General features: G+C 38.1%; 3 protein-coding genes across 5 annotated transcripts; 1 reads left to right on the top strand and 2 right to left on the bottom strand.

Annotated features, from left to right (window-relative positions):
• Positions 1–3,256: 3,256 nt before the first annotated feature.
• LOC113641669 (complement component receptor 1-like protein) lies at positions 3,257–19,704 on the bottom strand. 3 transcript variants are annotated; one of them, XM_027144556.2, is made up of 19 exons: positions 19,552–19,704; positions 16,519–16,579; positions 16,127–16,315; positions 15,009–15,114; positions 14,589–14,662; positions 12,563–12,742; positions 12,227–12,403; positions 11,852–12,031; positions 10,618–10,791; positions 9,933–10,109; positions 9,466–9,642; positions 8,247–8,420; positions 7,563–7,739; positions 7,096–7,272; positions 5,651–5,830; positions 5,116–5,157; positions 4,897–4,942; positions 4,439–4,518; positions 3,257–4,047 (listed from the first exon to the last, which is right to left on the bottom strand). In XM_027144556.2, exons 2-18 carry the CDS (start codon positions 16,571–16,573, stop codon positions 4,470–4,472), a joined length of 2,334 nt encoding a protein of 777 aa, XP_027000357.2. In that variant the 5' UTR covers positions 16,574–16,579; positions 19,552–19,704; the 3' UTR covers positions 3,257–4,047; positions 4,439–4,469. The 3 variants fall into 3 exon arrangements, with proteins under 3 accessions (XP_027000357.2, XP_027000355.2, XP_027000356.2); XM_027144554.2 differs by lacking the exon at positions 4,439–4,518; XM_027144555.2 differs by lacking the exons at positions 4,439–4,518; positions 19,552–19,704 and adding an exon at positions 18,456–18,692.
• Positions 19,705–25,791: 6,087 nt separating this feature from the next.
• ptpn22 (protein tyrosine phosphatase non-receptor type 22) lies at positions 25,792–49,195 on the top strand. Its single transcript, XM_027144517.2, has 29 exons — positions 25,792–26,374; positions 31,559–31,667; positions 31,795–31,871; positions 32,616–32,711; positions 32,851–32,889; positions 33,008–33,079; positions 33,473–33,532; positions 33,661–33,803; positions 36,504–36,570; positions 36,665–36,742; positions 36,865–36,951; positions 37,487–37,608; positions 37,685–38,979; positions 39,153–39,236; positions 39,425–39,484; positions 39,591–39,716; positions 39,825–39,899; positions 40,391–40,518; positions 41,202–41,229; positions 41,348–41,395; positions 41,672–41,734; positions 41,845–41,916; positions 42,479–42,603; positions 43,005–43,032; positions 45,991–46,047; positions 46,176–46,273; positions 46,406–46,436; positions 46,582–46,647; positions 47,989–49,195. Exons 1-29 carry the CDS (start codon positions 26,273–26,275, stop codon positions 48,048–48,050), a joined length of 3,498 nt encoding a protein of 1,165 aa, XP_027000318.2. The 5' UTR covers positions 25,792–26,272; the 3' UTR covers positions 48,051–49,195.
• A 2,476-nt stretch (positions 49,196–51,671) lies between these two features.
• LOC113641668 (lysine-specific demethylase 9) lies at positions 51,672–62,967 on the bottom strand. Its single transcript, XM_027144553.2, has 7 exons — positions 62,219–62,967; positions 60,118–60,719; positions 57,428–57,565; positions 56,698–56,840; positions 56,258–56,425; positions 55,854–55,962; positions 51,672–55,024 (listed from the first exon to the last, which is right to left on the bottom strand). Exons 1-7 carry the CDS (start codon positions 62,883–62,885, stop codon positions 54,623–54,625), a joined length of 2,229 nt encoding a protein of 742 aa, XP_027000354.2. The 5' UTR covers positions 62,886–62,967; the 3' UTR covers positions 51,672–54,622.
• Positions 62,968–63,196: the final 229 nt, after the last annotated feature.

The following is a 63,196-nucleotide window of genomic DNA, read 5'->3' as shown; positions in this document are numbered from 1 at the left end:
AGCCTCATCTTCCTTCTTTTTATCATTGCAGCGTTGCCGCATCAGCGCAATGGCCGGGCCAAAAAGAGCTTGACCCGCTTCAACCGCGCTCCAGCGATGCGACGTTGCTCACTATCAGGGAGACCAGATAGATTGAGCCACAGCGCGCGTTCTCCGACCACCGATAAAGCCATAGAGTGCCCACTCGCCTGGACAGCTTGACGGGCATTGAGGAGAACGAGGTCTTTAACCGTGATGATCTCCTTCCAGAGACCGGGCGATGGCGACCCTTTTTGACCCAAATCAAGCAGGAGTTCGGCCTGATACGCAGACAACAACGAGGAGACATAAAGAGCTCTAATAGAAAGAGCTGAGCCTTTATATGATGCCTGATGAATCGAGGTGGAGAAGCGATCCATCTTACCCGGGAGAATCGGCTTAGGTGGGGGGAGCAGCCCGCCCTGAGATGGGTTAAGGTGTCTGGCAATGGAAGGCTCGATAACGGGGGATCGTTCATGCTGAGACTCGCCATATCCTTAACTTCAAGCACCGCAAGGCGTGTTTCAGATCGAGCGGGTCTCCCCAGCAGTGTCTCATGTATTTCGCACATGCAGGGAGGATGGGAAGAAGCCGCTTTCTCGGGCCGTTAGGAGGTCCCAGAAGCTTGCTGTCATATACGTCTCTCTCCTGATCCGAAGCATTCAGGAGACCCGGCCATTTGATGCTGAGCCACGCGATAGCGCATTCACAAAGCTCCAACAGTACCGATTGAGGTGAGGCAGAGGGATCCTGAAGGACCGCGGAAGACGGGATGGCTTCCTCATCATTCGAGCTGCCGAGAAGGTCTGCCTCAACCTCATCCCTGGAAACTGTCTGTCCTTTGGGGAAACGGTTGTCGACCGGTAGCAAATCCTAGAACAGGGAAGGACACATGTCGGCCCAGTCAGAGGAAGTCGCACCGCGGGAGGCCCCTGGGTGTGCAGTGGCGTCGCCTTTTTCCCCCTCCGAGTCAGACAGCTCAATATCGACACACTGCGAAGCGGCCGTTTTGAGCCTGCGACGCAGGAGCTTTTTCCGGAGCGCCAGGCAATGGCTATAGTTCTCAGGGAGGTCAATAGCTTCTTGCAAATGCTTGAGACCCATGCAGACAATGCAGAAGAGATGGGAATCCCTTGCAGCGATGAGTGCGCCGCACGCGGTCGGGCAGGCTCGCAATAGGTTGTCCACCAGTGTAGCCAGTGCCGCTTTAGAAAGTACCATGAAAAAAAGGTAAAAGAAGCAGGCGGGCAGCCTACAGAAAAAAGGGGGGGCACGAGTGTGGGCGGCTCGCGAAGCTAACCTGGCTGAGGATGAGCAAGTCCGGCGGAGGCTGATCAAACGATATGTCCTCTTGAAGACAAAAGGTGCAGGTCCAAGAACCAGGGAGCTGTGAGGTAGGATAGCAGAAGTCGCGAGAAGCGAATATGAAATGATGACAGGTAGCACGTGCAGGTGCCTTATGCACTCGGGTAAGGGGCGTTACCTTACCTGCCTTTGGGCACGAGCTCCTGTCTGTCAAGCCAGACTTGGTGAAATTGGATGCTTCTGCAGAGGTCCGGTATGGATTCCCTTCCCATAGGTGGATCTCGAACAGAAGGTGATGAAAGAGACCACCAAGCTGGCTGCAGCTGTAATACCTTGTGGTGTATAAAACAGAGCTCACCTCTGTTACAGCTATCATGAGAAGTGTAGAGAAGAAAATTATGTAAAGCAACATCTTCAACTGTAAAAAATTAGACACCAGTAAGACTGTAGGTCTTTTTCAATCCTAGGGTGGTTCCTGGAAATACAGTTTTCCGGAAATATCACATTTATCTCATCATATTAGCTCCGTTTTCTCAACAATATCACAACACAAAAATTACATTTTCAGTTGATCAATTTTTTTCTGGACAAAAAAATATATATATACAAATTTACATACCTTTTAGGTTGTTTGTGCAAGTATCCACTATTGCACCTTTAAACGTCTGGGAAAAAATCATTGGTGTCAGTTTCTCTCACGATTCTTCTGCTACACTTCTGCACCAGTTACAGTAATGTAAATAGTCACCGTTATCATCTTCTTCCTCCGTTAATTCGACTTCCTCTTATGTTTCTCATTAACAGTCCCTGGCTGCTTGGCTCCGCCCCTCAGGAAAACGAAACCGAAACTAAACCCAAACTCAAATTATGACGTCACATTTTGTTTGTTCTTCACTTAAAAACAGCGGGAAAAAACATTCCTTGTACAATTTTCAATACAATCATTCTATACTGCAATGCTGTTCCTCACGTCCTTCAGCTACATCTAAATTGTTCAAACGAAGAGCTTTACAGTGTTTCAAATCTACGGAAGCCTTTTTGGGGCCAAACTCGTTAGAAAAAAAACCATTTGGACTGAAGTGGACTTATTACTCTGACATCACAGCATGTTGATTTTTGAGAAGACTCTCAGTATTGTTTAAATACCCATGCTTTATATTCATTAACTATTGTCATTGCACTTTAGTGACCCTAAGAACAAATAGCAAGTAAAATTCTTACTCGCTTTTTCTTCTATCCTTCAGTAAGCCAGAGGAGACCCCAGAAAAAGCACTGTTGTGGCCAGGTGATACAAAATGAGGACATAAACCAAGAACCTGCCCAGAGACTACCTTTACTTTGGAGGAGGTGGATTTCATCCATTTTCTGCGCATGAGCCAACTGATATTTATGATTATTACAATACAAGTCTTTGATGTAAGCACAAGAATAAGAAAACTATCCAGATAAAAACAGGTCATAAAAAAATAAAACAATACGTTTTTTTTTAACACTTTATTACACTGTGCTGTGATTTGTCTGTGCAAAAAAAAAAAGACATTGATTTTTACATGTGTTCCTACTTTTGACTTGAAATTGAAAAATGAAAATACAAAAAAAGAAGCTCAAACTAAAAAGATGTTTATAGACCAGCTATGTTTGCACTGGAGTTTGAGTTCACTCCATTGGGTTCTAACGCAGAAGACCTTTGAAGAACATTTGTAATACATTATATTACAATGGAGCCATGAGGAAAAGTTTGTTGCTCTGATTCAATCATAATCCAATTTTCTATTAGTGCACTTTTTTTTTTATACTGACCGACTTCACATAGATATATATGGTGAATGCTGCAAAAAACGAAAGTGTAATAAGTGATTAAAGAGCCAAAAAAAAGGTACACACAGAAAACTGTTTGCTTAACAAAACATGTGTTCATAAAGTGTTCAGGACATGTTCACAATTTTTTTTAATAATCTTCTTGAAACATTTTTTAATACATACAAAAATAAATAAATAAATGAAACTTAGTCAAATTCCATTGTTGAAAAGGATTAAAACATGAAAATCTTTGGGGTAAATAACATATTATAATTAATCCTTTTCCTATTACAGAACACTAGTGTGTTTCATTCCTTACAAATGAAATGCTGTAATATTTTCCTCTCATATTATAGGGAGTAATTCACTTATTTCAAATTAAAAACATCTGCTAATATCTATCAGCAGGGCCGTATAACATATTACAGTATGAACATAAATTCTGCTGCTCTTAATAATTAAAGTAAGAAATATTTTTTCTCCAAAATACTGTAATGTGTTCCTTATAGAACATTCTAGTGCAAAGTAACAGCTAATTGTTGATATTTGTCATTCAGTGCAGTCTGTGAACTTTTGTGTTGCTACCTGCACCGAAAACTGATTCTTCATGTTACACAATATTAAGCACACCATAACAAAAAAACATTCATTCCTAATTGAGCTGTGATAGTACAAATAAAGCAGACATTTTGCTTTGGAAAGCAGAGAGCTTCGTTTCCCTTGTAGATACATTCTAAGGCTATTCAATAACCTAAAGCAATAAATCTCATCTCTGCAAAATAAAAGTCTCCAAATGTTTACGATAGCCAGTGAGAGTCTGGAATGTGTCAGTAGGTGTTTTTTTGCAAGGTTTCTTCTGCTGGAGGAACTCTAGCGTGCACAGTGACCAGAGTACAGTTTTCAGCTTTGGGGCAGTCTTTATATCTGGAAAAGAAAAGCAAAAGTCAATTGAGGAAAAAGTAACTTAAGAGTCACTAACGTGAATAAGTAAATAAGTAGTGTAGTTGGTGGAGTTGTGCTTTTAAAGAATAAATCAGATGAACCTTTAGACTTGCTTTAATTTAAATATAATGTACATTTCTCCCGTTCGGAGTTGTGTTTTAAAGAATTGCTCATTTTATTCTGAGAATTCAGCAGCATAAATATACTAAACAGTAATAAATCAGAACCTTTTTCACAGCACTGAAATGTGAAAACTCCCCTAGATTCAGATATTCAGATTATTCTCCTTAACCTAACACAACAGGTACCGGGTCACGAACAACAAGCTCGTAATTATTTAAATTTATATTTACATACATACATACATACATACATAATCTGATTTTTTTTTAACAATAGTGAGGCTATAACATCCTATCTTCAGTTCCGTCATCCAAGAGAACGGGTGTAGATCTGTAACACAAAAGACCACCACTGGTCACTTGGGTATTGCTGAATATCAATATTAGCTTAGTTTCCTCATATTAAACAGCTGCAGAGCTGTACTTCTTTCCACGTGCTAGTGCACAACATGCACCATCCAGCAGTCATTTACAAGAGGAAAAAAAAAAAGTCTTATAGAAGTAAAAGAAGTGTTTAATATTTTTCGTGTCACGGTGTGTGCAGGTTTTAGAAAGAAAAAAAAAAAAAAAACACTCAATTTCCGAGAAGCTGGTTGAAGCAGGAAAGCCGGTTAGTGCTCACACGTGATTAAAGAAAAACATCAAATACAGTAAGTCCACCATGTGATTATAAGTAAGCTATGAAATAACTTCAGGAAACTGTACTCACCCTTTAAGCTTACTGCATTTCGTGTAGCAGAAGACAACGCAAGGAACTAGAAAAAATTGGGGGGAAATGAAAAAAACATTTGTAAGTGAAAATAATAGAAATTACAAACTGTAATTTTTTACATTACTCTTCAATTCAATTTCAGTTTAATTCTATCTATCCAAACGTTAAAAAAAAAAGAGAGAGTGAGAGCTGGAGAAATAAAAAGACAGTACTTACCCAGTGCTATTAATATAATTGGAATAATCCAAACCACATGATCTGCAAAAGAATATTAAATATTAATTTGCTTTTATTTGCAAACCCTTTGCATTTAGACTGTAGACAATCATTTGGATGTGAGACATTTGGGAAGATTTGGTTGATTTAATATTTGTGAAATTAGACCCAGAAAAGGCTTCAGAAAAGAAAGCTTTGTGCTTTCTGATTTCAGGAAATATGCCGAGTTGCAATAGAAAAATTGCATATTTTTTTTTGTCGTATTAATTTCAAAGAAAGAAAAAATAAGAGTCTAGTGAGGAAACAACAGACGTATATTAACACTAAACAGTTACAAAGCTGTGGTGAAGTTTTGCAGCTCTCTATGCCAGGCCTCATCAGACCCTGTTGTTGATTATTTTCCCATAGCATAACATCTTGTGGGGTTTTATTCATTTCTTAATATTTGCCAATTGCATCATTTTATTTTTGTCTAATCAGTCATTCATCTACATCAGGAGGAACATCAATCAACCCAAACATTGGTAAATCTTACTGAAATGGCACTTTGGAGAAGGTGGATTCCATCCGTTTTCCTCACAGGTCAGGAAATCAGACCCTTCCATCTTGTAAAAGCGGTTACACTTGACCCGGACTTTTGACTTATACGGGTAAGTAATTAATATGTGCCCGGTTACAAATCCATTAGTAATATGGGGTGCACCACAGGTTATGTCTAGAAAGAGAGAAGCATATTTCATAAAAGAAATAGAAAATGCTGTTTATTTCAAACCATATCAACTAATGAACAAAATGCTTCGTCTTTTAGAGATTATAAAAGTGAGAGAAAGTTTAAAACAAAGATTTAAAAAAAAAATCTTTTAAGGACATATTTTCACATTCCATCAATATTGCAGAGATTTCAAAATATTTTTTTATTCACTGGATCTGTGTTCCCAAAACAAAAAAAAAAGCTGCAGTTTATTTAGTACAGTATGATTATCCAGTTACTGAAAACTTTCATTAGTTTTTTTGTCACCCAACCTTCATCTCCTGATGTTTGTGTTCAACACAAGAGAAGCATAAACAGAGCTGAATAAAAATGTTCCATAGCCACCATGACTGATTAATACTCAGGTTACACAGTTCTGTATCAGAATTGATATGTACCTAAAAAAAATTGACGGTAAAAAAATTCATATTCGGTCTGGAAAAAAATAATAAATGTGTCATTTTATATTAGTAATATGAGTAATAGGTCTAGGCAAATGGACTTGTGTTATATATATGAGTGTAAAGTCTGATGCTATGTTTATGTGTGAAGGTCATGATGCACTGAGTCATCTTGAACTGAGGTGGAGGTCTGAAACACCACTCGCTATCTACCATTATATTTTCCCTAAGGTTTTTACACCAGTTCACAACCTCCAGAAGTGTGAATTCATCATAGATGTGATTCATACACTATGTAAATTTCCATAATGTCCCAAGAACTGATGTAAAGTGAAATATCGGCAAGATTACAAGATTTTTATATTTTTGCATTTCTTTCTCTTTGCTGCTGTAACAGAGAAATTTCCCCATTGTGGAATGAATAAAGGTACATCTTATCTTATCTTATCTTATCTTAAGCTCAGCTGTTTCATCTCATTTCTACCAGACGTTTGGGATCTTTTTTATTGGTCTATTTAACGGGTACGATGCATGTTAATAAAACATTATGTAATTTACCAGAGTGCCAAAGGATATTTTATACAAGTAACCACCTTCCTACCCAATTATTAATACTGTAGCAGAACATCTACTGAGGTCATTGTTATTTGTTCCCTTTAACCACTTTGAACCACTGCCTCATACCAGGGTGGAAAAAAAATGTGAGTTTTGACCATGTGACCATTCAAGCAAAATGTTCCTATGAGCTTTAAACAAGAAAATGTCCCAAAACAACATCATTAACCATAAGGCTGAAAAGATCATTGGGATCTTTCCTCAAAAACTTACCCAGACACCGAGGAGGATCTTGAAATTTCCCATATTCCGTACATGACCTTGTTTGGTCACCATCAAGATGAAACCCAATATTACATAAGTATGTGACTTTCTGTCCATACTCGTACGACTGCTTCGGTTGGATAACTTGTCCTTGGTTTATAGAAGGTGGTTCTGAACAGGTAACAACTGAGAAAGAAAGAACTGCAATTTACCAAGCAGATATCTGCGGTGGTGATTTGAGAAGTGTTTGCTCTAGGTCATTCTAGGTCAAGATTATAAAAGGCACATATTTTATATTAACTGAAATATTTCAAGCGTTTGAGTCAAATCATAACAGCAAGTACGTTAACGCTAAAACAGATTCGGATTACAACTAACTCTCAGAACACACGATGAGAACACTAATGTTCATGAATTTTACCACTTTAGAGGATACAAGACTTTGTGTGTCATAGAATAGGGCTGATTGATCTTACTGGTGCACTTCGGAAGTGGTGAATCCCATCCATTTTCCTCACAGGTCAGATAGCTAGACCCCTCCATTTTGTAGCCTTTATTACACTGAACCTGGATGAATGATTTATATTTATAAAATGATGCCTTTCCTTTAAATATGAATGCATTGAGAATCTCAGGTGCGCTGCAGGTCAACTCTGGGGGGGGGAGAAATTGAGCATTATATGAAATTTCCAACTATAACAGTTGTATAACTTACACACGTTCAGTATGGTAAAGGATTGCTTGTTTATTTAGAGCAGATATCTTGGGTTATTTATTTAGCCAGTATAACATAGCAAAACATGATGAGGGGATTAAAACGTATTCGCTGGCATATGTAATGATACATATTAATATTATTGTGGATGCGCAGGGTAATCCAAGATAAATAATAATACCAGAAAAAAAACAGAATTGTTACTTAACATTGTATTCAAATTAAATATATAATTTTTGAAATGCAGAGGTGTTTTTTGTTTTGTTTTTTAGAATGGTCAGAAGGAGGTAAAGCTATGTTAAGTTTTCCTCCAGGTTAATGATCTGAAAAAGATACTTCCTTGTTAACCTGTTGTATTACTGTTATCTCATACACTCACTACTTTAAATGCTGATTATGATGAAAATGGTATAAAAACAAACAAAAAAGTTTCGAGTAATCTTACCGATACAGCGAGGGAGAGATGGAGACCATACATGGTCCTTACAGGTCAGGATACTAGACCCATCTATTTTGAAGCCTTCGTTACAGCTGATATGGACTTGGTCATTGTATTTGTAAGATGGTAAGCTTACATTGACAACCCCATGATCGATAAAAGGTGGATCACATGTGATCACTGTAGAAAACAAAGGGAATTAAAGAAACTTAAAGAAGCTCTAATGACATATTGGACAAGTTCCTCACATGTAGGTCTTTAAAAGGTGGGGTGCACGATGTTTGAGAAATGCTTCAGAAAACTGAGTCGGACCGACAAACAAAATAAACGTGTTGCCAATGAGCAGAAAGGGGTGTGTCTTGTCAATATGCGGCGGATAGAGTGTTCAGTGCGCATGTCTGACATTAGCAAAAAGTGACTGAAACAATTACATAGTGGATAAAAAAGGCTTACGATAAGGCAAGAAGCAGGACCCGTGTTAATATAGGACCAGCTTTCCAGCGTTAGAGAGAACTGAACAGCTTCCGTGTGAAACGGAGCTAAACCTTTCACGGTACAACACACAGTACTACAAAAACACATTTGTATTACCATTGTATCACTCCTCGCTATCTACCATTATATTTTCCCTAAGGTTTTTACACCAGTTCACAACCTCCAGAAGTGTGAATTCATCATAGATGTGATTCATACACTATGTAAATTTCCATAATGTCCCAAGAACTGATGTAAAGTGAAATATCGGCAAGATTACAACGCAATTTTTTATATTTTTGCATTTCTTTCTCTTTGCTGCTGTAACAGAGAAATTTCCCCATTGTGGAATGAATAAAGGTACATCTTATCTTATCTTAAGCCCAGCTGTTTCATCTCATTTCTACCAGACGTTTGAGATCTTTTTTATTGGTCTATTTAACAGGTACGATGCATGTTAATAAAACATTATGTAATTTACCAGAGTGCCAAAGGATATTTTATATAAGTAACCACCTTCCCACCCAATTATTAATACTGTAGCAGAACATCTACTGAGGTCATTGTTATTTGTTCCCTTTAACCACTTTGAACCACTGCCTCATACCAGGGTGGAAAAAAAATGTGAGTTTTGACCATGTGACCATTCAAGCAAAATGTTCCTATGAGCTTTAAACAAGAAAATGTCCCAAAACAACATCAGTAACCATAAGGCTGAAAAGATCATTGGGATCTTTCCTCAAAAACTTACCCAGACACCGAGGAGGATCTTGAAATTTCCCATATTCCGTACATGACCTTGTTTGGTCACCATCAAGACGAAACCCAACATTACATAAGTATGTGACTTTCTGTCCATACTCGTACGACTGCTTCGGTTGGATAACTTGTCCTTGGTTTATAGAAGGTGGTTCTGAACAGGTAACAACTGAGAAAGAAAGAACTGCAATTTACCAAGCAGATATCTGCGGTGGTGATTTGAGAAGTGTTTGCTCTAGGTCATTCTAGGTCAAGATTATAAAAGGCACATATTTTATATTAACTGAAATATTTCAAGCGTTTGAGTCAAATCATAACAGCAAGTACGTTAACGCTAAAACAGATTCGGATTACAACTAACTCTCAGAACACACGATGAGAACACTAATGTTCATGAATTTTACCACTTTAGAGGATACAAGACTTTATGTGTCATAGAATAGGGCTGATTGATCTTACTGGTGCACTTCGGAAGTGGTGAATTCCATCCATTTTCCTCACAGGTCAGATAGCTAGACCCCTCCATTTTGTAGCCTTTATTACACTGAACCTGGATGAATGATTTATATTTATAAAATGATGCCTTTCCTTTAAATATGAATGCATTGAGAATCTCAGGTGCGCTGCAGGTCAACTCTGGGGGGGGGGGGAAATTGAGCATTATATGAAATTTCCAACTATAACAGTTGTATAACTTACACACGTTCAGTATGGTAAAGGATTGCTTGTTTATTTAAAGCAGATATCTTGGGTTATTTATTTAGCCAGTATAACATAGCAAAACATGATGAGGGGATTAAAACGTATTCGCTGGCATATGTAATGATACATAATAATATTATTGTGGATGCGCAGGGTAATCCAAGATAAATAATAATACCAGAAAAAAAACAGAATTGTTACTTAACATTGTATTCAAATTAAATATATAATTTTTGAAATGCAGAGGTGTTTTTTGTTTTGTTTTTTAGAATGGTCAGAAGGAGGTAAAGCTATGTTAAGTTTTCCTCCAGGTTAATGATCTGAAAAAGATACTTCCTTGTTAACCTGTTGTATTACTGTTATCTCATACACTCACTACTTTAAATGCTGATTATGATGAAAATGGTATAAAAACAAACAAAAAAGTTTCGAGTAATCTTACCGATACAGCGAGGGAGAGATGGAGACCATACATGGTCCTTACAGGTCAGGATACTAGACCCATCTATTTTGAAGCCTTCGTTACAGCTGATATGGACTTGGTCATTGTATTTGTAAGATGGTAAGCTTACATTGACAACCCCATGATCGATAAAAGGTGGATCACATGTGATCACTGTAGAAAACAAAGGGAATTAAAGAAACTTAAAGAAGCTCTAATGACATATTGGACAAGTTCCTCACATGTAGGTCTTTAAAAGGTGGTGTGCACGATGTTTGAGAAATGCTTCAGAAAACTGAGTCGGACCGACAAACAAAATAAACGTGTTGCCAATGAGCAGAAAGGGGTGTGTCTTGTCAATATGCGGCGGATAGAGTGTTCAGTGCGCATGTCTGACATTAGCAAAAAGTGATTGAAACAATTACATAGTGGATAAAAACAAAAAGCAAAAAAAAAAAAGCTTACGATAAGGCAAGAAGCAGGACCCGTGTTAATATAGGATCAGCTTTCCAGCGTTAGAGAGAACTGAACGGCTTCCGCGTGAAACGGAGCTAAACCTTTCACGGTACAACACACAGTACTACAAAAACACATTTGTAATACCATTGTATCACTCCTTGAGTTCATTTATTGATAAAAATATACCCTCGGGGTCAGCTGCCCCAACAGGTTCCCCCATAATAGTGGGACCCATTTAGGTTAGGGACGTGTTTGTTTTGTTTATTTCAAATGTCAACATTGGCTTTCAAACATCGTGCACCGCATCTTTAAATGCTGAACTCAAAACGTTTCTCTTTGACCTTGTCCCAAATGTCCCAACATACACTTAAGCAACAAATAAAATGTTAAAAATGTTCCCAACACCAAACCCAAAATGTCATAGAAACTCTGTATTAAACAATATGTCATCTATAAACACTTGTTTGTTCATATTTAGCATTTGTTTTATCCTGGTGAGGGTCATGTTAAAACTGGGACATAACCAACACACACTAGACTTAAGGCAGGGATACGCAATGGGTAAGACACTAATCACACACACATACACAACTTCACACACTCAGTCTAATAATTACAATTATCAAGTCATTCATATGTCATTTCAAGAAGAAAGTGCTAGTGAGAAAACTATTCAGAAAAAAAAACAGCTTATCTTACAAACGATAGAAGGAAAGGTTTAACAATTAAGCCGACAAAGCAGATCATATAAAACGACAAATACTCAAATACTTACCTAGACACTGAGAAAGAAGAGGCTCAAATGTTCCCTGAAGAGTACACAATATTGATGAAGTTCCTTTAAGCTCAAAACCTTCATCACAAGAGTATGTGACTTTCTGTTCGTATTCATATAACTCCTTCTTGGGGGTAAAGTGTCCGTTGGTTAAATCAGGAGGGTTTACGCAAGTAATAACTGAGGAAGGAAAGGACGGGAAATTTCACATCTGCATTCATATTTTGAGAAAATCTAAAAAGGTACTAGATCTCAAACTAAAAAGCAAACAAATAAACATATCATCTGATCTGTTTACAACCAGTAACAACTAACACTGCTCACCGAGGGAATAAATAATTATGTATATTATACAGAAATATGAATTATTTGTACCGGTGCACTGAGGAGGAGGTGGATCCCACCCTTTCTCTGTACAGACCATGCGATCAGCTCCTTCCATTTTGAAGCCTTTATTACACTGGTAGCGAACAAACTCACTGTATTTATAAGGTGGCGATTTTCCTTCGATTCTAACTGCGTTTGGGATATCGGGTCTGTCACAGGTCACAACTGTATAAAAACAATGTCACCACTTTTATTCCTGTTGTACAGCTTCTAATAAATATTAATAATCATAATCGTGAAGATCAACAGAAAAATGTACAAAAGATTTTTGTTCTTATTATTAATTGAAATATTTATTGAAACACTGAATTTAGTGGAACTCACGCAGACACTGAGGAGGATTGGGCTGAAAATGTCCCTTATCTGAGCATGTTAATATTGAGGATCCAATAAGATCAAGACCTCTTTTACAAGAGTATGAGACTCCTTCTTCATAGGCATATTGGTCTTCGACTGGTTCAAAAGTTCCATCTTTTACATCAGGAGGCGGTTGACACTTCACCACTGAAAAAAATGATCAAAGAATCAATAAATCACAAGAACAATTCAGGTATTCTTTAATTATTCTAGGATAACATTAGAGATGAAATGTCAATTCTAAATAAAATGGTAGGAGAAAAGAAAATGTCAGCAACTTGTATATTGTACAATAATAATAATAATAATAATAATAATACAATGTATGAGTGCAATAAATTAATACATTAATTTATTTGATATATTTAGAGCAGATACCTACAACTTCCACTTACAAATAATAGCTGAATTACTGACTTAAATGTCTAAATTAAACCTTAAATAATAATAAAAAACAAAAACTGAATCACTGCAGGGGAAAACAGGAAAAAGATAAAAGTTGCAATAACCTGGATGCACAAGCTGTGTGAATAAACCAACCACATTCGAACTCATGCTTTAAAGGAATTATCGTAAAGCTGCCTTTAATGAAATGATTCAGATTCACCTCAAATAAAGACCAGACCAATTCCAAATTGAATAATAAATCAATAAATCCAAACAGTCCTTGTGGTGGTAAAATAAAAGCACATGACTAGAGGAACGCTGTGGTGCAGCATGGTGGTGTACTTTAAACTTATTGTTCACTATAAAACAATGTAGACTGCAGAAATCAGTAACATGCCTATATAGCTATTAGCTATTCCATGCATGTAATTAATAAAGGAATGAATTAAAGGTGGGGTGTATGATGTTTGAGAAATGCTTCAGAAAGCTGAGTCAGGCCGACAAACAAAACAAACGTGTAGCCTATGAGCAGAAAAGTTGCGTGTTTTGTCAATATGCGGTAAAGAGAGTGTTCAGTGTGCATGCTGACATTGACATGCGGATGAAAACAAAAAGCGAGAAGGCAAGAAGGCAAGAAGTAGGACACGTGTTAATATAGGATAAGCTTTCCAGCGCTGGAGAGAACTGAAGGAGCGGGAAGGCCTGCGATGGGACACCGAGGTTGCTTTTTACCTTCTCGATAGGTGAGTAACGTTGGTTTTGCTTTGTTTCACAGAACTAATATATGCCGTCCTTTGCATGATTATGCTTGTGTGTCATTTTTATCTGCAATCATATTGTTCTTCCCTTCAGCTATGATAAAGACACATTTCTTGCCATTAGTTGCCTGGGTTATGTATGTATGTGTGGGCGGAGCTATCAATACAGGGGTGGGACCCATTTGGGTTAGGGGTGTGTTTGTTTTGGTGATTTCAAATGTCAACATTGGCGTTCAAACAACGTACGAATAGGTGTCTGCTAGTTAACTGAAGTTTAAAAGGAAACACACATCCAAATGAGCAAAGTAATGGCATAACCAAAAGAAGACCAATGTTTTGATTAAAAAAAATATATTGAACGAGCTAAAAATCTGTGGGGTGACCTGAAGCGAGCTGTGGGCAGGAGATACCTTTACAATTTAGTGAATCAAAAAAAGAGCAGAAATATTTCGCCACACAGAGCGAGTATTAAGTCTCCAAGCAGCAAGTGATATTCTTTAGTTATAGAGTGTTTGAGAAAACGTAACCTCTGTAACGGACTGTACAGAAATATAGGGAATAAATAAAGCTCAGGCTAAGAGGACATTCATTGTGTCACTTTTACCCTAAGAAAGTTTATAGGATTTGAAAAGAAGATAGAGACTAAAGAGCCCCAGTGCAGACTGCAGAAATCAGTCACGTTCCTCTATAATGGGTCACCTTCCACTAAAAACTTGCCCAAGCAGGTGAAACAAATACTGACTACATTTCTAAATGCTGAATAAACCGTGATCATAGTAATGTAGCACATGACTTTAAAGATGAAAGTTAAAAGTGAAAATTGACAATTTTCACAACAAAGTCATTACCTTCACAGTCAGGAGGTCTTCCATCCCAACCGTTTGCTCTGCATGTTCTAATGTCGTATCCAACAAGCTGGTAACTGTAAACAGACATTTGTTATAAAATAGTACACATTTCAAATGCACAAGCACTAATCTAGACAAATGGGGAAAAATAAACAGGCCAAGAAAAGCCAAATAAATAAATAAATAAATAAATAAATATTGTGTAGTTTTGTACTTTAAAAAAGTACAATAAAAAATTAGAAAAATTGTGTCGCTCTCCACACTGCGTCTTCTATGTTCTAAATGAAAGCTGCTTGTTAAGGGAAACAATTACGTTTAAAGTGTTTTAACCTCTTTTTTTGGTCAGTTGATTTACAATCTGTTTATTCGCTTTTACATGTGTGTAGGACCAAATATGAACAAAAAAGGCAACATTTTTACCCTTTATTACACACTGCTGTGATAACTGCTCCAAACAAAACTGCTTCTTCAGCTTGATACACATACTTTCCATATGGAATCTCACCAGGATTTCCACAGCTCTTTTCTGTAAAAAAAAAAAAAAAAAAAAAGTTTGTTATTCCACTTATACCACAGTGCTTTGCATTGTAACACAACAAACATGTGGATATAAACCTGTTACAGATGGAGATATTACATGTGCTGTAATACACAAATAATGCACGCCTTCTGACCAATCAGAATCGAGCATTGCTCGCAAGTCGTGGTCTAATGGTTAGAGAGTCTGAATCGTAATCCTAAGGTTGTGGGTTCGAGTCTCGTGCCGGCCATGACTGAGGTGCCGGAGCAAGGCACCGGACCCCCCAACTGCTCCCCGGGTGCCACAGCATAAATGGCTGCCCACTGCTCCGGGTGTGTGTTCACGGTGTGTGTGTGTGTGTGTTCACTGCTGTGTGTGCACTTTGGATGGGTCAAATGCAGAGAACGAATTCTGAGTATGGGTCGCCGGTATGTCTCGTCACTTTTTCACTTTAAGATATAAAGCGTTGCCTGTGTGAATGCAAGAAGAAAAAAATAATAAGAGTAATTTTGCTATTAAAGTGCAAGGTGTTCATAAATCAACCAATTACTCAATTAATTAATTAAATCCATAAATCAATTTAAACGACGGCTTGAATAAATGACAATGAGATATCAATATTAGGTCAAAATATGCTTTTCTGAGGAATGGTTATATTTTTATTATTGTTTTATGATTGTTTTTTTAAAACAATTGCTGCTGTTGGAATGTTATAGTGAAGGATAGTATCAATAAAATTGTTTTTTACAGCTTTTCTTCTGCTTTTTTTTTTTACAAATTATATTTTAAATATAAAAAAGTGACTTTTTGTAGCCATTCTCTGAACAGCTCAAATGTTTTTATTTTAAGATAGTAAGATGTTTCTCGCTAGACTGACATATGTGATGCATATTGTGTATGGCAGAAATGATTTTTAAGAATCATATGATATGATGTTTTTTGTCATGTTGGCCTCTAGTAATCTAAAATACTGGCCAATCAAATCTCAAGGTAAAAAAAAAGTTTATAGACTAAATACTTTTGCACTGAAGTTCGAGTTCACTCCACTGGTTTCCATTGCAGGTGACTGAGCTGGAAACTGCTCGGCTCACAGGAATATAACCGGTGGAACATTTAAACTTTATAGAGGTTCCTTCAGGAAAAGGCCCTTGTTGTGATCCTTCGGTCATAATCCGGTTTCCTCCAACAACAGGTTCGTCACATTGGGCTGAGTGAAAACAAATCAGACATGTCAGTGAACAGAGGGTTTAGAAAACACCAAGCTGGAAATCTCCAGTAAAACTAAAGTCATTCTAAATATTTTTTATCTCATGTAGTTCATTTTTTTATCTCATGTATGTAGTTCAATCAGATACAGACGGTGGGGAGGATGCAGCTGAGATACCTCATGGTGCATAAAACAGAGCTCACCTCGAACTTTTACAGCCATCGTGAGAAGTATGGGGATGATTATGTAGCATAACATCTTCAACTGTAAATATAAGACACCAGCAAAGAGTAAATAATTGGAAGACAATATATAGCAACGAAAAAAAAGAAAACAACTACAAAGGTAAATAGAAGGTGGAGGAGGATTAGTAAAGAGTAGAATTATGTGTAGAGACATGTTTCCTTATATCATCTAATCTTATCATACATCGCTAGTAAACACCAGGAAACTGTTCTTTTACCACATTTTCCTGTACACGTTTAATTTCAAAAGCATTTTTTCTGTATTACAACATTTCTTAAAATTGGAAGACTTTTGCATATATGGTACATATACACCAATCAGGCCGAACATTAACACCAGCGACAGGTGTTGAAGTGAATGATATTGATTATCATGTTACAATGGCAGCTGTCAAAGGGTGGGATATATTCATCAGCAAGTGTTCAAGTTGGAAAAATGGGCAAGTTTACGGATAATGGCAACAATATTCTCTAATGGCAGTGGCCTCTTTCAGCAGGATAATCCTCCCTGTCATAAACGGTTTCAGGAGCATGACAAGTTCAAAGTGTTGACTTGGCCTCCAATGTTGCCAGATCTCAATCCAATCAAACAGCTGTAAAATGTGCTGGATGAACAAGATTGATCCATGAAGGCTTCAATTCTCAACTTAAAGGAAATAAAAGTTCTGATGCCAAAGTCTTGGTGCCAGATACCACATCACATAAAATGCAATTCGTTTGAGAAGAGCTACTTCTTCTTTATTCAGATAATGAAATGACATCAGAGTATCTGTTCTTTCAGTAGTCACACGTAACTCTACAGTATGTTTTTCTTAAAGGAAATTCCGACTTTAAAAAAAAAAATTAACATCTTTTTAGAAAGTCTTTCTTTCATTTCAGACATGTTTAAATCTCATTAGCACTTATTTATTTGCTCATTTCTTAAAGCGGAATCTGTTATACACACACACGAGCATGCATAATGAGCACTTTCGGAAACAACAACTAAACGACTGCCCTAACTTTGTCTGCTAGCTTGATCACAATAGTTGCAATAGTTTTTCTCTTTAATCTGTTTATTCACCTTTGGGTACACATGGGAGTCTGGATGATGTAAGCTCATCTTTATTAAACTGAGCATGTAGTCTTAAAGATGCAGTAGGAAAGATTTTTAATTCAAGAAGGTTAGGTGGGTTCAATGTGTTTTCCAACCCAATGTACACCCACATTAATCCGAACAGAACTGAAAGTACCATTTTCACTTTAAAACGCTTTCCATCTCCATGCGTCATTTCCATCAGGTGTTAGTTACATGTGTCTGAGCTAAATGGGTAACATGACTGCATCACATGAGTATAACTTGTTTTTATAGCTCAATCAATACTAAATTTAAATTCAAATGTATTTGTATAGCGCTTTTAACAATTGACATTGTCTTAAAGCAGATTTATGGAACAGAAACCTAAAACAAACGTTTAATATGTAACACAAATTCAATTCAAGATTAATAAATTAGATATATTTCAATACTGCAATTTATATTATTGTATTGTATTTTTGTATTGTAAGTTTTTGAAAAGCTTTGTTTTTCCTGGAGTAAAATGCCATCTCAGTGTTGACAGAAAGGCAAAACAGAGGGAAAAAAGCAGCTTTTTCAAATTTATCTAGATTAATATCTGTGTAAATTCATGTGTAAATACACTGATTCTATATTCGTTAAGCCCCGCCCCCAATGTTTTACGTTGACTGACAGGACTTGCATCCAATCACAATCCAATCAAGATCTCTGTGCCAAAAAAAACATCAAAAAGCTTCCAAAGGCTTTCTTAACAACTTTCTGTTAAATCCACTGCTTTTTTGTCTCCAGTCTCATCTCACTGTTTATTTTAGCCCCAGTATAAGTCATGTAAACACACCTTTATCCGCTGCTTCAGTTTTTCCTCCTCAGTCACTGCGTAATCACAAAGTGACTACATTGAAGAACAAAACTCAACTTCCTAACAAAATCACTAGTATCACACGTGCTTCAGGTCTTGACCACAAGTTAGGAGTCAGACATCATAAAGGTTTGGTTTAAACCTGATCGTGCTTGTCAACACGGAAGTGTTTAATTAACGTGTATCTATTAATACCTTCAAGATCTAGAGGACTACGGAAACCGATCTGTGCCAAACTCGTAAGAATAAACAGTCGTTTTATAAAAAAAAAAGAAAGCTTTAGGGATTGCACCAAATGGAAAATAACTATATGATTACACCTTTAATCATATACTCATATATTTTTAGTTTGTATATTCATTAACTGCTCTTAATTTTTCTCCATTTTTCTCTATTTTATCACAGATATCTAATATCAAGTTGGTGTACTTATGCCGTATTTCCCACATCATGTACAAATAGCACTCATTTCCTCCTTCTCAGTGAGGCAGGGTGTGGTTTTGTTAAAAAAAAAAAGGCTCAATAAGCACTGGGTTTGGTAAATGTATGTCATATGTAGTAACATGCCCTGTTACTTTAAGGTTATTTAATTTCGGGCATATAAACTGTAAATTTAAAAAAAGTATAATACTGTATACCTGTAGTTTCTGTTTACAAAAGATCCTGTAGTCATGTTTGTCTTAAGCCATTAATCTATTCTCAAATAAATGCATAAAAAGTTCACATAAATAAATCTGTAGCTATGAGATACACTTTAAAAGTACTCGATATCGATTGTTTCCTCTGTATCAGTAAGGTTGATCACTTATTTTGGATATTTCGATGTTCTGATTTAGAAATAAGAATAAAGGTATTAAGGCACATTCTGGGCTAAATTCTAATAAATAAATGAATTATATAAAAAGAACAAGGCATGCAAGAAGTCTTACTCGCACACACAGTGTTAATAGACGGTGTAATCCACACCGTTAAAAACAGCTAATAAACCTTCTGTTGTATTTATGTATTTACTTAAAGTAAAACTGGCTCTGTAATCAAATTTATAAAAAAAAACGTGGACCAAGTGTTTTCTTACCTTAACGTCAAAACTACAAGAACCTTGGGCCTAAAAAAAATAATAAAATAAAAATAAAAATAAAAAAAAAATAATAATAATGTATAATCCGATCACGTAAACTCGCTTTCAAAAAATAGGCAGTTTGCTTACTTCCGTGTTTTTGGTTTCTGGGATGGTGATTCGCTGGCTAAGGGGGAACGAAGGGCGTTGTGAGACCGCTGATTGGTCACTTGTTAAGCTACGCAAGAATAAGGGGTAAGAAAAAAATGCCAAGAATCATTTTTACTATCAGAATAACGTACATATAGTTAAAAAAAAAAAATCTATAATCACCACCTAGAAGAAGAAAGCAAACAAAATACAACAGAATTTCCAATTAAATAAAAACAAAAGAATACATAATTAACAGTAGACAAGCTTGGTTATTATTAACACCATGCATTTATCACCTATCAGCAGGAGATCCAGCTCATGGGATCCATCTGAAAATATCAGAAAATCAACCAATTCTGAAATCATTCTTAATGATTACCAACTGTTCTTAAATCTGCTTATTTGGCACTCAGATACCGTGATGACTGAGATACTGAAGTCACTGAGATCACATTCGAACTGTACAGTATATCCACATGATTTTATGCATGATTAGCTGAGTGGAAATTTACATGAACATTCAGGTGTACAGGTGAGTTCCCAACGAGTGTATATCACCTACTGTACAGACCAGAAGAACTGACTGCAAATAATGATTCAACCCCCTGTTTTGCCCCCAAGTGAAATAAAAAAGACTATATAAATACATAAATAAATTCATTTAATTGGAACATTTATGATTACTATAAAATTAAAGTGGAATAAAGCTTTTATTTTTTATTTAAAAAACTTAAAAGAAATCAGTGGAAGTCATTAAAATGACAGTCACATTCATACATTTACATTTACATTTCTGGCATTTAGCAGACGGCCTTACTCAGAGTGACTTACATTTTATTTCAAGTTATACAACTGAGCAACTGAGGGTTAAGGGCCTTGCTCAGGGGCCCAGCAATCCAAAGCTTTGTGAACTTGGGATTTAAACTCATGACCTTCCGGTTAGAAGTCCAACACTAGGCTACCACATCCCAAATCCCAGCCCTCATACCAAAGACGTTTTTCTGTAGACTTGGGTGATGTTTGTTTTGGTGCACTGTGGCTTACTGGTTAGCATGTTTGCCTCATAGATCTGGAATTGCGAGTTTCATTCACACCTCTGCCCTGTGTGCAGTTTGAGTATTCTCTATTTTGGGGGTTTCCACCAGGTACTCCGATTTCCTCCCCCAGTCCAAGTCATTGTCGCAGTTAAAAAAGAACCTGAATGACAGTGTTGTAGGCTGATTTCCATCACTAAATTTTCTGTAGTGTGGGAATTGGTGTTTGTGTACAGTATGTGTGTTATTGTGCCCTGTGATAGTTTAGCACACCATGAGTCAGAATACCCTGAGATGCCAAAGCTTTAATAAAATTAACATGTACTCATTTTGAAAACACTTTTTTAAAAAACTAAAACAACTTAGAAGATGAATCCTGAAGACATTGCCCAAGGCCTCACTAGCAGCTTGACATTACTGGGATTTAATAAAATCTGTTTTATTAAAAATATATTATTAATGAACTGAAGACATTTGCATTGGTACATTAGGTAGCTCAAACGACAGGAAAGAGGAGGACAGTGTGAGACATAAATGCCATGTGTTTACAAAAAAGCCTAATGGTAAATAATTTTTAAATGCATGAAAGGAAATGGTGTGTCACCATACAGCGCCACTGTACAGTAAGCAGGTAAAGCAATTATCGATGTAAGTGATGAAACTAAAGCAACACCTTCATCACCACATTTGGTTGTGGTGTTTGCAAGCCACTCCTCTGGTCTTGGTGCATGCATGTAACAATCCAGCGCTGGTAATCATAGCAATGAAGATAATCCAGCGAACAATATCATACCACAGTGGCACTCCTGACCATGGCCTGAAAATGAAAGCTTTGAATTTAATTTTCTAAAATGATTCCACATATACCACACCAAATTTAGTTTTAGCTTTTATGCCTACTGCACAACAGACAGACTAAATGTATAATTTATGTTCATACCTGAGACAGTTGTTTCCATTCCAGCTCTGGGTTTGATTGCTACATATTGACTGATTTCCACTTGAACTGGTTTGCGTGGAAAATTCTGAGCTTGAAACCTTCACATTAGTGCTGGTGCTTATTACTGGTGTGGCTGTCGTTGTCCTGCAGTCGTAACTCTCAAGCTCTGAAAATGACATATGACAACAATTTTTTATTAAAAAAAAAATTGCACTAGAATTTGAATTTTACCATGAGTGTGTTATTTTTTTGGAATATTTTTGCTCATAAGAATTTACCATCAGACATGAGGGAATAAATGCAGTTTTCCTGTCCAGCCTGTACAAGCTGAAGGGAAATGGGTTTACTCCGTTCTCTGCTCACAGCGTTCTGAGCCGAACAGATGTACTGAGCATCCTCGGTGAGAAAGGCACAGTGGAAGAGAAGATCCGTGGAGCTTTCTAAAAGTACATCTTGAACCTGAGCTTCTTTGGACCAGCTGTACTTCACATTGGTGCCTCTCTCAGCCCGGCAGCGCAGGAGAACCTGCTGTCCTTGGCATGTCACCACAGGCGAGCCATCTAACCAAACGTGGGGTCTGCTCACAGCTTCTGAAATATAGACCAGTTTCAAAAAGGTATTAAAAAGTTATTTTATAGTTTATTAATTAGTAATGAAGTAATACAAATTTTCCAGGCTTTTCCATGTTTTTGGTGTTTATCAGTACCGGTACTGATACAGAACTGAACGACCTACGTGGTATTAATCAATCAAGATATTTAAGTGGATTTTTGTTTCACTTGGGAAAAGCACTTATGTACATCAGCAAGTAAGTTATATGTCATTGTCAGTGAATGGCTAAGTGGCTAAGCATCAAGAACAATACACAGGATGAGAGGCTCAGAGTTATAGAAGAGGAAAACACCACTGTTTATTAATTATGCTTTACAGCAAATATGGTTAAGAGTTAAGTTAATCACTTTAGGGGTTAAATATTTAGGTTTTCTGTCCAGCGATTCAATTCGGAGGGTGGATTTTATTGAAGTCAACTCAAAGTCTATCTTGATGACACAATTTCTAAATAAACACCTACTTTTGTATTGTATTTTAGGGAATTAATGCATTTTTCCCCCCCCCCCCCCCCCCCCCCAATATATCATGGTTGTATTTTTTGATGGGGCATCTTTCTGTCTAATAACACCCCATAATAGAGTGGTTGTGTGTGTGTGAGAGAGAGAGAGAAAGAGAGAAAGAGAGAGAGAGAGAGAGAGAGAGAGAGAGAGAGAGAGAGAGAGAGAGAGAGAGAGAGAGAGAGAGAGAGAGAGAGAGAGAAAGTGAAAGATAGATAGATACTGTAGTGTTTTGTGACAAATCAGTATGATTTCTGGTCTGCTCAACAATGCCATGACAAGCTACTATTGTAAGTCTATGTATTTTGTCATCCAAAAAGAGAACCAACCCTTTATGTGTCACTGAAACATGGGGACATTTGCAGTTTGCCAATAAGTATGTCAAAAAAGAAAATCGACCAACCCCATTAAAAACCACATTTACCAACTACTTGATTTCAGCAGCCTCTTGCTGCGTAGGAGCTATAAGATCAAACCACTCCAACCAACAAAAGCCCGCAAAACAGATTAGCCTAATATTTAATTTGGAAAGAACTCATTAAAACAGCAGCTCCAAAACTAAACACACACACACACACACACACACACACACACACACACTGGGAATATTTAACTTTTTAAAAATGTGTTATTGTTATTAGATACAGTACAAATGCATTAGTGTGGCTGATTAAAGCTGCTGTTCTGTCTTAGAGCAGTTTTGTATTTTCTGTGGTTTGAGCAACTAGACTTACGTCATGATGTATGTACAGGAAGCAATGAAAAAACTATTTTATGAGGTTACTTACTTAACAAAAAGGTGCACACTCGGCACTCCGCTTTGCTTTGATTCATGGTTAACTGTCAAAGACGCAGTAAAGACTTTACATTGGTGATTTACAACTATGTAATATTCTCATGTGTTTGTTTTTTCCTCCCATTTTCTCAAATTTCTAAATAATTAGTTGGGCTACATATGACACACTGGTAAAAACCTTACCTTCTGTTACCACGACATTTATCCTGAACATGATATCAGCGTATATTTTGTCAATCCCAGCCCAATATATTCCAGTGTCCTCCAGCTGGACTCCTGTTATGAGAATATTAAAAGTCTGGTAACTTGATTGATATATCCTTGCTTTTTTCTTGAGCCATGATGTTGTGAATCCGTCCGTATCCATCAATACCTCACAAGTATTTCTGGACTCCCCGTGGCACCAGTACTTTTTACTGAATCTAAAAGTATTTGAAGAATATCTGCAGAGAATATTAATATCTTTTCCAACTGTGGTATGGATGCTGGTTTTATCACACTTCAGTTGAGCACGAACTGGAAAAAAATGTGTATAAGCAGTAAGTGGAAAAGAAACAAAGTATTGATACTTTCTATTTGGATTGGTTAAAAAATACCATTACAAAACCAGAGCTATCTGCTGTGTCCTATATAAAGTGCCATATATTGGCAAAAATGAAAAAGTATAATATTATGATTACTATTAAAACAACAAGTAAAATAATAATATTAATATATAGCATGTCATAACAGTGCTTTTTAAAATTCCAAATGCCAGATTCCTTCATGTTATAACATGTTATAAATTTTAGCAAACAATAAACCGCTTACCCTGAAACATAAGCAGTAAGTATACGACCCTCATCGTGTAAATGTGTTGTGACTATGCAGACTGCAGATTGTACAGGATGTAATATGCAGGCCTACCTGAGGTTTCCGTTGGCCATTGTCACTCGAAGCCCGAGAAGCAACCCAACATTATTTTTCCAATTGCACTTGACCTAGATATATAAGTTAAACTTTTCCAATATGGAGGCAAAAAATATGAGCCACTGTCCAAATACATATGGTCCGGTATAAATATCGTTGCTTATAATATTCATTCCCTTGCACATTTACATATTTTGTAGTGTTTGAACCTTGAGATGGAACGGACCAAATTGGGATTATACTGTTTATAAGGAAATTTATAAAAATGCTCTATGAAATGAATGCTGTTTGACTAAGCAAGCTAGTAGGAGGGATTCTTCTGTCTAATCAGACCAAAATAGATTTTTTTTGGCCTTGGCACAAAGTGCTATCTTTGGCAGAAATATAACTCTTCTCATCACTGTGAGAACATCATCCCTGCAGTGAAGCACGGTGGTGGTTGCATCCTGATGTGAGAACATTTTTCATCACTCTAAACGCAGAAATGGTTCATGGTTGTGGCCAGGATTGATGGAGACAAATCCGGGCAGATTTCCTAGACAAAAACCTGTTCAAAAAGCACCTGAATTTTTCACCAGTTAAAGCCAAGATTTCAAGAAAAAGTAGAGAAGGTTTAGAAAAGTAGTGTTTCGGTTACAGTTATTTTTGAGTGGTTGGTTCTGTCCAGTGGATTGTATACATGTTTGTGTATATATTTCAAAAAAGTTAACTGTGGAAAAAAAAGGATATTTATGTTTGGAGAGATGCCCTATTTTTTTTTCCTATCAAGCATTTACAAAAAAAAAAAAAATAATAATAGTTTATACATTAAACTCAATTCCCCATCAATGGGCTACTTCTAACAATACCCCCCTAGATGGAGCCAAAAAAATAATAATTGAAGATCAAAAAACTTTAGGCCTAGTCAAACAGACTTTCTGCTACGTAATGCTGGTATTGTCTAACCAAATACATAAGCAATCATTTGAAGTCACACTCCAATTTTTGTATTTTAAATGTACTTTAGCTGGGAAAACAATCACATTTATTGCAGCCATCTGTCCCACTTCGAAATGTTCCTACTTCAGTTACACCCTGAATGTCACCCAGAGCACCCTGAGTGTCGTCCAACAGGCCGTGCAACTTCAGCTGCCTGCTGAGTGCCATAGCAGTGTAAGATTCCTTCTCTCTATTGCATGCTGTGTCTTAGACACAAAAAACAAAATCACACCCACTGCATGCTTCCTGTGCAGGGGTGGCTCTAGGACCCAGTAGCACAGCGCGTGTTGGACAGAATGAGAAATAGAGAGAGAGGGAGAGAGAGAGAGAGAGAGAGAGAGAGAGAGAGAGAGAGAGAGAGAGAGAGAGAGAGAGAGAGAGCAGAAAATCTTAGTGAGTGAGAGAGAAGAGAACAAGTTAGCAAGAAACAGAGCAGAGAGGAGAACAGTGGTGGTATTTTTATTCTGACCACAGAAACCTGTTGACAAGCTTCCGTGACGACAGCCCATCTAGAGCGTTTGCATTCAAGTTCCTCAAAACAACATTGCAGCTGAAGGAAGAATGTCAGAAAGGCTGAGTGAAGAGAAAAAAGAAAGAGTGTAAGAAAGATAAATTGAAGAGAGGGAAAAGCTGACAGAGGGAGGCAAGAGAGAGAGAGAGAGGCGAGAGAGAGAGGCGAGAGAGAGAGAGAGAGAGAGAGAGAGAGAGAGAGAGAGAGAGAGAGAGAGAGAGAGAGAGAGAGAGAGAGAGGGTATAATCCATTGGGGCCTTCAATGCCATGTGACATGACAGAGGGTACTGCTGGGGGACTTCTTGCAGCATGGATCTCCAAGCTGAAGTCCTGAGGAGCTTCCTGGACCAGTTTTCCAGCAAAGAGGCCACATCGGCTCATGAAGATAGTGCTTACGCTGTTGAGTTCTTGGTGAGTTTATTTCTTTGCCTGTTGATTGTACAGTAGACTGTTGATAGCTTTTGGAATGAAAGTGTCACCCAGTTGGGGTTACATACAAAAAACAAATACAATCAATGATTTGTCTTAAAAGCTTGAAGAACAGCGACTGTGTTTGTCTAGCAGTCAAGACCGTATTTGCTTTAGAACCATAACCAACAGTTCAGATCTGATAAGTGGAGATAAGTCCAGTTGTACTGACTTCCTACAACTAGATATTTGAAATTCTAATCTTCTAATGTGTGTGTGTGTGTGTGTGTGTGTGTGTGTGTGTGTGTGTGTGTGTGTGTGTGTGTGGGTGTGGGTGTGGGTGGTTGTGTGTTGGGCAAGCAGACAGTTGTGATAGGTGATACTGTTGCATCAGCAACTAACCAAAGGGAAAAATTTTCAGTAATCAGTAAAAACTAGCCAACTGGTAGCTAACCGTGTGGTTAAAAAAATCTTTACATACACTTCCTCTTCTGGAGAGGGAAGTGTCTTAAAAAGAGAACTTACAGGTTTGCATTCTCTTTCCACCATCATACAAAATTCCACTGGAGGTTAACGTTATACAGTCTGTTCTGGTGATTCTCTGAATAGTAAAACATCCAAACTTTGGATGACTTTTTATTACTACAATGACGTGAATGTGAATTCTCAAATCTAAATGGAACGGTCAGACGATGTTGATTAATCTGCATTAACAGCAGGTCTGACCGTCTATATGTAATTATACTCTTTACCATGACTAGTTTGAATACGTTATCATTTCCTTGTAAGATCTTTTTACTGTTTACGAGACGTGTAATGAAGGCATGTCACTTCATTACATGTATAATGAGAAATTGATATTTTTAATAATTAAACAAATAGAAATCTACAATTATTGATATGGTTGTTGATAAGGATTTCTGTAAGGAAATGTGTATTAATTATTTATGAAAGGAGTCTCCAGTGTCAATGTTCCTTATGAGAGTCTGATAAGGAAAGGACCATTTTTATATGTTATACAAAATAGTACATTTATATTAGACTACGTTTTATGCGTCAATACATGTAATTTATTTCTTACCCTCATTATTTCACACTTATATGCACACATCATTCTTAACCTTTCTGTATTGCACCAGATGACCAATGACAACCGACACCGATAAAACTGTTGAGTTCATTACAAAAGAACTAACACACAGATAAGGGACAAATGAAAGGAAAAAAATAACTGACACTGAGGGTGTATTTGTTGCATGGTACAGTATGAGTTCGCTTGTTCTCTGAGACCTTCTTTGATTGATCACCTTTAGCTCTATTTCGGTTGGCTGTGGTCTGTCTTTTCAAGGAAGCCTCCACCACAGAGTTTGAGGGCTGAAGATCATGTTCATCCTTTCAGAACAGTTTCGGAAATGTATATCAGTTCTAAGCACGTTAGATTGTCCTGTTAGACACTTTCTGTCGATTTTTCCTTTGTCACCTGTCTGTATATATTCCTAATAATATTTTCTTATATTATTTTCAGTAAGATAAAGCACAACTAACACGGTCATGGACATTGTTATTCTTAGCTCTTTATATCTGAATCACGAGTTGTTTCAGGTTGTTCGATGTTGCTTATTAAGAAAGGCAGTAAAATGGATTTGAAGACATGCATTTGTACTCTATATAGCACAAAAGTATCACAAATGAAAGAGGACAAAGAGTTCTTGCAACGTCCTGAACAGAAGCAAATCACTCGACGCACATTGCCATGTCACCTCCTAAGAGACGGGTTTAGACCCTTGAAAGGATGGTTCATGAGCTGCAGACATGAAAGAATGCAAGCAGAGAACAAAGAGTGTCTTTGGTCTCTTGTCTTTCAATTTGGGCTATTCTGCTAAGTAGCAAACTGTTTTAAAGACAACTCCGTTGATCTCACGCTGCCAAGCAGTTTTGACGATTTGGATTTTCTAAGATTTATTTAGAAATTGTTTGTTTCGGTTTAGGAAGCATCCTTGGACAGAATTAGTAGTGGCTTGTGTGGTCAATGAAATACTGCTTATCTCAGATAAGTGTCAGTTCTGTGTGTTGTTGATGTGAATTTCACATTCGTTAGTATTATATCGTCAGTAGTTTTGGCTGTTATAGATTTTATCTGATATGGTGTTCAGAGCTTTCAGAGCCTTAAAAAAAGCCTGTAATAAGGTGCTTTTATCCACTGGTGAAAACATTCTTTTCTAATTTAATACAATTTTTTATTCTTACTGATATTATCGGCGAAAACCAAAGAAACTTAGACGTACAGTCAGGTCTGTACATTTTTGTACCACAGTATATTCTTGTTGAAATGTAAGTAATTATCCCATTGACTGCTGAACTGTGGGCCAAATGTGTGTTGTTTCCTAGTTGTTTCCTATTTTCCTGTTTCCAAGTAAGCAGATAAATGATTTGAGTTGATTTTAAGTATGAAGTACGGTATTTTCATTTGGAATTGCATTTACTGTTAAGTTTCAATAATTAAGTCCAAAGAGCTGTAACTGACAATGAAGCAGTCCATCATTAATTTGAAAAAACAAAACAAAGTGATCAGATAGATCGCAAAAATGATTGCAAAATAATTATGTGTGGCCAAATCAACAATTCAAATTATTTAAAAATGGAGGAACATGCTGGTGAGCTCAAGAACACCAAAAGTCCCAGAAGACCAGAAACTAACCGTGGTAGAAGAAGCCCTTTAATGACAATAGGCCAGACTATGGACATCAAAACCTAGGTGTATCAGTGTCATAGTCAACAATCAAGAAAAGTCTTCACCTTCAGACTACAGAGTGTATAAAACAGCACGAAAAAAAAGCCTGTATAGTCCTGGAACATCCTGTCAACAGATGTCTCTAAGATCAACTTGTACCACAGTGATGGGAAGAGAAGATTATAGAGATGTGCCATGGACATGTCTGCTAATGAAGCTGGTTCCCTTATATCTGTTGATAATCGACTAGCAGTATAAATTCTGAAGAATATATGGCTTTATTATCTTCTCAGATTCAGTCAAATGCTTCAATACCCAGATGGTAGAGCTTAATGGTTTAATTTATAATTTAAAAGCAGCCCAGTTTTTTCTTTAAAGCCTAGAAGCTGAACGTCCTCCAATGATCTTGTCAATCACCAGACCTGAATCCAATTGAGCACTTCCTAAAAGCAAGACTGAAGAACATACAGAAGATAAAGACAGCTGCAAGACCTGGTAAAAATATTACCAGGAAAGAAAGATATTCAATCATGCTGAATATCTGCATTGACTATGATCAATAGTCTTAGGTCTAGTTCATAAAATCTAAATCAAGTGGTAAGAGAACCAATTCTTGGAGAGCCTCTAGAAAGCCTCTGATGATGTTTTAATCTGTAAATGACACGATAGGTGTTAACACATTGTTCTCTGCCTGATTTGGGTAAATAAATCTGTAAAAGAAAATAACATAAATGATAAATAATGTCCTTTTGTCTGGCCAAAATGAGGCATGTCAGTGGGAATCTGCCTTTCAATTGGGACATTAGGGACAGTAGGTTTCTCTGGAGTGTGAAAATGTTGGCCAAAGAATGCTGTGTACTTAGACGTTGTTCCCTTCTGAGTGGAATGCACTGTCATGGAGTAAAAAGGAATTTGCTTTCCTTATCATGAGCCAACAATTCTGCCAAACTGGATTTGTTCTGACTAAACCTGTTCATGATGATAACCTTTGCTGCCATTGACATTTTTCTGTAAAAAAAAAATAAAAAAATAAAAAATCCAAAACATTTCTAAATGCAGACCTGAGTCTAAAGCCAGATCCAGAAGAACTTTAAACTGCAGTCTTTTTGTAAATGTGTAATGGTGGGTACTTAGTCAGTGCGTACGCTTTGTGTTCTTTCTCAGCAGACTACCTCTCTTACTGCACTGCTTCAGACGTTAGCTGTGGTTGGAAAATGATCAAATTACGACTGCCTTTTTCTTGCGGGTCAGACAAACTAAGGGGAAAACACTTGCTCTTAGTAGGCAAAACAAACACAATCTCATAAACATGATTTTCAAACCTCAACCATGTAACTGTGGTGTTGCAGCTTGTAAAACAGATACAGTATCTAAAGGAGGAAAAAACAACTTTAGCATTTGATCTTTTTTTTTTATTAGCAGCAGCAGATAATTCTAAAGTAAGAAAACAACTAATCTACTGTATATAAAACATGACTAAGCTGTTTAATGATAGTTTAGAAAACATTATTAAGTTAATAAAAGATGTATGTTGTATAAAGAAAAGCTATATAAAATATAGCGAAACTAAGAAAAACTTAACCAAGCTAAGCTGGATGTTTATTTGAACAATGTAACTAAGCTACATAAAACCCAACTAAACTGTGTGAAAGATTACTAAGCTAAGTAAACAATAATTAAGCTAGGTAAAATGTAAGTCAGTACAATCAAAGCTAATTAAGCAACTAACATTAAGCTATATTAAACTTATTTAACAATACAAAGCTAAGCCAAACATTATAAATCTACATAAAACTTGATATAAGTTACATAAAACTTACAGAACTAAGAAAAAAACAAACCAAATCTAAGTAAAAGATAAAGAAAGTAAGTAAAACATGCCCGGTGTTTATGTGCCATGTGTCTAAGCTAATTAAAACATTAAGCTATGTAAAACATATTTAACATTACTAAGCTATGTTCAACTTAAATAAGATAAGCCTAAGCTGTATGAAACTATATAAATCATAACTAAGTAAAACAAAACAAATCTAAGTAAAAGATAAATAAAGTAAGTAAGTTGATTTGGAACAATGTGACTAACGTAATTAAAACACGACTTAAAAGTCACTTATAACTAAACTAAATATGACAGAATTAAGCTATGTAAAATAAAATAAAGATAACTAAAAGAAACTAATGTAAGTAAAATATTAAGCTAAATATTTATAGCTCAGCTTAGTAAAACTAAACGATGTTTCATCACTTGGGCGATGTAAAGCATAATTAAAGTCAAGGAAAACATAATTGAGCTAAATAAAACCTAAACATAATTGAGCTAAATAAAACCTAAAATAAAAACTACCTAAAAATTTTACTAAGCCAAGTAAATCATAACTAGCCTAAATCAAATGGAACTAGAGCTAAGTAAAAGGAAATGAATCTAAATAAAACAATCTTTGTTGTGCCTTAATCAGAAATTGAAGAGACAGTCCACTAAGTACCGCACTGAGAAGACCTACTCTACCAAGGCTGCTGATAGGCAGGACAATGTGAAGAAGAACAGATATAAGGACATTGTTCCATGTGAGTGAAGCATCCTTTTTTTGCTACTATCACTGATGTACCTGTGAGTAACATGTCAACTGTCTACCCTTTTGTGCATGCTGAATAAAGTGTTAATCTTTAATAACTGAAAGTGTTACTTCAACAGTTGACCACAGCAGAGTGAAACTCTCACTGAACACCTCCAAAAATGACACCGACTACATCAATGCCAATTTCATCCGGGTATGTTGAACCGCATCGATTGCTTTTTTTTTTTCTTAAAAAAATAACAAACATTTAAATTTAAATACAGAAAACAGAGCAGATATTTCTGAGATAAACACTTTCGCATGACATGTCATTAAAAATCCCATTTAGACATTAACTGAAAGCCACATCTTTGATAGAATCTTACATCAATACAAAATGTGACTGATACTACATCACTGTATGAAAGATTTCCGTGTGCCATTTGTGTCGTACCTTCTTCTTTGTGAGATAAGATTTCAAATCTAGCATGAAAAATATTCTTAGTCCATGACCTATTGAACCAGTATCAATGTGTTCACTGATAGAGAGTTTAAAGCCCTTCTGTAAGTTTCTCAGGAAAATTGCAGCTGCCTACTGTTAAGTGCTGTACACATGAAATTGTACTGATGCATCATTTTCTCCTGATATGACTAGGGAGTAACAATATTGAAAGGTCTGTTTTGATTTTATACTTTACATGTAAAAAAAAATGAAAAGATGGAATGTAATTTATCATGAGATTCAGTTAAAAAGAAATTAATAGATTAATAAACAAAAATACATATATTATTTCTACTAGTACTACTACTACTACTAATAATAATAATAATAATATTATAGTAGTAGACTGTATCTTTGTGGTGTGTACCAGGTACTGTATGAATTATTTATTATTTATTTATTTGTTTGTTTGTTTGTTTATTATTTAATTATTTATCTTTTTCTAACTTATTGTAGGGAGTTTTTGGGCCAACAGAGTATATTGCCACTCAAGGCCCACTGCCACACACAGTTCTGGACTTCTGGAGGATGCTTTGGGAATACGATGTGAAGGTGAGCACTTAAAATGTATTTATTCAGATTTGTATGAGACCATATTTTGTCTGCAGCAAAAAAGTACTATTTTATGTCATCAGCATCATTAAAAACCTGAGAACTCTCTCTCTCTCTCGCTCTCTCTCTCTCTCTTCAGGTCATCGTAATGGCTTGCAGGGAATTTGAAATGGGAAGGGTAAGCTGGCTGTAACATACTGTGCTAGAATTCACATTTTATTTAATAAAGAACAATAAAAAGGGCTCACACAATAAAAATGTCTAAACCACATTTAATAATAAATGTCATCTTTTAGAAAAAGTGTGAGCGCTACTGGCCTGAACGTTTGCTGGACGTATTTCAGTGTGAACCGTTTACAATACACTGTGTAAGTAGTACTTCCTCTCACACTCACATTACATTTCCTGTCCTGGTGTTATGAAATGCATTAAAAAACACAGCCTTTACGTAGTAGATATGACTAATAGTGTCTGTTTTTAAGTTCCTCAAAGAACCAAGAGATGAAACTTACTTACATACTAACTGCAGAGGAACTGTTACGTGTGTTCGTCATGCAACCCTTTGTCTTTTTAGTACTTTGCACCTATAACGACTAGCTAATAAATTTAAACTTCTGCTAAAAGATAAAGAAGAAGGAACTTCTACATTTTGTACACTAGGACGTGCACCTGCATGCTTAAATACCGTAAATGACACAGTGCTCAGAGGTGAAAAGCTATACGAAGTTGTTGTTGAAGTTGTTCTGCTCAATCTTGTGCAGGAATCAGAAGAGAACAAGGGAGACTATTTGATAAGGAGCCTGCAGGTGACTTTTAAAAATGTAAGTTGTTTGTCAATGGAAAATGTAAGTCAGTGGAGCAATGTGCTCAGATACGATGTTTTCATTTTGTTTTTGCATTCACTGCTCTAGAGAGCAGCATAAACATGTGCAACCTTTTTCTCCCCCAGTCGTCCCGCACACTGAAGCAGCTGCACTATATGAACTGGCCTGATCACGGTGTACCAGACTCCATCCCCCCGATTCTTGAGCTTCTGCAGGACATGCATGTGTTCCAGCAGCAGTCCGATGTGCCGATCTGCATTCACTGCAGGTGATTCATAGCTGAATGTCGGTAAAATGTAGAATAAGAAAAAAAAAAGCATCCCCTTTGTGGTTACAGAAGAAACAGACAGACCCTGAGAGTGACTTCTTATGGTGACTTCTTATGACTTTCAGCTGAAGTCACACAGGAAATGCATGACAGTGGCTGGCTAATTAAACACACAGGTCTGTCTGTAAAGCCAGTGTTCTCAGTGGGTGCAGAAGTAGCATGAGGCACACTCTAAGCTAATCAACAGTATAGTCCATTTTTTTTGTCTTCTGTTTGTTTAGGCTTTAATATAAATCCATACATCTTACATGTGACATGACCTCTGCTGTGTGATCTTTGTCTGATGTTTCACATGAACTGGAAAAAACACTGAATCATAACCCTACTTTCTGATTAGCATGAACAGCCTGGAGACATGTGACATGTCAAAAGTGTTGTACAAATCTTTAATGAAACGTGGCTGAAGAAGAAATTGTCTGTCTTTTATTTATTTATTTATTTATTTATTTTTGCTTTGTTTTTAAAGAGAGGGAACATAAGTTGCCTTAATAATAGTTATTATCATGTGTCTTTTTTACACAATAATTTCACTTTAAGAATTCCATATGCCTGTCAAAAGATTTAAATGCGTTGTATATAGTACAGTTTGCTATAAACAATTCTGTATACAGGGGTGACACGGTGGCTTAGGGGTTAGCATGTTTGCCTCACACCTCCATGGTTGGGGGTTCAATTCCCGCCTCCGCCTTGTGTGTGTGTATGTTCTCCCCGTGCCTCGGGGGTTTCCTCCGGGTACTCCGGTTTCCTCCCCGGTCCAAAGACATGCATGGTAGGTTGATTGGCATCTCTCGAAAATTGTCCGTAGTGTATGAGTGAATGAGAGTGTGTGTTTGCCCTGCGATGGGTTGGCACTCCATCCAGGGTGTATCCTGCCTTGATGCCCGATGACGCCTGAGAAGTTCGGATAAGCGGTAGAAAATGAATGAATGAATGAATGAATTCTGTATACATAAAGAAACTACTGCAAAGTTTTAATTTTACATATATCTCAGTCACAATGTTAGATTTCATACTATATACACTGAAGACTCCCCAATTATCTTTACATATATATAAACAAAAGTGTCTTCCCAGTACTAGACAGACAAAGCCTCATTTCCAATTCATAGAACTGTTTGTTGCAGGAAAGAACCAAGTCTAAAACTATGAGTTTTACTTCATACAGTTTATGAAAGGCAGTTTGTAAGTCCAATTATTACATTACTACATTTTAATTACTACAAAATACTTCCAATTTCTACATTACTTCCAGTCCTGTGGTTAAAATGGTACAATTTTAAAAGTATGTGGCTTGATGAGATGCAACTGCCTGTGACCGGAAAAACTAGTCTTTTAAATGATAATTGGTGATAATTTCACTCCTTTGTTGATTCATGAGCAAGGTGCAGTCTTAATGTACAATACATTGTGAAATGTTTCTGGACACCCATTTTGTGGGACTTCCTAAAACTGTTGGTAATGCACTGAAACTGAAACTTGACACAATTATGTTTCAGCATGACAGTGCCACTGACATGCACACATTAACACCACCGAGCACCAAATAGCACTGTACAGTGTGCATACTATATATGTTATAAAGTATATTGTGCTTTATAGAAAGTAGAAACGCTGATGGGCTTTCTTTCTGATGGAGCTGGTGTTTATTGCCCAGGTGAAGTTCTTCACCAGATGATCACCAAGGAATTTGGTGCTATTGACGATCTCCACGACGTGGCACGAGTGTTCAACAACAATCTCTTTAGTTTTATAAAAGTTCACAGAAAGGGTGTTGGCTTTACACCAGGCATGTTGCTGTTGCACCTCGTCTCTATATGCGGACTCGTTGTTCTTACCAGTGAGACCCACCACAGTCATGTCATCAGCAAACTTGATGATGTGGTTCAAGCTGTGCATTGCTACACCGTCGTGAGTCAGTAGAGTGAATAGCCCTGAGTGTGGAGGTGCTGGAGATGCCATTCCCGATCCGGACTGACTGAGGTGTCCCAGTCAAGAGGTTCAGGATCCAGGTGCAGAAAGTGATGCTCAGGCTTAGCAGTGCCTGTCATCAATAATCCTCTTGTTGCTGAATAATTAAATTACCACAGTTATGCTTTAAAATCTAATAGAAAGCCTTCCAAGAAGAGTGAAGGTTGTTATAACAACAAACGGAGACTAAACTTGCAAACTGGACATTCAAAAACTTTTGGATGTGATTGTTAGGTGCACAACAGGGGGGCACGGTGGCTTAGTGGTTAGCACATTTGCCTCACACCTCCAGGGTTGGGGGTTCGCCTTGTATGTGTGGAGTTTGCATGTTCTCCCCATGCCTCGGGGGTTTCCTCTGGGTACTCTGGTTTCCTCCCCCACTCCAAAGACATGCATGGTATGTTGATTGGCATCTCTGGAAAAAATGTCCATCGTGTGTGATTGCATGAGTGAATGAGAGTGTGTGTGCCCTGTGATGGGTTGGCACTCCGTCCAGGGTGTATCCTGCCTTGATGCCCGATGACGCCTGAGATAGGCACAGGTTCCTCGTGACCCAAGAAGTTCGGATAAGCGGTAGAAAATGAATGAATGAATGAATGTTAGGTGCACAATCATTAGGCTATGTATGTATTTTGATTTTAAACTAATTTTGGTGCTTATGGGGATTTGCAGTGCTGGCTGTGGAAGGACAGGTGTGCTGTGTGCCATTGACTACACTTGGAACCTACTGAAAAAACAAGTAAGAGCACATCATTTCAAACTACATAGCTATTGACCTAAACAATCCACAACAATCATCTGGATATTTATCTGTCTGTTTCCACCAATTTTAGATGATACCAATGGACTTCAGCATCTATGACCTTGTTCAAGAGATGAGAACACAGAGGCCTTCCATAGTCCAGACTAAGGTAAAGCCATAAACCCAACCTGGTTGGATGATCATGTGATGGTTGGAGTGTAGTGGGCAGCTTCGATGCCACTGGTGAATGTAAAAACAGACCTGGTTTATTTTTTGTTGTTTTGTCTATAGGAACAGTATGAACTGGTGTACAGAGCGATTACATTCTTGTTTAAGAAGCATCTGCAGATGATGGCATCAAGCTCAAAGCAAAAAGAGGTGAGATCACAAATCAACTCAGCTGTTTGGGGTGAATAAAACACTAACGCATCAAATACAATTCCAATTAACTAAACAGGTTCATTGATATTTCCTTCCACATAGAAACTTGGCTATGGATATTTGTGCTCATTCAAAATAAGTTTGGTCCCTTAGTTCCAATGAAGGGAAAATGTAATGCTAAAGAATACAAAGACATCTTATTCAGAGGTTTGATTCCAACTTTGGATACTCTGACGTTATGGTCAGGTATCTATAAACTTTATAGCGGCAATTATAGGGGCAAAAAGGCCATATAGTTTATATCCTTTTAAAAAAGTGTGAGTAAACATACTGTAGCCGGCTGTGGCAACTAGTAACGTATGACATGATTACATTATAATATACTATTTATATCGGATTGGTTTACACCGCGTATCTGTGTCTTTTACATAAATTTGCTGTCTTTGGATGTTTCAAATTGATTGTGCTGAATGTTCAGGAACTCAAGCAATTCAGACTGTTAAAATTTAAATTGTCCTTTAACATAAATCAGCTTCCACCTGCACCTCCACCCATGCCTGTAGACAGTGAGAGTGAGGTTTCAGACTTCAGTGAGTCGGAGGAAGAGCTAGAGCCTACAGACCAGAATAGACTACATCCTTGCTATGATTCCAGGTATTGTGAACTCCTCTCTTGTACAGATGTGAGATATAGAAGTCCATGATTCATTGAAATTCTATTATCTTCACAGGTATAATGAAACAGAATTTCCTAACCATATTGCACCAAGCGCAGTCTCAAAGCCACTGCCACCTCATTTGCAACCTCCCAGTTCATCAGACCCCAAACGCACACCAGTAGAGAGGCTCAATGACATGAAGAACTGGGCCAAGTCTAAAATGTCCCCAAGGGCTACTGCCACAGGTCAACTGCAGAAGACAGACCTTGGAGTTCAAACGTCCCAGATAAATAAACCTCGTCCATTTCAGGAAACATATTTTGGATACCAAAAGTCCCAGCCACCTAATCCTCCTACATTTCAGGAAACAAGTCTTGGACACCGGAAATCCCAGATACTTGAACCTCTTCTTCTGCCGCAAATAGATCTTGGATACAAAAAGTCCCAGATACTCGAACCTCCACCAGTGCAACCAACATCTCTTGGATACCGAATGTCCCAGATACTTGAACCTCCTCCGGTGCAGCCAACAGATCTTGGATACCGAAAATCCCAAATACTTGAACCTCCTCTGGTGCAGCCGACAGATCTTGGATACCAAAAGTCACAGGTACTCGAGCCTCCTCCACCTCGGCAAACAGATATTGGATACCGAAAGTCCCAGATACTCGAACCTGCTCTACTTCAGCAAGCCGATACTAGTTACCAAAGGCCCGAGATACTCGAACCGCCTCCCCTTCAGCAAATAAATAGTGGATTCCAAAAGGCCCAGATACCTAAACCTCCTCGAAGTCAGAAAAAAGATATTGCATGTCGAAAATCTCAGATATTTGAAACTCCTCCAGTCCAGGGTACAGATCTTGGATATCAGAAATCACAAATACTTGAACATACTCTTCTTAAGCAAATAGATATTGGATGCCAAAAGTCTCAGATTGTTGAACCTACACCAATTCAGCAAACAGATCTTGGATACTTAAAGTCCCCGATACTGAAACCTCCACGACCTCAGAAACCAGATTTTGGATGCCATAATCCCCACGCTCCTGAAAGTGCTACAACAAACCAAAACCAGCACAAAGAGACTCTGAAATCCAATCATTACATCAGACCAACACCAGAAGAGGAGCCTAACCCAGATCAGATGCTTCAAACAAAAATGGACAATGATGGTGTTCATATCCCAGCTCCTTCTATCTGTCTTACAGTGGAGGATCCATATTTTGACCCAGATTCTCCTATGTCAGCTGAGCCTACAGTGTATACAGATGAAGCACCTGTCTTCTTGGAAAACCCTTGTTACACTGACACCACTCTGGCTCTTAAAACTCAAAGTACTGAACTGCCAATGAAGGACAAATATACAGGTGAGAATACCAGTTTGTCATGGGTTCCAGGGGTTATTCTATGGTCGAACTTTAATGTACATGCATCATTTGTTTCATGCATTATATATGAAGATATTTGAAGATTAGCAGATGCAGGTATATAAACTGGAAAAATAATTCTAATAAATTCTTATTTGTGTGTTGGTGACCAGGGGTGACTACACCTATATCTGATGAGGACAGTCCTCCTCCTTTACCAGAGAGGACCCCAGAATCCTACATTATGGCTTTTGAAGGTTCTCCTTAATTCTTTGTCTCTTTATAACAAACATTATTATTCTATATGCAAGAAATAATTATACCAACTCTAAAAAATTGCCTGACCATGCTTCTTGTCTGCCTTGTAAATATAAGCAATATTGCAACCCTAGCAAAAATTTACAATCTTGAATAAAAACAACATTTTTTTCATTTATGACTCCAGATGTTCCTCAGATTCTAACTCCTACTCTTCAGTTGCCTACTGAAACACCCCTGTTGAAAGGTACAGTATACATTTAGGACTCAATCATTGAATTTCAGTGTCTAAGATAGTGTTTTGTTTGGCATTAATATCCTATTAAACTGCATGCTCTTGATTCCCCACAAAGCCCCGCTCAAAGTTCCCAACTTACCAGACGTGGACGATTTTAGCGATAAAGGTGACACTGCCAACATTGGTGTCGACCAGAGCCTGACATTGGCCATCCCACCTGATACCTTTTCAGTCACTGGAGGTAGGAGTCTGAAAATACTTATCCAATTATTATGCCATTACTGAGAATTTCTAATACTTTACCTTGTGCATCTGGTTATATTATTAAGAGTGCTATTTCCTTTAACAGGTGCAAGCCCGCCTTCTCCTGCACCACCTTTGCCAGAACGAACTCCAGAATCTTTTGAAATGGCTAATGACGAAGGTAGAATTGTAGCTCATGTCATGTATCGAACGTCCCACAAAGATAACTGTCTGTGTTTTTTGTGCATCGCAGATCTAAATGCATTCACTCATGCCTACTTTAGTGGGAAAAGGCTGTAAACCTGATCAATCATGCAATTATAGAAACAAACAGCACAATGCATAAAAACATACAGAAACTTTCCAGTTTCAGTGAACCTGTGCACTTCTGTTTCCTGTTCGGGGCTGATAGCAAAGTAACCTGATTGTGGTCGTCTGCCTTTGTAGCACATCTATTTTGAGACACTTTTCTGCTCAGATATAAAGAGTTACGGTAGCATTCCTGCTAGCTTGATCTGACCTGGCCTCCGATGTCTCTAATCGAGCGCAAATATCAATGCCATTGTCAAACAAATGCATTATACAATGCATAATATCATAGCAAGCAATGGTGAAATATTCTGAATATATATATATATTGTACTTGAATGTACCTGATTTGCCTCCTAACAGATTTATTGCAGAATGCAGTACAAGAAAAACCCCAGAAAACTGTTCTCAGAGTGGGGAAATCCTCTGAATGGTCTGGAAATTCAAACTTAGATGCGCCAGACTTTAATAGGTCCTGGTCCAGGAGCAAGGTCAGTGAAATTTAACTACCAACAAGATATTTCAAACTTGGGATGTTGTGAAATGTTCGTTGTTTCTTTGTTATGCATTCATATAAAATACTTTGAGAGAATATATGTCTATACAAATTATTGGGAAACCCAGTGGCACCATTATAAACTGTAGGTAGCGTTTATTCAGCTCGATTTGGGTTCAGTCGTTTTGTCAGATAGAAGTGTCTCTGCAAATCAGAACTGTGTTAAGCAGGACTGAGCTGCACCATCATCAAACACTAGTTGAGAGAATACCTTTTAGAAGAATGGTGTTAACTGTTCCAGTAGTTGTGCACCGAATCCTATTGGGCGGCTTGGAGTTACCCAAAACCTTACTAATAGTCGCAAGTCTATATGTTGGTGTGCTAGTGCTAGATCTCATTAAAGCCATGTTGTTAAAATCAGAAAATCTCAAAAATATGCAAAGATCTAATCCTGGCCAAGTTAGTCTTCTTCAACATATAAGATTATAATAATCAGAATCAATAACTGCTGTTTTTTTAGCATGCTTGACTACTTTGGCCGGCTTTGACGACATTTTCTCTCCTTTATGGTCAGCTAGTTAATAGTCTTGAGATCTTGGTGACAGAGTCAGTTCCGGATAAATGCTTGCTTGAATGCTTACATAGTAGACTCACAGATATGTACATTCCTCCCTACAGAGTTTAAGAGCTAGACTGTCGCTTAATGGTGAGTCCAGTGAATGCATACACTACTATAAGACACACACAACAATGCACACTCATGTAAAAGAGTCTGATTTACTTTGCAACAAGAGAAGAACCTAACCAACACTTTTTCCCTCCAGTTCCAGTTAACATCCATTCTATTGCTCCACTTCACATACCTACAAAAGGTAAAATAAACTTCTTACAGGTTTATTTATATTACAATAATATTGCAAACTGAAAGAATGCAAGAAATACCAAAGCATGAACATTCTTAACGTGCTTCCTCTGATAAAATCAAGGAATTTTTATTCAGATCACTTAGATACCGCAATGTTCTCACTACACCTGTAAAAAGCAATGATTTATAACCCATGTGAAGTCTGTAAGCATCTAAATATATGTTTATATGTAGCTTTGTGTCCATGTCTATTGAGAAAAGCTTATTTATCGATCTCTAACAGAACCTCCTAAGTGTCTCACTCCTCCTCTCCCTGAATGCACGCCTGATTCTTTTCTGATGAATGGTACGTTGGAATTTCCTCTCACATCACAATTCACATTTCATTATTTAAAGTTATTTTTATCTTCTGAATTCAACGTCTCGTTTTTTTTTTCCTTCCCTTTTACGCACCAGATACTCAGGATTCTCTTACTCCTCCACTGCCTAGAAGAACCCCAGAATCTTACATCATAGTAACAAAAGAAGGTAAGAAGTTTAACCAGATTCTATTAAGTATCTTTGATGACGTTGGCAGCATTTTTTTTTCTTAAATAAGAAACAGGGTTGAGTCGTTAGCATAGAATTAGCAAATACAGACAGTACATACATACATACATACATACATACATACATACATACATACATACATACATACATACATTCATAAAAAACTTTGAAAACACTTACTTTGAAAACACTGATACAGGGCTGTATGACCTTGTTAATATGGTTGAAACTTAAAAAAAAATTCCGTGTATAAATGACAGTTTTCATAACCTTTAGAAGACGGCTCATGGAAATGGCTGTGGTTGGATTTCTTAATGTTCTACTTTACTTAGCTATAATGTTTGATGGACACTTTATCTGTGTTTAAAATCTGTTTTACTTTACGTATTTGGAATGACACAACTGTCATGGCATCGCATGTGATAATCTAAAGGAATGGAAAAACGTGTAGACACAGCTAAGTTGAATCAGACATGTCATGGGTGTGCTTCTGACCAACTTCCGCAGGACACTAATGAAATCAAACTTCCCTTTATTACAGCTCAGAGTAACAGCGCCCCCTGTCAGGATGATACAGTCCAGCAAATGCAGAGATTGGGTACATCCTCTGAGTGGGCAGGAAACTCCCAACCAATGGCGTCATTCGATGTGATGTCCAGAAGCAAGGTGATTAATATGTGGATTATTATTATTATGGGTGTTTACTATTACATTTAGTTGTGTGTACTTCATAAATCTGCGGATGAGAATGAAAATAATACAATAATGCTATTAGAATAATATATAATACATCATATACAAATAATAATAATAATAATAATAATAATAAATTGCACAAAGAGCAATGTAGCATCATCAAATTAGCTTTTATAATGCTCAGTCTTTCTCCTGTTTAAGATTTTAACACTAAAGCTTTCACACCCTTCCTTCTGGTTCATGGAATATCCAACAACACATCCGTGAAGAAAACAAGCTTGTTCTAAATGTACCGAATGATTCAGTGAATTGAATGATTCACATATGTCTGTTGATTCATGTTTTCTGAGTGTACTTCTGTTTTCCTACAGAGTGTTAAAGTGAAAAGTTCAAAACGAGGTAGGCTTTTCCATTGAGTCACAATTTCCACTAATGTGAGATTAGTCAAGCAGGTCCAAACAGCATGTGCTTCATGAATAAATCCACAGGATTTATAGTGTGTTTAAATGGCTTTGTGTAAAATCTTTAAAACACTATTGTTGTTTTTTATTCTTTAAAAGTCGATCTGTCTTGATTCACCAAGTATCTACTGAGTCGAATCATTTCTTGCATTTGCATGAGTATGGAATAAAAACACTGTCAATAATAATCGTACGTAATTCAAAGCATTTGTGGGTAAATTTTAATTTTGCGGAGTTGGATCCCAAAATCTACGGCCATGACAGTTTACAGATACGAGAATTTGCGTGTTTGTTCAAATACAACTCCAAAATGTACAACTATGACAGTTTACAGACACAACGCTTGTTTTCACAACACCTCTTTTTCACACACGAAAACGGTCTGTGAAACAACTGTGAAAAATATGTCGTGACGTTCACAGACATTACTATCCGAGGGAAGATGAATCGATTCCACGAAGTGCGCATGCGCCCCGCACTCTTTTAAACCACTGGTGCCGAAATGGCGGATCAGCAGCCAAGCGCTCACTCATCGTCTCAGGTAAGTTGGTTTTTCCTTCCAAATTCGGACATGTTTAAGGGTTAGTTATCACGAATAACAGAGAGGAGTAATATTACAGAGATAGGTTAACTATAGTAAGTAAGATTAGCTCTCAGAGTAAGGTTACATTAGGTGCTTAAAGAATACAGCTGTTTAGGAGGTCATCACTGCAGTCTGGAGCGTGATGAGATAGGCCTACATAAAAGACACACACACACACACACACACCTAGCCATTTCCTGCTGCACTGACTGCCCATTTGACTTGGACATTCTTTCTTGTGCTGACTGTCCACTGATATTGGACTGGTTCCCCATTTTCTGTTGTCCAACACTTAAGGTGTCGGTCAACTTCGACACCAGATTTTGGGCTGAGTGCAAGATGTCACCTAATGGAACCTGATAAACAATAAAATATGACTTTAACACGTAAGCAGTGAACACATTTTGCATGACCTGTGTATTCCAGTGCATGTACACAGCTGTTAGTAAGTTAACATTTCCATCCATCCATCCATTTTCTACCGCTTATCCGGGGCCGGGTCGCGGGGGCAGCAGTCTAAGCAGGGATGCCCAGACTTCCCTCTCCCCAGACACTTCCTCCAGCTCTTCCGGGGGAATACCGAGGCGTTCCCAGGCCAGCCGAGAGACATAGTCCCTCCAGCGTGTCCTAGATCTTCCCTGGGGCCTCCTCCCGGTTGGACATGCCCGGAACACCTCCCCAGGGAGGCGTCCAGGAGGCATCCGAAACAGATGCCCGAGCCACCTCAGCTGACCCCTCTCAATGTAAATTGCTAATTCTTTTATGTAGGCCTATCGCATCACGCTACAGACTGCAGTGATGACCTCCTAAACAGCTGTATTCTTTAAGCACCTAATGTAACCTTACTCTGAGAGCTAATCTTACTTACTATAGTTAACCTATCTCTGTAATATTACTCCTCTCTGTTATTAGTGATAACTAACCCTTAAACATGTCCGAATTTGGAAGGAAAAACCAACTTACCTGAGACGATGATGAGTGAGCGCTTGGCTGCTGATCCGCCATTTCGGCACCAGTGGTTTAAAAGAGGGCGGGGCGCATGTGCAATACGTGGAATCGAGTCATCTTCCCTCGGATAGTAATGCCTGTGAACGTTACAACGTATTTTTGACAGTTGTTTCGCAGACCGTTTTCGTGTGTGAAAAAGAGGTGTTGTGAAAACAAGCGTTTTGTCTGTAAACTGTCATAGTCGTACATTTTGGAGTTGTATTTGAACAAACACGCAAAATCTCCATACATGAGATGATTTCATAATGTGTTGTCATATTACATATTACATAAGTTATCATAATCAGAATAGTGAAGTCTGGACGAAGTGATGACCGTGTGTACTGTTAGGAAAATAATCAGTGATGGGCTGAGATGCTATTATATATTATATTTCCTGTAACAGCATGTTCTCACCATTCAAGATTCAAGCTTTTTATTTGTCTTGTAAAGAGTTACACACAGCATACAAATGAACTAAAATTAGATTAGATAAAAAAAAGAAAAGAATAAATAGTAATAATTAGAATCGGAGCAGATGATTTAATAGAATCTGATATGCAGTTATGATACACGTTATAATGCTTCAGAATGTGCACATATTACAGAATTTAGAGTGCAATATATTCCTGTCTTTTATTCGTCTTATATCCCAGAAATCTTTTTTTTTTTTAAAGAATGACGCATCATACTCTTTTATCAGTTTATAGTGACATCATGGACCGTTAACAAGTTAGCGGCTGTTATTATTGGTGTTATAGCATAATCAGTATAATCAGTTGTTATAGCATAATCAGTATAATCTCTGACTTCTCTCTCTCTCTCTCTCTCTCTCTCTCTCTCTCTCTCTCTCTCTTTGTTGTTGAATTTCATTAAATAATTTTTTTTTTAAACCACAGCATTAAATTTAACCGGGAATTTTTTTTATATCTGTTTATGTGTCTGTGAGCCTGTGTCTAAGTTGTCACTATTAGAAACAGATGTGTTTGAGAATGAGCACATTAACATACACCCAGTAGCTGGAACTAGGGTCAGAATTTGAATCAACACCTTCAGATCGATCAGAATCGAGAATCCAACAATGCTGAATCAATTCATTCTTTAGAATCTTTACATTTACATGCATATACTGGATCTAGCAACATATATCCAATATGACTTACAGCTGAGCCCGATTGTAGTCTAAGAGAAGAAGCTGTCGAGGATAAACACGACACCCGGGTTGGAGACGATGAGGCTTATTTTCAGATTAGAAAAGATTATACATTTTCTGTCTCTTTATTAGTGCCCGAGACATTAAAGTATGTGTTGTGTTCCCTTCTGCAGAGTGTTTATCTGTGGTTCCTCTGCCTCACCCAGATGATGGCGCTTCAGCAGAACCTGGTAATTGATTCAATTCTCAACCGAAAATCTGTTTTATTTTCTCCCTGGCTCATCTAAAAGCTCCATACTTTTCTTGTTTGTTTGTTTGTTTGTTTGTTTGTTTGTTTATTTTCATTTTTTTCCTGAAGTATTATCTACAGCACAAGACCAGACGTCATCGGACAGCAGACCTCCTGCAGTGGAGCCGGCTGAGAAGATATTGCTTCCCAAAAAGTGCAGGACCAAGGTTCTCCTATTTGTTGTGTCTTCAAGAAATGTAGTGATTAGCATATGACAAGCTGTAGATTAGCGAAACCATGCATGGTGGTTATGATAGTGGGTGATTTTAAAGCAGTATGATGTTCTTTGTTTCTTACAGAGTTTGAGGTTATGGAAAGGAAAACCGAAAAGTGAGTATTGTGAGAATAAATCACCAACTTTCTATACTATACTATAAAAACTGTGGAATTTGATGTGTGTTTGTTAGAACATTTTATCTACAGGTCTAGTGCTGTATACCGTTCTTATAGTCAACATATATTGTTTTATTTACAGAGAAAGAGACTGCAGTGTCTGCTCCTGTTCCTTCAAACCATGGTGCTACTGCAGGATTCATATTTAGTAAGAACTTGAAATGTATTTTACTGGAATATTTTTGATGCAAAGATGTTCAGCATCAATAACTCAAGAAAATACCAGAACTTGCATTTTAGGCATTTTTGGCAGATGGATTCATTCACTGCGACTAAATATATAATCTAGGTGTATAGTAGAGCTAAGAGTTGAGAACTTTGCTCTCTACTCAAAGATCTGCGTTGAGAGCCAGGGCTAGGAATGAAAAGTATTCATGGGCCAAAACTTTTTTTTTTTTGCATTGGGGATCTGATCCAAATACAACTGAAAGACAACCAACACATGTTTATTTTATTTTTAATCCAAAAGCCCAAGTTTTTGTTTTTTTTTAAATTTCCTACCGCTTCCTGGTCTGAGTCGTGCTGAAACATGCGGAGAAGGTCAGTTCGGGCATCTGTTTCCCGTTCACAGGTTCCAGATCCTCTGGGGCTTTCCTGATGTCCCCAAGTTAAATGATATTATAATATGATCTCTCCTGTGGGTCCTCAGTCTGGCTTGAGATCTCCATCTAGTGGAATGAGAGCAGCGTTGATCCTAAGTAAGTCCCTCTGGATCACCAAGCTCCTCACTCTGTCATGGAGATTAACGCCAGCATCCCTGTGGTGAAACCTTACCTTCTGAGCACTATCCACAGCGTGTACAAGCCAAGACGTACAGAACCTTGAACTTCACTAACAATTTATAGAAGCATTAATGTTTTTGGGAGTCACTTTGGTACTTGATGTTTTAGAGTTAAGCAGTAAAGCATAAGAGGCTATAATGTTGTAAATATACTAACAGTTTAAACTACTGAGGCTTGTCGTCTGGCTGGATTTTCTCTACACTATATGGGAAAAGGTTTGTGGACAACTGATCATCACACCTATATATGCTTTTTGGGACATTCTATTGCAGATTTAATTCCCCTTTTGCCTCTTATGGGAAGGCTTTCCACTAGATGTTGGAGAATGGCTGTGGGGATTTGTGTTCATTCATACACACGAGTGAGATCAGGTACTGATGTTGGGATGGTAAGGAGGTTTGTGGTGCAGTCGGCATTCCAGTCCATTCCGAAGATGTTCAATGGGGTTGGGTTCACGCATCCATGCAGGACACTTGAGCTCATCCAGTCCAAACTTCTCAAACTTTATCTTCATGGAGCTTGCTTTGAATACACACAGGAACAGATTAGAATGGTTGTGTAATATTTGTACGCATCTGGCTTTTTTTTTGTGTGTGATGGTCAAGTTTGTTACACTTCGGTCCATAGAAATCACTATATGTATAAATGAAAACATTTGTTAAATGAATATGTGCAAATATATAAAAAATCTGGTTTTGTTTCTGCAGGTTTTGGGACTCGTTTTGGGAAACCCAAAGGACCGAGGGGTCAACCCGAAACATGGGTGTAAATGGGTGATCAGTGGGTAAGGTGAAGGAGGACCTGCCTGCCTACACCAGGTTACCGTTGGATAAAAAAATGACTGAAATACCAGAAGACTAATGAGAAAAAGAAAATTAATGAATGAATCTCAGTGAATACAAGTGTTAATGAAGTGACCAGCTAATTTTGGTCACTAACTCAGGTGGTTATTCTCACTGATATATATACAGTATATATATATAGTGGCTTTTCTTGGGGCTCAGGTGAAATCCCACAAAGCATTGCAACAGGTATTTTCCAAACTGATTGTCAGCCTAGGGGAAATGAAGTGGAAATGAAAAGCTTTTAAAAGCACAAGTTAACACTGTGGAAACGAAATAAATCTTGTGAACGATACCTATTAGCCTTAACATATAAATCTGTGCCTACACCTTATAAAAAAAAAAGTTAAAATAAAAACACACTCACCTTAATAGCTACATAAATCAGTAACAAAGCATAGAAATGTTTTCCTTTTATGTTACCTGTTCATTTATCTGTATTTTTTTTTTTTTTTTTTTTTTTTTTGGGCTTTATTTCTTGCGGCTGCTGTTGAAATAGCCATAATTTCTGCCTCGTTTTTGTTGTTTTTTTTCATGTTCAATTTTAAATTAATGAGTGATTTTAACTTTCAAACTACTGATTACTGATTGATCCTCTTCTGTTAAAAAAAAAATCAGGATCAGCCAAAAACTTTTGCATTGCTTGGTAACATGGATGCTACTGTATTGTCAGTCATTTGCACTAGAACTTTATAACTTCTCAGTATATTTATATACGACAGGGTTGTAGCAGTGTGGACTGTCTGAGTGTCTACTAGCTTGAAGGGCAAATCCAGACTGGTACGAGCTGGAAAGACAAACTTTTTTGTATAAGCATACACATGATTTGTGCTTTATTTCCTTCGTTTTTGTGTGTAAATGTTTTTTTTTCATGTTTTTTTTACATGATGCAAATTAGAGGTTGAATGGAAGGAGTAATATAAAGATGATTTAATATTCCATAACTGCAAGTGTTAAATTATAATATTAATTTACAATGTACAGAGCTATGTCTATCCTTTAAAAAAAGTATGCTACTGTTTTAAAAATCTTGTCAAGGAATTATTTAAAACAATATATAAATCTATACGAATGAATGTAGATCATTAATGACGGTACATTTGAACGTTATCATGGTTTTGCTTTTAGACAGGAACATCCTTATTTTCTCGCATGGCAAGCGATGTGGGATGTGGTACCCTAGAGGTTAAGGTGTTGGCCTACAAATCGGAAGGTTGTGAGTTCGATTCCTACGTCCAACAGGTTCCCACTGCTGGGCCCCTGAGCAAGGCCCTTAACCCACAATTGCTCAGTTGTATTTAAAAAAAAGTCGCTCTGGATAAGGGCATCTGTTAAATGCTGTAAATGTGGAAAGAATTTGGTCCTTGATATGGTTGAAGTGTTTTGTGACATCATCGCTGGTCAATAATGACAGTACAGCTCTCTCTTTTTTTTAATGATTTGAGATTAGAGACCTTATTCAAAATGAGCAAATATATTTGCATTAAGCATTTTCTTTATCAGTGTTTACGTCGGTTTCTGTTGTGTGCTGCTAGTAAACAAAATGTAAATAGTGTAGTTTTTAATAGACAGCGTAAAGAATGATACGCGTGAGCAGAAGACTTCCACTGCTTTCTGCCCCACGTGCACGCTTTTTAAAGGTGGGGTCTCCGTTGTTTGAGAAACACTTCAGAAAACTGCGTTGGGCCGCCAAACAAAACAAAAACAAAACTAACGTGTAGCCAATGAGCAGAAAGGGGCGTATCTTGTCCATATGGGCAGAGAGAGTGTTCAGTGCGCATGTGTGACATTAGCAGAAAGCGCTTTTAATATTGACATGGAGGATAAAAACAAAGAAAGAAAGCAAAGAAAGGCTTACGATAAGGCAAGAAGTAGGACGTCTTAATATAGGATCAGCTTTCCAGCGCTGGAGAGAACTGAACGTCTTCCGCGTGAAACAGAGATAAACCTTTCACGATACACACAATACTACAAAAACACATTTGTATTACAATAGTATTACTCGTTGAGTTCATTTATTGATAAAAATTTACCCTCGGCCAGCTGCCCCAGCAGGTTCTGCCATACCAATAGTTGTCTGGTTTATACTTGGGTTATACTTGTCTGGTGTATGTAGGTGTGGGCGGAGCTATCAATACAGAGGTGGGACCCATTTGCGTTTGTTTTGGTGATTTCAAATGTCAACATTGGCTTTCAAACAACGGAGACCCCACCTTTAACGACCATGCTCGCTGACCCTTGCGCTCTCTTTTACACACACACACACACACACACACACACACACACACACACACACACACACACACACACACACACTGTTTAAACGCTTTAAGATGATTAATTAGGTTACTTATTTTTTTAGAAAGACTCTGTAGTAAGTCGTAGCTTCTCTTTATATGTTCAACAAGCACAGGTTGCTTTTATTGCCATGATGTAGAAAAACACCCAAGTGGCTGTTTATCAGCGTGATGACGTTAGTCACGTCGTATCTAATGTTACGTGCATCTGAGTAAACGAGCAGGGAATCGGAACGCATACCAGTATCGGTGTCACGGTATGAAATGTATGCATGAGTATATGAAACTAATTAAAAAGTAATAAAGTTTCTGAGCACATTTTGGTATTTGTGCAATAGAAGTGTACTACCTGTATTTAATAACAATTACTTGCTGCAGTCATGAATAAATGTTTTATCACCAAAAGGACATGACGTGTGACAGCGATTTTTTCTTTCTTTCTTTAAATAATAATAAAAATAAACATGAAACCGAATGATTTGTATCTGGATTACAAACAAATCTTTGCTGGTTTGTTGTAGCTAATAAACGCGCACGATAAAAACGTATTGAACACGTCACCAGTAAATAGATGTCTAAAGGTTGTTGTTGACATGGAATCTTCACCAGATGTCAGTAACAACCCAAGCAATCCATACATACAAAGAAAACAGTGTAAAGTTCTGAAATTAATTTATGTCGAATTAAATAGAACGACGGAGGGCACGGTGGCTTAGTGGTTTGTTAGCACGTTCGCCTCACACCTCCAGGGTTGGGGGTTCGATTCCCGCCTCCGCCTTGTGTGTGTGGAGTTTGCATGTTCTCCCTGTGCCTCGGGGGTTTCCTCTGGGTATCCCGGTTTCCTCCCCCGGTCCAAAGACATGCATGGTAGGTTGATTGGCATCTCTGGAAAATTGTCCGTAGTGTGTGTGTGTGTGAGTGAATGAGAGTGTGTGTGTGCCCTGCGATGGGTTGGCACTCCATCCAGGGTGTATCCTGCCTTGATGCCCGATGACGCCTGAGATAGGCACAGGCTCCCCGTGACCCGTGGTAGTTCGGATAAGCGGTTGGAATGAATGAATGAATAGAACAACAGGAAAATATTAAATGAACACACAAAAAGGGAGGTGCGGAAAAAAAAAAGTGGGTTCACATAAGGAACATCTCGTGATGGTTTGAAAGCAAAGAGCTTTCTCAAGACTTTTAATACAAATCCTCTACTGATCTTTTTTAATTTATATAAAGTTAGAAAAAAAACCCCAACAACTTTAGTGCACTCGTAAAATGATTTATTTAAAAAAATACAGAAAAAAGGTCTATGCATTCCATTGTATGTCTTTATACACATGATTAAGAATGTACACAGAACTGCTCTATTAAAACGTTGCTGATTATTTACATCACATCCTTTAACAAATATGGAAAAAAACGGAGACCTTCCAAAAAAAAAATAAAAAAAATGAAACCAACAATTTGTGATGCTAAATGTAATTCACACAAAGCATGCCTTGATTCCATAGCAGATTTCCTATAGTGCAAAATATTACTAGTACAAGTAAAAAAAAAAAAAATAGCTTAACCTTGATCAACAATGACGATGGAACAAAAACAACAAATAAAAAAAATAGCTGCCAGTAGTCAGAAGTAACATGTGTGTTGTCATTAATTAATTTGCAAGGGAAATGTTTTTATTGAAAAAGGCAGGCTGCAAAAAATGGCCAGGTTTGAATTGAATTATTTCAGAAAACACCGATAAAAACGATTTCAGGTGAGACAAAAAAAAAAGTCCTGAAAAACATTTCAGCCAATAGTTACAATTCTCTCCTGCAACCTTTTTTATTGTTTGTGTAAATGTACAAATCTTTTGTTGGTTAGATTAAACCCGTCTCTCATGAAGCTGCTGGACTAAAGGTGTAGCTAAACCAAGAGTAGGTGAATTATTGCGGGTCTCGACTCTGTGTGGCTCTGCTGTGTTCGCCACCTCTGAGTAAAAACACACACTGAGTGTTTGACATGTAAAAAGGCACTCATTTGGATCTAGGGAGGCGATTCCTGTATCAGAGAGAGACGTCTGCTGAACCGGTTATCATCATCATCATCATCAGTTACACGAGATCACAAAGCTCAGGAAAAGCATGTTACTGTGGGAACTTTAAAAAAAAAAAAACCTCTAGCTTTGTTTTCAGCTCAGGACTGAGAAATCTTCTAAGCATATTGCATATGGTACTTGCTAGCTTTTGTTAGCACATGGATTTATTTTATTATTTATTTATTTTTAAATGCTAGGGTTTTTTTTTTTTTCCTTTTTGGTTAACCTATATTTTGATTTCCTAGACTATGAGGAAAAAGGTTAGAAAGTTTTAGCAATGTATAAAATTGTGAGTTTGAACTGGTTGTCTTTGCTGGTGGGGTAAAAAACAACATTACAATCTGGATATCGATAGACAATTAGGTTTAGTTTTAAAAAAAAATAAAAGGTTGACCGTACATTCATTTGTTGGGGTGTGTGTGCTTTGAGGCAAATGATGTGAGATGTGCAACACAGAAATGGTTCAATTTAACGTACGGAGGGGAAAAAAAAAAACAAACAAAAAAAAACAACCCACACTGACTATTTGCTCTTAGGATCTAATCTTCCTAAAAATGTTTCAGTTCTAACTTTCAAGTTCACAGAAGAAATCACAAACAGATTTCCCCCCCGAAGATGTGTGAAACACGGTGTAGAATTTGAGCTGACATGAATGAGGGGTAGAAAGAAAAAATAAAATAAAATCATATGCTTATTAGTAGCCTGGTCTGCTGCCCAATGTTAGGTTCGGTTTAAATGTTGGCAGAATTTTTTTTTTTAGCACACAATTGAAGGAACGAGAAAAAAATAAATAAAAGAGAAAAAGAAGAAACAATTGGGTGACGTCAACGGAAGCACAAGGTTCAAAGACAACAACCATAAACTGAAGATAAAATAGATTTAAAAAAAAAAAAAAATACAATTAAAAGGAGTCTTGGTATAACAGAATTGATCTTCTGTCTAAACGTAACTAACATAAATAAATAAATACTTTTATCTGAACTTTCTACGATGTCACCTCTCGTGTAGTGTGGACATTGATTTGTTTTACGATTCTTGTATCTTGTCTGACCCCCCCCCCCCCCCCAATTACCTCTTTAATGGTTTAACCCCATGAGAGACATTTAATTACTACACTCCAAGATAAGAAATCAGGTAAAATCACTCAGACATGTTGTGTGTGCATGTTATGGTCAACTTTCTGAGGAAACACGTTTTTTTAAAACATGTCATTAATCTTGTGATTTGCATCTGAAAGTCAATTCAGAGGAAGCTTGAGACAAAGACTTGTGCAATACACATGAATTCCTGCCATAAATATGATCCAGTTGTGGAACTGTAACAAATTTACCCATAATGTCCAATAAAAATAAATAAAAAAAAACAAAAACAACAACAAAAAAAAACTCAAATAAAAAGGGACCCTGAGAAATTTATAAAAGAAAAAAAAAATCCAAAAGATTTAAAGTCATTGCTAGTAAATTAGTGGATTATACGTCTCAAGATCCAGCTTTGCACAGCCTTTCTCTTTGGAAACAGTTGTAATTTTATTACTTATATAGACACAATTTTACTTTCCAAAGCCAAACAGCATAAAAACAAAATCAGAATCGATCCTGCGCTGAGATGAAAAATAAAATCATGGAGACTGATTCACCAGCTGGGATAAAAATACATTGAAATTAAAAAGAAATAACCACAGAAATGAACATGACTTTTTTGTTTGTTTCTTAGGAGACATGATTGCTGTTAGGCACTTTTTTTTTCCTTTTGCAAAAACCAATGATCTGATCCACATGATGCACCGTGTTGTAGACAGTAATGAAGATTTGCTCTTCGTTTCAGATATAAACAAATATAAAAACAATACTGAACAATCAGCAAAAACTATTATTAAAATTAAATACTTTGGCTGAGTGAAAAGAAAATTTTAAAGTACTTACAGGGGTTGTTTTTCGAACAAAATGCTTTTCTTTTAAAAAAGAAAACAAAAAAATATATATATATATTTAGATATTTGTCAGAGTCAAAGTCTCTTTGAGTCTTGGTTTTGTCAGACAGATTAAATCCTTTCCTGGAATGTCAGTCAGTCAGGTTTGTTAAGTGGATTAACAGGTGAAAGTGGTTGGAGTCACCTGCAGGTCGTTGGGAGAAGTCAGTGAAGGTTGCTGGAGCTGCTGCTGTTCGGAGAGTCACCTGGTGCTGGGTGGAGGGAAGCCTGAGGAACTGAGGGAGCTCCAGCACTGGTGTTAAGTGAAGGTGTGTTTTCCGGGTGCAAAGTGTCTGCTTGAGGTTCGTACGGTGTGGCCGACTTCTGGTTAACGGGGTTATCGGGCTTATTAGGCTCGGGCGAGCTGGGTTTGTTTGCTTCTACGGGATGGTACTGCCGGAGGCGTATGTGCCACGCCAGGCTGCACACGGCCGACACCGTCTTAAACTGGTGGATGACGTTCCGTGGGATGAAGTAGATGTCGTCGTCGCATAGCTGCAAGCGTGCATACCGGATGCCCTCGCGTCGCAGCTGGTTCAGCTTCGCATCGTCCACCCACTGCACACACTGCAGGGCACAGGGGCATTGTGGGTATTACAATATTGCAATATGAATCATTAGCAGTTTCTCTGAATGCTTCTAATGACAAACAATGGACATTACACATATAACAGAGACCACACCCTCATTGTCTAACAAACTGAAGAGAGCAACAATCGAAGCAACAGAGAGAGAGAGAGAAGGACAGAGACGGACAGACACAAGGACAGAGAGAGAGACAAGGATGGAGACAGACAGAAGGACAGGCAGAAATAAAATATATAATCATTTTAAACAATTCTAAGTTTACAATGGAATTAAATCAATCAATCATCAGTCTCCGTCAAACCCCCCAAGACGATGCAGTACATTTAAACACAAGCCTGAGGCTGTTTACATCATCATGGGAGGGCAAATAATTCCTGCTTCTTTCAGTTCTGCTGACTTCCTTTCTTCTTCGTGTTCACGCTCATGTCTGTTGTATTTGATGTTGATGTGGTGATGCAGGAGCATCTCTGATGTTTGCACAGCCAGCATCTGATTAGGTAGATTTGCGTTCTGCTTCAGTATGTAACCCCCAACAACTGGCTCATATCATGAGGAAAGCGATCTCAGCAGTCTGAATTAACCCCTTTACTGCCCTGCCTCGTGTATAGAATAACTTCTGAACCCAGTGTGATCTTTGTAGAGAGACGACATGTTCACTTTGGTAAGAGAGATTGTATTTTAAAATAAAAAAGTTCCTTATGTTCTCTCCCTCTCATCTTACCCATTCAACATCAGGGTAGTTTTCTCACTGCCCTGCAAACGACTGCACTGTGTGATCATGTACAGTGCACAGGAACACCGCTCTTACCTGTGATACAGGTGGTTCATACAGGTCGAGCTGAAGCCTCTGCACGACGTCGTTAAAGTCCTCTGCATGAAAACACACAACATCTTTGGTTATCCTCGGCCGGTCGCTCCTGTGAGACGGAAGTGAGACAAAACGGTAAATTGGTTGGTTTAGTTCAGGTCAGTGTTACGCCACTGTAATGATACAACCAAAAACACATAAGGAGTTAAACATCAGTCGAGTAAAAATGATTAAAAAAAACGCTTCGTATGGATAAAGGCATTCCAATAATCATTCATGTCTGCGTCATGCATAATGTCTGTGCATTTCTTTTCAAAATGCTGCCTCCAAAAGCGAACTTCCTGTTAAGTGAAAATGTGTACAGAGTAAATGTTGTCAGGAAGTAAACAGGTGCCCAAACTCACCACTCTCCAAACTGCACGGCTTTGAGGACCCCCACAGCGGCCGTGCTCTGCCAGTCAAAACTCTGGCCCACGTGATCGGCGTGAGCCCTCGTCCGGTCCTCAAACAGAACCTCGCGAGGCTCACTCGCCCTTGGCAGGTAGTGCAGGTTCTTGATCTCGTTCATGGATCTGCAAGTAAAATGTAAGCTGCTTATATACACGGGATTTCGGTTTAAATGTCCTCACTAACCTACAGTTCTACTGTAACACACGAGACTGTGATTGAACAGACCAGAGGCATGAAAATGAGAGAAGTTTCATTAGAATTAGTGAGTTTGATGGGTGACTAAAATTCAATAAGCTTAACCCAAGATCAGTAAGTTCAGGAAAAAATAAATAAATGCTTAATTATTGCACGTGATTAAATAATGATATAAATTCATTATACAGGCCTACTGTACCTGCGCCTCTTAAAAGGAGATTTGGGCAAATCGGCTGTGGGAACCATCTGCTCTCCTGGTCTAACCCACATGATGGGACCGTCGTCACTCTGAGAGCGGCAGTCCAGCTTAAGACTGGACAATGTGCCCCATGGCAACGTCATCTGTACACACACACACCCACACCCACACACAAATCAACCTTCTGCCACTTGTTATTTCAGAGCTCTGTAATACTACCCAGGGAAATGTGTTGCTTTTGACTTGGCATTAAAAGAAAACGATTCGTCATCAAATATTGGAATTTTTCTATTCTATACAGATTATGATGAAATGAAGTGTGTATCATGACCAACAGAATTTATATTTGTTGTGTTGACTTTTTACCTTTGCAGTAATTTGTACTGTATAAATAAGGACCTCAAATTATGAACATGTGCTCTATGGCCATTAATAACACACACACACACACACAACCCTCAACAACTAATTTATATATCTGTCTAATGAATTTTACTAAAGCGATGTGTGGTTTATTATAGATTCTCAGTAATAGATTTGAGGGTATATAATGCAAGAGAATGACATGCCTTAACGGAACAAGATACGAACACGAAATCATAATATCTTGAAATAGGTCAAGTTAATAGAATAGGAAATCTCTGAATGGTGACTTCTATAACAGCCAACCTTCATCAAGTAGAGTCAGTGAGACATTGTTTGGTATTTTAACAACAGGAAGTTTGCAGACCTTGAGGAACGGTGATTCCTCTAGCATGTCCAGGAATTCCGGGAAATAATCTCCTACTTCCTCGTCCACAGCCCCCACCAGGCTGATCTGTCTCATGGGTCCAGCTCGATATGTCCCAGAGCAGTATGTTCGATTCACCTGCGTGCGCGCGCGCACACACACACACACACACACACACACACACACACACACACACACACACACACATTAAAACACAGCCTGTGAGCTGAACTCATATGCAACCTCAAAGTAAATTCAAGTCATAGACGTTAAAAACCACTGATATTTTTTGCCCCTCGTTTCAACAATTCTAACACCTAGCGTTAAACTGTACTATACGTTGTGCTTTCACCAAAAAACTGAACCTCTCATGGACTTTTCTAAAACTAGACAGACTCACAGCAAATCCTCAGCTGTTTCCATGTTCAGTATCAAACAGCAAAGTATCTGCTACGGGGTTGAAAACATGGGTTTGTTAATATTTAAGTGCCAAGCCCTGAAACTCATGTGGAAAAACACATTTGGCTTCCAAGACAGCGTGGGTGAATTTGGAACTGATCCCTCCCGGAGACGGTTGATGCACTTTGGACTGAGCTGGATGCCAGACTTAAGTAAATAAAAGTAGCTAGTGTGATGAATGGGAGACCTCTGCTACACCGGCTCCACCACTCGGACTGAAACACGCCTGTACAGCAGCGTGCTGGGGTTTTTAAACACCGTCGCCTACTGTGCTCATCCGTCTCAATGGTGTACGGTTACAGTGCTTTTCCACACCAGGGCGGCACAGTCCAGCACGGTCAAAACAAAACCGGTTCCTTTACAGGTATTTCAGACAGATCGCTAGACAGACTGATAGATTCTTTATCATCATTGCACAGAGGACAATTACATTAACTGTCTCTTCTTTTGGCATAATAAAAAAAGAGGATAAAAAAATCAATCAATCAAAAGCAGTACAAATATAGACAGGTCGATCAGATGGGACTGTTCAGTTGAGATATAAAGAAATCGCAGCTGTGCTAAGCTTTGATGAGTGCGTTATCACTTTTATCCCGTAGGTATGACCAAACGTATTGCTTTGAAACGTCTCGATTCCCCAAAGCGGAGGCATTCCCACTCTCCAGGACTTGTACGACACAAGAACCAGAAACCGGGCAGCGAAAATCACTACTGACCCTTCACATTCCCCCCTCTTTCAGCCCCTCCCTTCTGGCAAGCGCTACAGATCTCTGCTTACTAAAACTGCCAGACACAGGAACAGTTTCTTTCCCCAGGCAACCACCCTGATCAACAACTCACCATAATTATATTCACTGCTTCTTAGTACTGCATTATCAGGACTGTTGGTCATCAAATCATCTGTATAGTACACACACTACTACTGCTGTATATTGCACAAAAAGCATAATATTGCACAATATTGTTATTTCCACTCCCACACTTTATGTACATTACTGATCGTTCATATTCCTTATTCATATTTTATTCATACTATATACTCATTTTATACTCATTCTGTCTACATTGTCTCTCATCATCTGCATTGTTTTCCTGTATAGTATTGTGTTATGTCTGTACCTCTGAGCGTCACAAACTGCTGGAACCAAATTCCTTGCGTGTGTCAACACACTTGGCCAATAAATCTGATTCCGATTCTGTTTCTGATTAATATTGTCTTGTTCTCCCTTTGCTGCTGTAACAGAGTCCACTCTTCTGGGAAGGTTTTCCAGTCGATTTAAGACTTCATGCACACCGACCTTGCACAGCATGGAGCTCACTTTGTGCACAGGACCAATGTAATGCTGCAACAGAAGGTTTGGAAGAGCTAGCTCTAATGAAATGAGGTTGTATATGCTGAAGTTACAGCATAAAAAGACGTTCTATACGACTGTGCTTCCAACAGGACCACATTTGGGTTTGGAGGAATGGTGTCCACATGCTTGTTGCTAGATGGTGCATCCATCTAGCTTCTCCTAAAGGCATGAGAATAAACCAGCTTCCCCAAGACGTTTTACACTCCAGATGAACAAATAAAAGTGTCGTTCTTTTAACTGGTATAGCCAGGAATTCCCTTTCATGCCCATAATCGGTACAATATTAAAAGCAGCGGTGGTCACATCCAAGGCTGGGAGTCTAACACTGCAAAACTTGTGTCTGTGAGCTCATGTGCAGAAGACTCGCTTTTGTCGTGGTGTGTTTTCTTTTCTCTGTGAAATCATATGATAGTCTCACCTTCTCGAGCCTTGTCCATTTCTTTACATGCACTTTTCTTATCCTCCTGAACAATTCAGCTTTGGTCTGGTTAGTTCTCAGACTGAGCTGATAAAACAAATTGTGTGTTATTTTCCAGCTTCGTTGTTACCGATTGGTCAATTGGTAAAAGTATTTTAATACTCACAATTTTTCCTTGCAAACCATTATTGTTTTGCCAGCTGACCAGAATATGCTAAAATTTTCGACACTATCAGATGCTCTTAACCTGTCCTCCTAGAAAGTCTTTCCTACATGATTTTTGTTTCTTTCTAAATACAAGACCTGATTACAAGCAGAAAGATCGGTGTGGTGCATCTAAGTAATATAAGGCAATAAAGTAGATTATGTCCCAGTCCAGTGGTGCAGTTTCACAAATAATGATACAGTGAAGTGTTCGGGATTAAAGGAAAAAAAAAAGAAGAAAGTTTTCTCCTTACCTGCGAGTGAAACTTTGAGATTGTAGTAGTCTCGATGTCCTTCTTTCCGAGAATCTCCATCTTGACCGGCGTGTTGGGGAAGTTGAACGCAAAGTAGTCCAGAAAATCAGGGAGGTAGGCAGCAGCGCCGTGGACCACAGAAAGTGCATAACGTGCCGCTCCTTTGGAAATTTCACTAAAAGCCAGCTCGAGGAACTCGCACGCAAACCTCTCCTTCTCTTCTGGCTGCAAGAGTGAAAGTTCGTCGGCATACGCATGCAGAATGGATGCCCCGCCATTGGGCTGCACCTCCTCATGAATGAGCCTGCTAAAGCGCGAGCTCGTTTTCAGGCATGAGCTGCGAATGAAACGGTCCTGATGCGAGAGGAAAGGTGAGCTTGAACCCTCATTCGAGCTAACGTGACCGGAAATGTCTTCTTTAATGCTGGCGTGAACGGTCTTGTCGTCGGTGGACAAAGAGCAGTCGTCGGTCTGGATCGCCTTTTCAGACGTCCGTAATCGCTTGCTGCGCTGCTCATCTTCCCGGTGCCTCTTCTTTTTTTTCTTCTTTTTTAGTAGGTACTCCTCCAAGGTCTGAGGCTTTCCATTCTCATTATTGGGCTCTGAGAAAAGTCAAAAGTTGGTGAAGATAAAGAAGACAAAAGATCAACAAATCTTGCTGTATTTCTTTAGTTACATGTGTGGTAAATAATAATGACCTACAGTACTAGGTGTTATAAGGATGTTCAATATGAAGTCTTTTATAATTATAGCACTAGTTCTTCTGTACAAGTAAAAATATGTTTTTAGCAGCCTTAAATGACACAGTTTCCAATTAGTTTCCATTCTAAAATGTGTCATTGACACATTTTCCTATCTAAACAACTGGATTTTATTTGATTTGAACAGTATGTGAACAGTCAGCACAGAAGTGCTGCCTTGCTTCACCTCAGACAGTATTAGCATCAAGTATTTTTGGGATCACACAGACATTGGCATCATATCACGAGTGTTATCAAAGCATCCCGACCCAAGACACACACTTGTTAGGTTAGATGTGACATCTCTTTCACATCATTATTGCTTACTACTACATACCTCTCACCGAACAAATCAAGGATAAAAGACACTTCTGTCAGCTGTTAATAATCTTCGGAGCATTCAAAATGATCCTAATAACATATACTAAGTGACCACAATATTAGGAACACCTGTCCAGTGCACATCTATGGGCAGGACACAGGAACAGTTTCTTTCCCCAGACAATCACCCTGATTAACAACTCACCATAATTATATTCCCTGCTTCATATCTATAAGTAGTGCATTATCAGAACTGTCAGTCATCACGTCATCGGTGTGTGTTACACACACTACTGCTGCTGTATAATGTACAAAATCATAATATTGCACAATACTGTTATTTGCACTACCGTGCACTTCTCACACTTTATGTACATTACTGATCCGTCATATATTCTGTATTCATATTTAACACTCAAACTGTCTTTTATCACATCGTCTGTTTTGTCTTGTCTAGTATAGTGTTATTTATGTCTTTTGACTTTTGAGGGTCACAAACATCTGGAACCAAATTCCTTGTGTGTCAACATCAACACACTTGGCCAACAAAACCTGATTCTGACTCCATGGTGTCATTTTTTGTGACAAATATCAGAAAGTGCTTGTGAACGCAGTTAATCACCGGATAGTTTTAATGCAACAGTAATATATAAAACACGGCAGAGCCACAAACATCTGGAACCAAATCCCTCGTGCGTGTCAACATCCAACACACTTGGCCAACAAACCTGATTCTGATTCTGATTCGTTCTACAATCCCGAGATGACTCGGTTCGTTCGCTGAAGCCAACTCTAGTCAGCGAAGTGCAAGAGAGCTGTAGAGAAATCTTTTACACGTTTTCACACGTACTTTCACCTGGGTTTGCGCGTGTTGTTACACGTTTACAGCTGCGTGTCAACATCAACACACTTGGCCAACAAATTCGGTCTAAATGACTCGGTTCGCAAAAGAGAGCTGTAGAGAAATCTCTCTCACACATATTCACACACGGCTACGCGGGTTTACGCGTGTAAATACAACACATTTCCAGCTCTATTACCTGCGTGTTTCTTACAGGAGTCGACTCTCACGTTAACTCCTGCGTTTTCCTTCTTGGGCTTGAGCTTCACGTCTTTCTCGGGGTGTTTATGCGGCTTGGTGCTGTGGCGGCTTTCGGCCTTCGCTACTTTAAGCGGAGTGAAAGTGAAAAGCGGAGCGGGAGAAGGAGCGGGTTTGTGCGGCAGCGGCGCCGCTTTCCGAGGCGTCCAGACCGCGTCCTTGTTGGTGCCGTGCTGCTGCTGCTGGTGGTTGTTGTGATGGTTGCGGTGCTGCTCTGTGCTGCTTAACTTTATCCCGTGTGAAGTCTTCTTCTGCTGAGCTGCTCGCTGTTGTTCAACATGGTGGTGCTGTTGTTGTTGGTGGTGTAGTTGAATCTTTTTCGCCTCTTTCTCCGGTCTCGGTTGCTTCTCTGTACACGGCGAATGCTCGCGTTTCTTTTTCTTTTTCTTCTCCAAGCCGTCCTTAGGCTTTTCCTCCACTTTAACCCGCACCGAGTCGACCTGCGCGGCCATTTTGCACGCAAAATTTAAAAGCCTTCGAGAAGCCAACGGCGCATGTCCTTTCCGAGATCCGTACCACCTGGGAAATGTAGTCCTTAAAAAAATACCGCGTCCTATCACGAGTCCCTTATTTGTAGTCTTTAAATGCCTTCTTGCTAAAAGGCGCATGCGCGCGGCGAGGTGGTTTCTGGGAGTTGTAGTAATCCGCGCTGTGTCGATTGAGAAGATGCGTGCGCTGCTGCACGCGCCTTGTCCAGTAGGTGACGTCACCGTGAAACTTTTTTTGTGTAGGGTGGGCGGGGCTTCCTGCAGGCACGCGCTGTAGAGTAGGGGACCTGCTAAGAAGCACATTCTTATACACTGTATACAGAAACGTGTCAAGAATGATTGCCTTTAATATTTTCACATGCAATAAGTGATTTTTTTTTTATTTGAGCTTAAAATCACGCTTGAATGTCTAAAATATGTTGTTGTGTGAT

The sequence above is a fragment of the Tachysurus fulvidraco genome, chromosome 23, assembly GCF_022655615.1.
Source record: "Tachysurus fulvidraco isolate hzauxx_2018 chromosome 23, HZAU_PFXX_2.0, whole genome shotgun sequence".
Classification (NCBI taxonomy): domain Eukaryota; kingdom Metazoa; phylum Chordata; class Actinopteri; order Siluriformes; family Bagridae; genus Tachysurus; species Tachysurus fulvidraco.
This window is presented reverse-complemented; position numbering and strand designations above follow the sequence as displayed.

Bases quoted from the DNA above. Each gene is read 5' to 3' on its own strand.
- LOC113641669 (XM_027144554.2), bottom strand. From the start codon at position 16,573: ATGTTATGCTACATAATCATCCCCATACTTCTCACGATGGCTGTAAAA. The intron at 5,158-5,650 runs GTAAGATTTACC...ATTCTTTTGCAG, and splicing joins TTCTCCAAAGTGCCATTTCA to ATCATGTGGTTTGGATTATT. The intron at 4,048-4,896 runs GTGAGTACAGTT...TTTCTTTTCCAG, and splicing joins AAATGCAGTAAGCTTAAAGG to ATATAAAGACTGCCCCAAAG.
- ptpn22 (XM_027144517.2), top strand. From the start codon at position 26,273: ATGGATCTCCAAGCTGAAGTCCTGAGGAGCTTCCTGGACCAGTTTTCC. The intron at 32,890-33,007 runs GTAAGCTGGCTG...GTCATCTTTTAG, and splicing joins GGGAATTTGAAATGGGAAGG to AAAAAGTGTGAGCGCTACTG. The intron at 41,917-42,478 runs GTAAGAAGTTTA...CCTTTATTACAG, and splicing joins CATCATAGTAACAAAAGAAG to CTCAGAGTAACAGCGCCCCC.
- LOC113641668 (XM_027144553.2), bottom strand. From the start codon at position 62,885: ATGCGCCTTTTAGCAAGAAGGCATTTAAAGACTACAAATAAGGGACTC. The intron at 56,841-57,427 runs GTCTGCAAACTT...GTGTGTGTACAG, and splicing joins AGGAATCACCGTTCCTCAAG to ATGACGTTGCCATGGGGCAC. The intron at 55,025-55,853 runs GTAAGAGCGGTG...TGTGCCCTGCAG, and splicing joins ATGAACCACCTGTATCACAG to TGTGTGCAGTGGGTGGACGA.